We start from the raw sequence: 58,585 nt of genomic DNA, 5'->3' as shown, positions 1-58,585 counted from the left end.
CAGTTGTACTCATCTGAAGGCTAGACTGGGGTCAGAGGATTTGTTTTCAATATTTCTAACTCATGGCTGTCGGCAGGAAGCCCTCGTTCCTCACCATAGTCACCTCATTATGACAATGTGGCTGGCTTCCCCCAGAGTGAGTGACACAGACGAGAGAACCAAGAGGAATCCACTGTGCCTCTTATCACCCAGTCTTGGACGTCACATACTGTCATTTTTGCTCTATTCATTAGAAGTGAGTCACTAATCCCAGCCCACTCTCAAGGGGAGAGGAATTAGGCTCTACCTCTTGAAAAAAGGAATGTCAAAGAATTTGTGGACCTATTTAAAAACCATCATTGAGAGCCTCTGGCCTGTTTCCTGCAGAAGAGAGGATGCTTGGTGCGTGCTTCTTGGAATGTTTCTTTGGAAGCTGTACCAGGCAGCTGGCTACATATGAGCCTTACTTGCTTGCATTGTCCAGAAAACCACCATGACAACAGTAATTGTAGCGTACATTCAGAGAGTACTTGCTATCTGCTCAGCACTGTGCATGCATTTCCTTATGGGGTCCTCACCACATACCTATGTGGTGAGCACAACAATCCCCATTTCACAGGTAAGAAAACAAAGCTCAAAGGGGGAGAGACACTTGCCCAAAGTCACACACTTATGAAATTCTGAGCTTGGATTCAAACGATGTCTTTCTGACTTCTGACCGCTTGTTCACCTTAGAGACTTTCTGGTCCTGCACTATCCACTAGAAATATAATGCAAGCCACATATGTAATTACTAATTTTCCAGTAGCCACCTTTTAAAAAGTAAGGAAAAAATAGATGAAGATAATTTTAATAATATGCTTTATTTAACCTAATAGAAGCAAACTGTTAGAACTTCAGTACATAATGTACAAATTCATTAATGAAACGTTTTGCATTCTTTTTCTCATAGTAAGCCTTTGAAATCTGTGTATTTTATACCTACATCTCTATTCAGAGGTCAAATTTTCATTAGAAACCTTTGATTGGTATTTTCATAAAATTTACAGTTGAAAAAATTAGATTCACATAATCAAGTTATTTCCAAATATACCAAAGTTTTCCAATAACTGAATTGAGTATTGGTGTTTAAAATTAATCAGAATGGAATTAAGTTCCGTTTCTCACTCACACTACCTGCATATCACATGCTCAGTAGCCATATGTGGTTAGTAGCTACTGTATTAGACTAAGTAGTTCTGAGCACCCACATGAGGAAATTGAGGCCCACATGAGGAAATTGAGGCCCACATGAATTCATGTAACAAGCCAGAACCAGAGCTGGTCCTAGAAACATGGGGAAATGCAGGTAAGCAGAGATATTCCAGTTTTGCCCACCTCAATCTGCCCACTGTCAATCCACTGTTTATTCAAGAATTATATAGTGCACACCTAGTCTGTGTTAATCCTTGGGGCCAGGAGCTGCTTTGCTGGGAGCAAGACTGACAGGTCCCCATGTGCAGGGGAAAGAAATTCAGCAGAAGCTCTCACAATCAAATGTGTGACTCTGATTGGGTAGACACATGGAAATATCAGAGAGGCCAGCTGGGACCTGACCTGCTCTGAGGGTGAGGGCAGGTTTCTCTAAGGAGGAGACCTGAAGCTGATGTGCATCTGAAGAGCATGCTAAAAATCAGACAACCCCAATCTCTCTTGCCCTAGAAACAAGCATTTATTTTCATGCTTCTGGGGCTGCATGTTGACTGCAGTTTGACTCTTAGAAGCTGGGCTTGGCTGGGTGGCTTCGGTCCAGGCTGTGGGTTGGGCTGAGGTCTACTCTATGTTTTTCCTTCTGGACCCCAGGATGAATGAGCATCAACTCCCAGGGCAGTATGAGACAGTATGAAATCTGTTATGCATGCATGCCTGCGTGGTCACTTCAGTCGTTTCAAACTCTTTGTGATCCTATGGACTGTAGCCTGCCAGGCTTCTCTGTCCATGGGATTCTCCAGGCTAGAATACTGGAGTGGGTTGCCATACCTTCCTCCCGGGGATCCTCCCAACCCAGGGATCAAACCTGCATCTCTTACGTCTCCTGCATTGGCAGGTAGGTTCTTTCTTACTAAGGCCACCTGGGAAGCCCCTGAAATTTATTATGGAATGCTTCAAACTTCTAAAATCCGGGTTTGTTTTTTCCTCACTGCCCCCAGACACCACATTGGCCCAGGACTCCACAATCACTGGACAGCTGCCACAGCTCCCAGATGATCCACTTATTTGTCTCCTCACTCTCCTTCCCTCAGTGCAGCATATTTTCCACACAACAGCCACTTTATATGCAAAGAAAGTGAAAGTCAGCAGGGATGACTAACTTGGCCATGGCTATCATAAGCATTGGAGCCTTAATGTGAACTCAGCCAGTCTGACTTTGAACTAGTCAGTCAATGATAATAGGGCTTTTGAATCAGACTGGCCTGTGGGTGGATTCCAGTTCTGCCATATATTCGTTGTGTGAGCTTCAGCACATGACTACCTATTTGTATTTTCAGTTTTCTCACCTTAAAAATGGACCAATAATAGCCTCATAGACTTCTAATTAGGTATCAAAGAGATTAGTTGTAACAGGGGTTGTCAGGGCCCCCAGAGTCTTAGTAATTCAAAGTGGCTGGAGCCATTGTCTGCATCTTATAGTCAGAGGGCTTTCTCCCAAACCACAGCCTCCACATTAACATATATAAGAGTATACTTCCACCATGGCTGCTAGTATATAACTACCCCTTCGGGTGAAATAATTCTGAGATCTGTGTTTTACTGTTTCCTAGATCTCTGCAACAGAATTAAGATTCAGATGCCCACTTCAGTAACTGGCTTGGTAACATGTTCTTTATTGGATGTCTTCCCTTCTCTGTCTCCTTTTCTGACTACCTTATCAGTGTTTTCTGAGATCACCTGCATGCACTCAAATCCTTTTTTCAAGGTCTGCTTCCGGGAAACTCAAACTAATACATAAAGCAGTCATTTATTCATTCAACGCATACTTATTAAGCCATAAAATGAGTCAGACTCTGTGCTAGATCCTGGGGATATTGCAATGAACAAGACAGATTGTGTTCCTGCTCTCAGGGAGCTGAACGTCTAGGAGCTAGGCAATGCTAAGTAAGCAAATAATGCTATCATTATGGATAGTGACAAGTATTGTGAAGAAAATGATGTGATTAAGAAAAAAGAAAATGATGTGATAATAATGGGATCATTTTAAGTGGGATGGTCAGAAAAGGTCTCTCTGGAGAGCTGGTATTTAAGCTGAGACATGAAGGACGAGAAGGCACCAGCCTTGAAATAGTCTGAGGGAACATCCCAGAAAAAAGCTAGTTAATACAAAGCCTCTGAGATAAATAGGTGCTTGGGGTATTGAAGAAGCAAAATAAAATTATGTAGTTGAAGTGTATTCAACTAGAGAGATCATGCTAGGAAAAGAAAGAAATAAATGGGTTGGAGAAGTAAAAGAAAGCAGTAGCTAGATCATGCAGGTCCTAGGACACAGTAGGAAATTTAGATTTTATTGCAAAGGCAATGACAAGCCACCGGGAATTTTCAGCAGAAGAGTAATGTGATCTGATTTTCCTTTTTTTTTTCCTGCGGGGCTTTTTTTTCCTTTCCAGCTTTTGGGATCTTAGTTCCTTATCAGGGATCCAGATCCAACTCTAGCCCATCGCAGTGAAAGGGCAGAGCCTTAATCACTGGACCGCCAGCGAACTCCTGTGACCTCAGGATAAAAACGAATATATTCCCTTAGGCTCTGTGTGGGATATAAGTCAGTAGGAGACTAGGTTAAAGACAGGAGCAAGGAGACCAGTTAGGCGATAGCAGCCGTTTCTGATGAGATAATGGTTGCCTGAGATAGAGTTGCAGCAGGGGCAGAAAGGGAGGATAGAAAGTGACAGATTCGAGACATTTTGGACTTAGAGCTGACAGAACTTTCTGACTGCAGAGACTGAGGAGGAAGAAACAAAAATGAGTTTCTCTTAGTGCAACTGGGAGGATGCTTGGGTCTGAGATGGGCAAGACTGGGCAGACACAGGTTTTGGTTGAGGATGTGTGTGTAGAAATGACGAATTCTGTATTAAGTTAGAGGCGGTCGATAGGTACCCAAAGGGAGGTGCCTCATGGATAGTGGAACTCTGGGTCTGTGACTCCAGCAGGGGCGGCAAGAGGGGGTGGTCTCTGCTGGAAACATGAATTGCCAATTATTTATAGCGCAGCGCTGTCCAACAGAAACAAAAAGTGAGCCACGTAAATAATTAAAAATTTCTCAGTAGCCATAGTTAAAAAAGAAAAAAAAAAAAAAGGAAAAAGAAACAGTTGAAACTAACTTAAATAATATACTTAGCCCAATAGGTCCTAAATATTATCTCAGCACGCAATTCATGGGGTTGCAGAGTCGGACACGACTGAGCGACTGAACTGAACTGAATCAATATAAAAATTATCGATGAGACAGTTGGCCTTCTTTCTTCGACATTCAGTATGTGTTTTACACTTAGAACATAGCTAACGCGCACTCGTTATGTTTCAAGCGCTCCGTTGCCATATGCACGTTTAGGGGTTACCACTTGGTTCAGGGCAGCAGAGGAGGATTTTCAAAGCCAGAAGCTTAGGCGCACCCCGGACACTATAGACGACGCACTTCTGCCGGACGGAACACCCCGGACCGAATTTGCGGCGGAACGGAAGTTGCGTGTATCCGCGCGCAGCCGCAGACGGACGAGCCGGGAGCTTGCTGGTTGAGAGGACGGACAATCCACGGCTGGAAGCTGGGTAGTCGGGCTGCGGAAGGTGAGCGGCGCGCGTTTAAGGTGCCCGGCGCCCTCGCCTGTGGCCCATGACTGGAGCTAGAGGGGCCACGGTGCCCCGGGAATGCTCAGTGTCCAAGGGGAGAATGGGGCGGTGGTTATGGCGCGCGCCCTGGAGTCAGACTCTGGGGTATTCTCACCCTGGCTTCGCTGCCTATTCGTTTGTGACCTTGAACAAGTCACCTCTCTTCTCCTTGAACCTTAGCTTTATCACCTGTGAAAAAGTGGGGATGATAGAACCTGCCTCACAGTTTCTGTGAAGATCAAATACGGTAATCCGTGGAAAGCGCCTCGCACCGCCTATCACGTTGTAATCACCCAGTAAAAGGTTTGGGATGCTTTATTGTTAACTTATGTTGACAAGAGGCTACCGAAATCGTTGACATCGCTTTTGTCAACTACAAATTAATGTAGCGCCGCACAGAGGCGCCTACATTGTGCTATGTAAGCATTTTATTTGTATTACCACATTTCATCCTCACAAAAGACATGGAGATAGATGCTGTGATAGGTCACTATTATTCCTATTTACATATGAGGAAATGGAAGGTCCCAAAACTTTGATTGCAGGTGCCGGAAGTTACCTGGTGAAGCAGTTGGGTCAGACTCTTAAGACCTTAATCACAGTGTTCTATATCCACCATCAGGGAAGTGGCCTTGCTGCAGTCCATGGTATCTTAAAGAGTCTGAACACTGAACAGCAACAACAACAACAACAACATCCATCAACAAAGGAGGTGTGGGGTGCAGAAGTGCGGTTATCGAAGACTTAGTGTATGCAAAGTTAGGTTTTGATATCATTAATTCTCAGCTCTTTGAGAGGTAGGTATTACCTTTTCCTTATTTAACAGAGGTGGAATTGGTGACTCAGATAGGTATTTGACTTGCCCAGGGTCACACAAGTAAGGGGCAGAAACAGGTGACTTTAAAGCTCACACTGAAAGTCTGCTATTCCCTGTCACTTGAAAGTAGGTTGGCATTGCTCCTAAGTGCTGGTAGCATGTACGTTAGGTGATCAGATTGGAGAATTAACAAGCCCCATCTGTCTCATTTTATATGTACAGCACCTGCCATGTTACTAGAATGGGAGATACTAAGGATGTAGAAATGAATGAGATTTGTTTCCTTCTTTCAGGGACCCCCGGCTTATAAGGGATAAGCAGCAATTAACAGCAAGGTGTGATGAGTCTTGTGATAGTTAGAAGAAGTCTTTGGGAACCCAGAGGAGGACCTCTAGACTTTGGCGGTAGTGGCCTGAAAAGGCTTCCAAGAGGAAGTAAACTAAAAGTAGTGTAGGAGTTGGTTAAGTCAGTTGAGATAAGATGTACCATTCAGAGAAGCCAGCACATGTAAAAGTCTAGAAGCTAATGAAGATCAGTACAAAGATGTCTGATGTGGGTGGAGTGAGGTAGTCAGGCTGGAGATGTGGGGTCCATTAAGACTGTGTTGTGGAAAGCAAGTCTTCTCCTTTTTAATTAATGCTTTGAGTCACCTAGATTCTTTCCTGGGAGGCAGCCATTGTTTCTCACTCTTTCTCAAGATACAGTGTGCATTTACAAATATGTACCTGAATTTTCATGCTTTCTTTCCTACACAGATCTGTGGATGGCCTACTGTATCTAGTATAGCACTTTGCTTCCCTGCTTTTGTCATGCAACCTCACTTTCTAACAGTTGCATCTTATTCCATTGTATGGGTGTGGTATGACTTATTTACCAGTCCCCTGTTGATGATGTTTAGATCTTTTCCATTTCTTTGCTGTTAGAAACGCTACTGTATCAAGTATCTTTAGGCATAAACCTATGTATACGCAAGGGTCTATCTGTAGGATAAATACCTAGGAATGGAACTGCTTGGTCAAAAGGTTTGTGTGTGTGTTTTCTTAATTTTTATTGGAATATAGTTGATTTACAATGTTGTGTTAGTTTCAGGTATAGAGCAAAGTGAATCAGTTATACATGTACATGTATGCTCTCTTTTAAAAATTCTTTTCCCATATAGATCATTACAGAGTATTGAGTGGAGTTCCCTGTGCTATATGGTGGGTCCTTATTAATTATCTAGGATTTGTGTGTTTGTGATTTTGATGGAAGGTGGCAAAATGGTCACTATAAAGGTTGTGCCATCTTCTGTGCCTCCCAGCCATGTGTGAGAGGGTCTGGGTGAGAAGTTTGAAGGCAGTAATGTGAAACTCTTGGAGGGTAGAAGGAGTCACTGATCAGGCCTATGGTGCCCCCATGTTAGATACTTTCGTTTTGAAGGAAGACAGAGGAAGATGCCCTCAGTAAGTGGTTTTCACAGTGTGGGGAGGCAGTATATCAGGGCGGTTAGGGGCACAGTCTTTGTGGTAATTGTCGTCGTTCAGTGGCATTTGTGTCAGACTCTTTGCGACCACATGGACTACAGTATGCCAGGCCTCCCTGTCCCTCACCATCTCCTGGAGTTTGCCCAAGTTCATGTTCATTGGATTGGTGTTGCCATCCAGCCATCTCTTCCTCTGACACCCTTTTCTCCTTCTTCCCTGGTCCTTTCCAGCATCAGATACTTTTCCAATGAGTTGTCTGTTCACGTCAGATGACCAAAATACTGGAGGTTCAGCTTTATGTTAATTCAGACCTTTGTTTGGATCCCCACCCTGCTGCTTATTGGCTGTGGGAGCTTAGGTAAGTCCTTCACCCTCTCTGTGTCTATTTCCTCCTCTCTGAATGGGGATAATAATAGTGTCTGTTGCCTATGTTACTCAAGATTGCTGTAAAGATTTAAAGAATTAATATGCTCAAAGTCCTTGGAACTGTTTCTGGCTCGCGGTGCTGCTTTGTTATTTTGTCAGGGCTTCTCATTTCATCTCTGTCACTCCTCTGTTTTGAAAATAGACTGCCTGGATTTGCATCTCATCTCTAGCACTTTTTATGATATTTGTCAAGTTGCTTCAGTTTTTCCATCTTTAAAATATTATTAAGGGGACAGTATTATTAAGAGTACATTCTTGGGTTTTTATGAAGATTAAATGTATTAATATATTTCAGATGCTTAGAGCAGTGCCCTGTGTATAGTGCTCAATAAATTTTGGTGATGTCTGTCATTCTCTTGCAGACTGTGGGCTCCTTTAGTGCCATGCATCCTTTACAGTGTGTTCTCCGAGCCCAGAGGTGTCTGAGGCGGGGGCCTTTGGCCTCTGTGTCCTGGCTGCTGCTCAGGACCTGCAGGGCACACAGCAGTGTCCCCAGCTCTGCATGTCCCAGTCCAGAGAGGCAGCAGGAGGATGGAGTTTGGAAGGATTTCAGCTCCAGGCTGGCCACTGGACCGACTTTTCAGGATTTTTTAAGAAGTGCTTCAGTTCCTCCAGAGCAACCGTCTTCTTCAGAAGTGGAGGACCCACCCCCATATCTCACGGTGGATGAACTTCTAGGAAGGCAGAGGAGAGGTTGGTTTAACTTTACTTCTCTTTGGACTTCCTGCTTTACTCCCTTTCAGTGCTCATGGCCTGATTGTTAACAGATCTTTTATAGACCTGGCTTTGGAGTTAACGGGGTTAACTCAGTAGAAGGTTAACCCTCAGTAGAGGGTTAACAGAGTAGCAAGGCTCCTAAGTTATGGAATCATCAACCTCTACCAAGCAACAATAATATAAAGAAACGTAACAGTTCTGATACACGCAACTTGCGGGTGGAAGTCCTGGGGAGTCCTCTCTTTGGTTACCTTTGGAAACCCTGCAATCTCTGTTCTGAGTTTTAGATCAAGCTAAGTTACAAGGCAGGTTTTGCAATTGGTGCTATAGAAAATCATTATGCTTAGGCAGAGGTTTTCTTAGAAACATAATGCACTCAGTTAAAATGTGTTAAAATTTGAAAAGACATTAAAAGACAACCAGACCTCTCCCGTTTTGCACTGTTTCAAAAAAAAGCTTCTGTTTATAACTCTTAATGATTTGGTCGCATTCATATGGTGCAAATTACTTATAATATGCTATTTTCATTTAATATTCTTCCACATACCAGTCTTCATAATTAAAAAATTGTTGCAAAATATCACATGCTGTACCATGATGTTTTCCAATTGTTGGGACATTAGGTTGTTTCACAAATTTTTATATTATAAATAACACTATAAGTGCCTTTGTATGTATACACACACAGATACACATATTCACACGTATAGAGATAGTTTTGCTTCTTCAAAAATTTTTTTCTAGAGTAAATGTCTAGGCATTGAATTGGTAAATCGAGGAGCCTGTATACCTCATGACTTCTCAGATTTTTGTAGTCCTTTAAAATTTGTTATTCCCTTCTGTCTCTCCCTGACATAAGTTTCGTGTTTTCTCTTTTTAGACAAAGAAAGGGAGCCAAGGAACATTTAGAAAATTTCCTGATTGTTTATTTTTTAAAAAAATTACTGCTATTTTCTATTGGTTTTCATGTGATTGTCCTTCAGCTCTTTTTTTTTTTTTTTTAACTTTTTACTTTATTTTACTTTATAATACTGTATTGGTTTTGCCATACATTGACATGAATCCACCACGGGTGTACATGCGATCCCAAACATGAACCCCCCTCCCACCTCCCCCCCCACAACATCCCTCGGGGTCATCCCCGTCCACCAGCCCCAAGCATGCTGTATCCTGCCTCGGACATAGACTGGTGATTCGATTCTTACATGATAGTATATATGTTTCAATGCCATTCTCCCAAATCATCCCACCCTCTCCCTCTCCCTCTGAGTCCAAAAGTCCGCTATACACATCTGTGTCTTTTTTGCTGTCTTGCATACAGGGTCATCATTGCCATCTTTCTAAATTCCATATATATGTGTTAGTATACTGTATTGGTGTTTTTCTTTCTGGCTTACTTCACTCTGTATAATTGGCTCCAGTTTCATCCATCTCATCAGAACTGATTCAAATGTATTCTTTTTAAACGCCGAGTAATACTCCATTGTGTATATTGTCCTTCAGCTCTTAACTCCATTTAGAATTTATTTGGGTTTGTGGATTAAAGTGTGTTGGTGGTATAGGGATTGATAGAGGGATTTAGTTTGAAGGGGTTTGCTTGGGTGTGAAATTGATGTTCTTAAAACTTGGTGCAGATGTATTTTATGTCATGTTAGCCATGCTTACTTTCATTTAAGATGTTTGGAGTTACTGTACGAAGTTGCCTCATTTTCATTTTGTGGCTTTATTGACCCTCTAGCCACTGCTGTTATCTCTAGAGGCTGGAGAACCTCATTCTGTAGATCTGTATTTCCTGAGTCTTAGGAGCACGTTTTCCCCATTTTTAAGTGATCTGACTTATAGTTGGTGTGTGTAATGAAGTATTTCTTTTGCTCTGAAAGGCTTCATTATTAATAATTTGGGGGTCCATCTGGCAATTAATGGTGTCTCTGAATTGAGGCACCAGGGGACGTAAGTGACTAACCAGGTGCCTCAGGTGTTTCTGGGGGATTTGGGGAGGCAACCTTTTGGGACGTGTGGTCCCCTTTTGTCTTCTCACCTGTGGAATTGCCCTCTCATTGCAGTCTACCTTGAGACCTATGGCTGCCAGATGAATGTGAATGACACAGAGATAGCCTGGTCCATCTTACAGAAGAGTGGCTACCTGCGGACCAGTAACCTTCAGGAGGTATACACATTTCCCTCTTTCCCTGTTTCCTGGGGCTGGGTGAGATTTTGCATTTGTGCTAGTTCTTAGGTGGAGTTTCAGGAACAGGCTGTGGCCTTGTGAGAACGAGTTCCCTTGAGGGAAGTGAGGAATATGGGATCAAGGTGTACTTTTGTTGCAGTTATTTTGGAAACTTTTATGGTGGTGCTCACCTTCAGGCAAGGAACTAGGTTGAAAATGGGCTGCGAGGAGAAGGCAAATGGGGAGTTAGTGTTTAATGCCTATTGGTTTTAGTTGGGGAAGGTGAAATAGTTCTGGAGGTTGATGGTGGTGATGGTTGAACAGCAATGTGAGTGCCATAATGCTACTGAACTGTATACTTAAAAATGGTTAAAATGGTAAATTTTATGTTGTGTGTGTTTCACTGCAATCTGGGGGAAAATAATGAACTGTGGGCAATGATTCTACAAGGCTGATTTCAAAGATCATAATTTTCCTCTTTTTCCTTGCTCTCTACCCAGGCTGATGTGATTCTCCTTGTCACATGTTCTATCAGGTGGGAATTTATTCTTTACCTAGAGAGTGAATAAGTCTTATGTAAAATGCCAGAGCCAGCAGTGCCAGGGTGACCCAACCCATGGAGATGGGTCAGCATGTTTGCAGTTTTCCAAGTGAATATAGTACTGATAGAATGGTCAGGATTTGCTGAGCGTATACCTTCTGTCAGGTCCTGTGCTGAGCACTATCTGTGCACTGACTGATTCTCATAACAACCCTACGAGGTAGGTGCTGTTATCAAACTCATTTTATTGATGAGGAAACCTAGAGTGTGCTGAGTTGCCCAACATTTCCTGGGGTTTTTCTTGCACATGTTTATGCTGTACCTCACATCATAAGGGCTAGGTCCAGTCAGTGGCTAGGGACAGAGCTCTTCTGACAGAGATGGGTGGCATCCATCACAAGTGAACAGACCCTGTTTATTGCTTTGTTTCTGTGTACATGGCATGTTAGTGTTGTTTCCTCAGCTGGCTGTATTACCAATCAATCCAGCATTTTTGTTTTGAGGGTCTTGCAGGACATTGAACTAGGTGCTTTGGGAGATTCAGAAATGAACCTTTCCTCCATGGAGCCCGACTTTATGGAGCTTAGTCTGATATGGGAACTAAGACAGATACACAAATAGCTCTAACATCTGGCAGAAAGCACTAGGTAAAAAAATCAAACAGTAAAAAGGAGAAATTGCTGAGTACAGGGAAAAGAATAGTTAAAAGTGATAGGAGAACAAACTCTCCAACCGAGGAGAGTTTGGGAAGTCTTTGTGAAATAGGTTGTTTTTGAGTTTGGCTTAACGGCTCGTCAGGATTTGCAGATGTGTAGGGAGGACTTGTTTTAGGAATGGTTTCGGCTGCACCGTTTGTGAAATGTTAGTTCCTGACCAGGGATCAAACCTGCGCCCTTGGCAGTGAAAGCTTGGAGCCCTAGCCCCTGGACCACCAGGGACTCCCATTCTTCCCAGTGTCATGCTCTCTCAGGTTGCTCTGTAGTTTATTTTCAGGTTCAGGTCTGCCTTTGTTGATCTCTGTAGGGGGAAGGCTGAACAGACCATCTGGAATCGTTTACATCAACTCAAATCCCTGAAGTCCAAACGGCTCCGCTCCCGAGTGCCTCTGAGGATTGGGATTCTAGGTATCTGGTAATTTGCAGGTTCTGTGAGTTTTTTTAGACTTGGGCACCATGTAGCTTCATATGTTATGGTTTCTCTTAGATACTGGATTCTCAGTCTTAAACATCCCATTCAGCCCTTGTATTTAATGTCAGAAGCTGTAGAATTAAATGAGATGAAGCTCCTAAAAGGACTTTTCTTAGTGCCTTGAAAGTAATAGGTACTCAGAAAGTGGTCTGTCCTTCCTAGTCTAATGTGGCTTGTGGTAGCACAGAGTAATGGATAGGAGAGAGTTTGGAGTCTGAAGGGACAGTTTGAATTTATCAGGTAGGTATCTTTCATCTTGACTCCTAAACATGCCCAAGTGAAGATCCAGCTATGCGCTGACCAGTATGATAGCCACTAGTCACATGTGGTCATTTAAATTTAATTACACTTAAATAATATTAAAAATGCACTTCTTCAGTCCCGCTAGCCACATATTGACTGCTTATTAGTCACACTTGACTAGTAGCTGCCAGTTTGAACAGCATAGATAAAGCACATTTCCTTCATCTTAGAAAGTTCTGTTGGGCAGCTCTGATCTAGAGAGCTGGGAGGCATATTTTGAAAATAAATATTCTGTACCTTCATGGTCCCAGAATTTAGTCAGTGTATTTAACCTTAAAAATAGATTCTGTCCATTGTGGAATAGTTAAGTCCTCTTGATGATGGATCGAAACAAAGGTTGGAGCTTATTCTCTTATACAGATTTATGTACTAAATGATGCAGAAAGATGGACGGATTAGCTAGGATATTTTGTTCCATTTCAATTCCTTCAATATAGAAGCCCCTATGTATATGTATATATCTATATATATCTATATATATATATCTGTTTGGAGTGTTAGAAATCTCCAAAATAGTTTTTTGTTTTTTAAATTGTAGAAAAGTATATGTAACATAAAGTTTACCTTTTGAACCTCTTCCAGAGGCACAGTTAGTTCAGTGGTATACAGCATATTCACATGATTGTGCAAACATTACCACCATCCATTTCCAGAACTTTTTCTTCTTCCCAAGCTGAAACTCCATACCAGTTAGGTAATGACTGTCCCATTCCTCCCTCAGTTCAGTCACTGGCAACTGCCATTCTACTCTCTGCCTTGATGAATTTTACTGCTCTGAGTACTTCATAGAAAAGGAATCTACAAAAATATGGTATTTTTGTAACTGGCTTAGCACAATGTCCTCAAGGTTCATCCAGGTGGTAGTGTGTATCAGAATTTCCTTCCTTTTTAAGGCTGAATAATATTCCATTGTATGTACGTATGACATCTGTTTATGGACATGGGTTGCTTTCACTCTTTGGCTATTCTGAATGATGCTGCTATAAACATGATTATATAATCAAGAATTGTTCTTAAATGTTTTTAAAGGGTATTTTTAAGAAAATGGACTTTCAAATTCTAGTTTTTTACTAATAGCAATGGTTTTCTTGGTTATGGAAGATACCAGCATAGATGGATAACTCATTTCTTATAGGTTTTGATAAGTATTATGAGTGATAGCAAGAGTTCCAGGTGGGTGAAGCACTCGCCTACCAATGTAGGAGATGCAAGAGGTGTGGGTTCGATCCCTGGGTTGGAAAGATTCCCTGGAGGAGGGCATCACAACCCACTCTAGTATTCTTGCCTGGAGAATCCCATGGACAGAGGAGCTTGGTGGGCTACAGTCCATGGGGGTCACTGATTTGAACACGAGTGAGCGACTGAGCACACACATACACATGGGCAACAAGAAAGAAAAAGAGTGTAAGGGCAGTTGTATATAGGTAAATTTTATTTAAAAAAATAAGTTTTTGACACAAAATAGTTTTATTTGTAGTACCAAGTAATTTTCAGTTGAAAAAAGAGATGGTTCATGTCTAGAAATGTTTTTGGATGGTGGTTTAATTTTTGTCAGGCATGTAATTGAATTGCTGTAGAGCCCTTTTCCTGATTTTCTTATATAGAAATACGCAAAAAAAAAAAAAAAAAAGAAAAGAAATATGCAGGTTCCAGAGGTATAGAGTGTTGGGCAAATTTAAGGGATGATGCTAAATTCCTAGAGAAGTTTCTGTGCTTTTGTCTTTGATCCACCTGGAGAGAATGTGTACTGGAAAGAAGTCGTGAGACCAGATGAATTTGGGAACGGGTCTCAGCTTCTTTCTTTTCCCTCCCAGGCTGCATGGCTGAGAGACTGAAGGAGGAGATCCTCAACAGGGAGAAAATGGTGGATATTTTGGCTGGCCCAGATGCCTATAGGGACCTTCCTCGATTACTGGCTGTTGCTGAGTCAGGCCAGCAGGCTGCCAATGTGCTGCTGTCTCTGGATGAGACCTATGCTGACGTCATGCCAGTCCAGACGAGCCCCAGTGCTACCTCTGCCTTCGTGTGAGTCACTGACCAGGAGATGGGGAGTCTCTTTCCTTACTTTTAAAGTAACATCTTACCTTTATTACATTAAAAAATAATGCGCATAGTAAAACTAAAGACAAAAAATGGTATAGTAAGAGTCCCTCAGAACTCTCATCCTCAGTCTCCTAGATTAACTCTGAGGCAGCCATGTTGGTAATTCCTTATGTAATCCTTTCAGAAGTATTTTTTTGCACATGCATTCATATATATAATATGGACTCTTCTACCTTCCCTTCTCTTACTTTTTTCACTTAAGAAAATGTCTTGGGCTTATCTGATCTTTTTTCCCCTCCCTTGATCTTTTAACTTAAAAAGATCTGATAACAAAATAGTTCATATTTGTTGAAGAATATGTGGAAATAGAAAAACATAGAGAAGTGAGTAAGAATTACTTAACACATTTTACCACCTATTGATAAACACTATTATCATTTTGGTGTGTATCATTCTATTCTTTCCTCTGTGTTTGCATGTGTATGTTTTTATGTATGTATGCATAAAAATTGGCTCTTGATATACTCGGTTTTATACCTTTTCTTATTTAAAATGATGAACAAAAAAAAAAAAGAAAATGATGAACATTTGTTATATCATGAAATTTTCTATAACAGATTGGTGAATAGGCTTATAGCCTGTTCTTGTAAATAAAGTTTTACTGTAATACAGTCATGCTCATTTGTTTACATATTGTCCGTGACTGCTTTTGCCACTACAGTATTAGTGTGGTTTATAAAACCTAAAATATTTACTATGGGTTTTTTACAGAAAAAGTTTGCAACCTCTCATTTTAATGGCTATCCAATACTCTGTTGTTGGAATGCTTAATAAAAAAATTAATAGCTAATATTTACTTGAGTTCTTCAGTGAACATCTTTAATACATATCTATCCATAATTGTTTCCCTAGGATAAATTGAGGCTTTCATATATAGGATGCAAATGAAAGAGAGTGACGTAGCTTACTTAGCATATGGATCAGAAATGAGTGAGAGATGCAGAACCTTACATTTTAAATCCAGGGTCTCTACTCGTTATGTACCCTTGGATAATATTTATTTTTTTCTGGTCTGGATTTAAAGAATTCAAAAATATGTAAATATGAACAGTAGAAAGTCCAAATGTGCAAGATCTGTATGCCATTCCTTCACTGCTGTGGTTCCTTGGGGTAACCACCAGTTACAGTTTGGTTTACATCCTGTGATTATTAGATAATAATTTTTTTTTGGCCATGTCATGTGGTTTGTGGGATCTCAGTTCCCTGAGCAGGGATTGAACCCAGGGCATGGCAGTGAAAGCCTGTAATCCTAACCAGTAGGCCACCAAGGAACTCCCGATTAATAGTTTTTAAAGATAAAAATGTCTGCTTTGTTGCTTCTTAGATCTCAGATTGGTCCTGTGTGAGCATGTTGCCAAGAGAATTCAGAGCTAAAGGATAAATGCCAAGGGAGCTGTGACCTTCTCCTTGGGTTGGACCAGACCGTCCTGCTCCTTTACTGAGTTCTGGCGCTTTCCTCCCCAGGTCGATCATGCGAGGCTGTGACAACATGTGCAGCTACTGCATTGTTCCTTTCACACGTGGCCGGGAGAGGAGTCGGCCTGTTGCCTCCATTCTGGAGGAAGTGAGGAAGCTTTCTGAGCAGGTGAGAAATTTTCCAGCCCTTCTGACTGTGAGTGTGTTTGTTGGAGGATGAGGACAACTTTTCTATAGTTTTACAGCCTGTGCTGTCTCTCAGCTGTACATGTTTAGAGCCATACCTGACCAGAAAGAAATTCTGGGTGTACATCTTGGGTTGCTGCCCACTAAGTATAGGCAGATCCACAGAGAGGTTTCCTCAGGAGAGAGTTCAGTAGAATGGAGAGAGCATGAATGAAGTGATTATGAATTTGGGTTCCACCATTCTCTGGCTTGATGTGTGTGTAGAGAGAGCAGATGTGTGAATGTGAATGATAAAGAAATGAGGCACAGTGTTAACAGTTACTGAATCTGGGCAAGTAGTTTATGGGAGTTTTTTATGCCATCTCAGTTTTTCTGTAAGTTTGAAATTATGTCAAAATAAAATAATAAAAAATAATCTTCATAGCAACCATTTTTATTTTACCTTCTGAAATTTTACAGTGCAGATTTTCAAACACACAAGTTGAAAGATATAAACATGATTATTGACATTTTTCGTATGTTTTTTATCTGCCTATCTCTGTAGATACATAAATATATTTTTTTCTGAACCATTTGAGAGTAAGTAGTAGTCATCAAGCCATTTCCCCCTGTGTCTGTCAGTATGCATCTTCTCAGAAGGAAGAATTTTTGTCCCTTCATAACCATAACACTATTATCATAAGTAGGAAACAATTAACTGATGTTTTCTAACATGTAGCCTATATTCAAAATAATTATCCAAAAATGTCTTATTACTGTTCTGTTTTTAAGCCAAGATCCCATTAAGATTTGTATAGTTTCATTTGATTGTATGTAATATTTCTTCAATCTCTCTTAACCTAAAACGGTCCTTTCACTTATTTGTTTTTTGTGTAAAATGATGCATTAGTCATGTCTCCATTTGTTTGGTTGCTTCCTCATGTTGTTATTTAAAATATTCCCCTGAATTGTGGTAAACTGAAAGGTGTGAAAGCTTGATTGGATTTAGACTAAATATTTTTGGCAAGAATACTGCATAGATAATGATTATATAACATTCAAAGGACAGAATGGTATCATCATTTGATTTTTGGTGTTATAAATTAGCTGTTATTTTTGAATATTGGGTGTGCATCCAGCTTTTTTGCTATTTTTAAAAATGCTTTGAAGGTTTTTACATATGGTTTTATCCTGAAGTTCAGTTCTTTGGACATGATGCCCAAGATGAAATTATTGAGTTAAAGAGGGAGTATATTTATGGATGACTCTTGGCAGGTTTAGCTAACTTTAGTTGGAGATTTGGCATAACGCCGCCAAACAAGTTTTAAAATTGCTTCCAATATATTTATTTTTCCTTTTTCAGGGGCTGAAAGAAGTGACACTCCTTGGTCAGAATGTTAATAGTTTTCGGGACAATTCAGAGGTCCAGTTCAACAATGCAGTGTCTACCAATCTCAGCCGTGGCTTTTCCACCAACTATAAAGCCAAGCAAGGAGGCCTTCGTTTTGCTCACCTTCTGGATCAGGTGTCCAGAATAGATCCTGAAATGAGGATTCGTTTCACCTCTCCCCACCCTAAGGACTTTCCTGATGAGGTAAGTATTGAGAGTTTACTGTACCAGCTTGACATCAGTATCCCTAAGCATGAAGGCTGGAGCCAGTAGGGTGTGGCAGAGGCATCTGTCCTCAGAGGTCAGGGGATCCTGAGGTATGTTACTGTATTGCCCTCGGAATCTACCCCCTTATGGAAAGATTTGAAGTCCACTAAGGTGGAGGGAGGTGTAGGATTGATACTGAGACCGTCAGTGGACCATGAGGGCTGTGCAGAGAGAGGTTTCATTACAAGATGGTATGGGAAGGACAGGTAGGGAGGCAATGTAATGCAGCAGAAAACAGTTTAGACTTTGGCCTCAGACAGAGGTGAGTTCAGTCCTGGCTCTTTTCCACTGCTTTGCCAGTTCAGTTCAGTTGCTCAGTCTTGTCCGACTCTTTGCAGACGGCAGCACACCAGGCTTCCCTGTCTGTCACTAACTCTTTACCAGTAGAGATGACTTTTTCAGCTTGTCATCTTCATTTGTAAAATGGTTAATAATCACTGCCTGCTTTGAGTTGTTGGGCAAGTTTTTTGTTTTGGTGAAATGTCTGCCTTTTGGCCCCACCCCTACTTTTTCCCCTCTGAAATATTTGTCTTATTGAGTTGTGAATGTTCTTTATGTATTCTTGGTACGAATCATTTGTCAGTAAATTTTTTCAAGTATTTTCTCCTAGTTTTAGTTTCTTGATGGTATCTTTTAAAGGGGCTAATTAGTTTATAAGCTAGGTGAGACAAATGCTCTTTTTCCCTTCTGGTCTGTGTTGGCACCGTCCCTGTATAGCCTCGTGACCTGAATCTGACCTCTGCTTGCTTTCTTCGCTCTTTAAAAGTAGTAAAAGTAGAGAGATACCATCAGGTGAAATGTCTGGGACAGACGGAACATGGCTTGAGCAAAAGTAAAGAATTTGGGTGGTTTATATATTTGGTTTTGTCAGCCTCTTAATTCTTAAAAATTAATCTTGGTGGAGAAACAGTGGGAGTGATATTCCTTTCTGCAAGATTCTTTGGTGAGATTTTGATGACCTTTAATGTGTTCTGTTTGACCAGGTTCTGCAACTGATTCATGAGAGGGACAATATCTGTAAACAGATCCACCTACCAGCCCAGAGTGGAAGCAGCCGTGTATTGGAGGCCATGCGGAGGGGGTCAGATTTGCTTGGGGAGGGGCGTTCTATACCAATCCATGTTTAAGGACCAAGCAGTGTCTAACAACCTAGGATAGTGTGTGGCACATGGTAGCTGCTCAGTAAAGATTTATTACATGAGTAAACTGATGGACTTTATAACTTGCTTTGTTCTGAGGATTGGATCACTCATTTGTTTAGCATGTGTCTTACTAAGCACCTACTGTGTGGCACACTGAGATTTTTAATCTTTATAGCTTCTATTACTTACTTTGGAAATAGTATAGCAATGATAAGACCGAAAGGAGAAAGTGACAGATGACACACTGTGTAAACTAGTGATTTACCTTGTATTCCACATTGGCAAAGAATCTTAGAAACATTAAGTATTCATTTGTCTTCATTTCTTAGTTAAATAAAAATGGCTATTTAAAATTAAGTTCTTGAATTAAAATTTTATAGGCTCTGGATTAGGTTACAGTATAGGATTTGGATCTGCAGGGCTCTTTAGGATATTTTAACTTACTCTTATACTGTCCTGTGTGAATGTAAAGTGATTAAGTGAGGTAATTCATAGTGTTATCTTCTTATAGCATTCATTTAAAGAAGATTGGTTCATTTGAGCTTTTTGTTTTTTTATTGCAGGTATTCAAGAGAAGCTTATGTGGAATTAATTCAGCATATCAGAGAGTCTATCCCAGGTACATTTAAGAGACATAGTTTGCTGGGCATGTTACTTTACCAGTGACCCCCCAGTCTTTTTGTCTGGATATAGGCAACACTTGTGGTAGTACATGGTGTTACCTTCAACACTTCTTTTACTGTTCTTCATTTGTCTCTTTCTCTTACTTCTTTCTGACCAAATATCTTGGTCTTGCTAGAAATACTCAGAGATGTGGATTAGCTTGTGGCCTCAAACTAAAGAGATTCCTTTTCTAGAGTCTTTATGTTTCCGAATATGAGACAGACCTTGTTTCTGCTCGGTAGCAGCAAAGTTATGGTCTAAATTAGTTCTGATTTGGGAGCAATTGATATCTTTTTTTTTTTTAACTTCTGTTTTGTTTTGGGGTATAGCCAGTTAGCAGTGTTGTTTGTGGTAGTTTCTGGTGAATAGCGAAGGATTCAGCCATATGTATATATATATCTATTCTCCCTCAAACCCATCCCATCCAGGCTGCCAAGAACATTGAGCAGTTGTATGTGCTATACAGTAGGTCCTTGTTGGATATCCCTTTTACTCTGTAGTTTTTTAGATTTGTTGACAGTGTCTACATTGTTTTACAAATTTCTAAGTACTGTAATGTGTTTTGCACCAAAACTTCCATTTGGGTGGGACAGGATAGTGTGGAGATTCTCTGGGCTGCAGTTTCCTCTTCTATAATGTGGAATTAATAGTACTCACCTTATTGGATTATTGGGATAATTAGTGTTTGGGAATGTTGTGTTTCATTTCAAAAGTATATGTTTGTATGAGGTACTCAAAAAGTTCTGCATGATAGATCACATGCTGGGCCACAAAGCAAACCTCAGTAAATTTAAGAAAATTGAAATCATATCAGGCATCTTTTTTAGCCATAACTCTATGAAATTAGAAATCAGCTACAAGAAAAAAATTGTAAAAAACCCAAACATGTGGAGGCTAAACAGTGTTACTAAACAACCAGTGGATCACCAAAGAAATCAAAGAGGAAATCAGAAAATTCCTGGAGACAAATGAAGATGAAAACATGATGATCCGAAATCTGTGGGACGCAGCAAAAGCGATCCTGAGGGGGGTTTGCACCAATGCAATCTTACCTCAAGAAGTAAGAAAAATCTCAATAAAATAACCTAACCTTATACCAAAAGCAGCTAGAGAAGGAAGAACAAACAAGACCCAAAGTTAGAAGGAAAGAAATCATAAAGATCAGAGCAGAAATAAATGAAATAGAGACAAAGAAAGCAGTAGAAAGGACCAATGAAACTAAAAGCTGGTTCTTTGAAAAGATAAACAAAATTGATAAACCTTTAACGAGACTTACCAAGGAAACAAGGGAAAGAGCCCATAAAAAAAATAGAAATGAAAAAGGATAAGTTGTAGCTAACACCACAGAGATAGAAAGGATCATAGGAGATTTCTTTAAGCAATTGTATACCAATAAAATGGACAGCCTAGAAGAAATGGACACATTCTTAGAAAGGTAAAATCTTCCAAGACTGAACCAGAGAGAAAGAAAATATAAACAGATCAGTCCTAAGTAGTGAAATTGAACTGAGATTAAAAAACTTCCAACTAAAGTCCAGGACCAGATGGCTCCACAGATGAATTTTATCACACATTTAAGAGAAGAATTAACACCTATCCTTCTGAAACTAGTGCAAAAATTGCAGAGGAAGGAATGTGCCCAAACTCATTCTATGAGGCCACCATCACCCTGATATCAAAACCAGAGAAGAAAAGACACCACCAGAAAAGAAAATTATAGGCCAATATCACTGACAAACATAGATGCAGAAATCATCAGTAAAATAAGAGCAAACTGAATCTAGTAATACATTGAAAGGATCATATACCATGGTAAAACGGGATTTATCCCAGGGATGCGAGGATTTTTCAGTATCTGCAAATCAGTGTGAAACACCACACAAATTGAAGAGTAAAATCATATTATGTCAATAGATGTGAAAAAAAGCTTTTGACAAAATTGAAGCAGCTATTATGATAAAAACTCTCCAGAAAGTGGGCATAGAGAGAACCTACCTCAACATAACAAAGGCATATATGACAAACCCAGAACTAACGTGATACTCAAGAGTGAAAAGCTGGAAGCATTTCCTCTAAGATCAGGAACAAAACACTTTTATTCGACATAGTTTTGAAAGTCCTAGCCATGGCACTCAGAGATGGAAAAAGAAGAAATCCAGATTGGAAAAGAAGTAAAACTGTCACTGTTTGCAGATGACATGATACTATATATAAGAATCCTAAAGATGCTACCAGAAAACTACTAGAGCTTATCAGTGAATTTGGTGAAGTTGCAGGATACAGAATTAATATACAGAAATCTCTTGCATGTCTATACACTAAGAACAAAAAGATAGCAAGAGAAACTAAAGAAACAATTTCATTTACCACTGTATCGAAAGAGGAAAATACTTAGGAATAAACCTACATAAGGAGGCAAAAGACCTGTACTCTGAAAAGCGTAAAACATTGATGAAAGAAGTTGAAGTGATACCAACAGTTGGAAAGATACACCATGTTCTTAGATTGGAAGAATAGTATTGTCAAAACAACTACTACCCAAGGTGATCTGCGGATTCAGTACAATCCCTATCAAAAGTGCAATCTCTATCAAATTACCAATGACATTTTTCACAGAGCTAGAACAAATAGTTTTAAAATTAATTTGGAAACAGAAAGACCTCAAATAGCCAAAGCAATCCTGAGAAAGAAAAACAGAGCTGGAGGAATCAGGCTCCCTGGCTTTAGACCATACTACAAAACTACAGTCATCAAAACAGTATGGTACTGGCACAAAAACAGAAATAATAGATCAATGGAACAGAATAGAAAACTCCAAAATAGACCCACATACCTTTCGTCAGTTAATGTATGACAAAGGAGGCAAGAATATACAGTGGAGAAAAGACAACTTCTTCAATAAATGGTTCTGGGAATACTGGACAACTATATGTTAAGTTAGTATAAACTGAATTTTAAATCCTAACTAGGCTCAGACACATGTATATTAGGAACCATTACAGTCAACACATTCTTGCCAACAAGGTGTTTCTTTGTTCCTATAGCATAAAAATCAGTGCTTTAGGATTTGACGAACTCTTAGAAAGCATTTTCTGCCTCCTGTTGGTTTTGGAAATGTTATCTCTGCAAAGTTGTCAAGATGCTTGAAGAAGTGGTAGTTGTTTGGCGAGAGGTCACATGAATATGGCAGATGAGGCAAAACTTTGTAGCACAACTTCTGAAGTGTTAGTTGTTCATATGTACTTAGGTTTTCTTGCGGAGAAGAATCGGGCCCATTCTGTTGACCAATACCGGCTGTAGGTATTGCGGTTTTTGGTGCATCTCATCGATTTGCTGAGCATACTTAGATGTAATGATTTTGCTGGGGTTTAGAAAGTTGTAGTGAATCAGACTGGCAGCAGACCACCAAACAGTGACCATGACTTTTTTTGGTGCAAGTTTGGCTTTGGGAAGTGCTTTGGAGCTTCCTTTTGATCCAGCCACTGAGCTGGTCATTTCTTGTTGTATACAATCCACTTTTTGTCACACATCACAGTCTGATCAAGAAATGGTTTGTCATTGTTGTGTAGAATAAGAGAAGACAATACTTCAGAACAATGGTTTTTTAATTTCAGGTCAGCTCATGAAGCACCCACCTGTCGAACTTTTTCACCTTTCCGATTTGCTTCAAATGCTGAATAACCATAGACCAGTCAGTGTTGAGTTCCTCAGCAACTTCTCGTGAAGTTGTAAGAGGATCAGCTTCAGTTGTCGTTGTCAACTTCTGGTGGCCTGCCACTATGTTTCTCATCTTCAACGCTCTCATCTCCTCTGCAAAACTTCATAACCCCCGCTCCTTTGTACATTTGTTAGCAGTTCCTGGGCCAAATGTGTTGTTGATGTTGTGAGTTGTCTATCCTGGTTTATGAGCCATTTTGAACTCAAATAAGAAAATTGCTCGAATTTGTTTTTTTTGTCTAACATCATTTCCATAGTCTAAAATAAATATAAACTTTTATATAAATATAAAATTTTTATGTAATATAAAAATTTAAAATAAAAATATAAATACATTTAAAAAACTTATTTAAAATTTATTTAAATTAAAAAAATTTAAAAATTATTTTAAAAATATATTTTTATATGTTTTAAAATATCAAGTTTTATATAAACTTTTATATAAATATACTTTTTTAAGTCTAAAAAATAAAAAAAATAAAAAATAATATAAAGTAATAAGTCATTAGCCCAAAAAACATAAAGCAAGAATGCACATTAGAATTATATGTAACATCCACATTTATACAGAATGTATTCATGTCAGATGGCAAATTCAAAAACTGCAGTTACTTTTGCACCAACTAATGTAAAAGAATGAAATTAGGACATTCTCTAACACCATACACAAAAATAAACTAAAAATGGTTTAAAGATCTAAATGTAAGACCAGATACTATAAAACTTTTAGAGGAAAACATAGGCAGAACACTCTGTGATATAAATCACAGCAATATGTTTTTTTTGTTTTTTTTTTTTGCATACTGCTTGGCCTGCGGGGTCTTAGTTTCCCAGTCAGGGGTTGAACCTGGGCTATGGCAGTGAAAGCACCAAGTTCTAACCACTGGACTGCCAGGGAATTCCCACAGCACTGCTTTTTGCATCTACCTCCTAGAGTAATGAAAATAAAATAAAAAATAAACAAATGAGACCTAGTTAAACTTAGAAGCCTTTGCACAGCAAAGGAAACCATAAACAAAACAAAAAGGCAACCCACAGGATGGAAGAAAATATTTGCAAATGAAGCGGCCAAGAGGGGATTAATCTCCACAATGGCCAAACAGCTTGTGCAGCTCAGTATCAAAAAACAAACAGCCTAGTCAGAAAATGGGTAGAATACATAAATAGATATTTTTCTAAAGAAGACATACAAATGGCCAGAAAGCATTTAAAAGATGCTCAAACATCGCTAATTATTAGAGAAATGCAGAGGGAAACTACAATGAGGTATTGCCTTAACACCAGTCAGAATGGCCATCATCAAAAAGTCTTCAAACAGTGAATCTTGGAGAGAGTGTGGAGAAGAGGAAACCCTCCTAAACTGTTGATGGGAATGGAAATTGGTGTAACTACTATGGAGAACAGTATGGAGGTTCCTTAAAAAACTAGGTATAGAACTATCATATGATCTAACAATCCCACTTGTGGCATATATTTGGAAAAAAAACATAATCCGAAAAGATAAGTGCATCCCAGTGTTCACTGCAGCCCTATTTATAATAGTCAAGATACGGAAGCACCCTAAATGTCTCATTCCTTGATAGAGGAATGGCTGAAGATGTGGTACACACACACTGTGGAATATTACTCTGCCATAAAAAAGATGAAATAATGCCATTTGCAGCATCGTGGATAGTCTGAGAGATTACCATACTAAAGTGAAGTAAGTCAGAGAGACAAAGACAAATACATGGTATCGCTTATATGTGGAATCGAAAATGGTGACACAGATGAGCTCATGAAACAGAAACAGACTCACAGACTCTGAAAACAAACTTACGTTTACCAAAGAAGAAAAGTGTTGGGGAGGGCTATGCTAAAAGTTTGGGATCAACAGATCAGTTTACTACTGTATATAAAACAGATAGCAACAAGGATCCACTCTATTAGAGCACAGTGATCTCAATATTGTGTAATAACCCATGTCAGAAAACAGTCTGAACTAGAGTAGATATATGTAAGTGTGTAACTGAATCACTTTACTGTACACCTAAAACTGACAACGTCGTAAGTCAGCTATGCCCCAAGATAAAATAGAAGATTAAAAAAAAATGTAAAACAGGACAGATTTGAAAATATGGACTCCTACTGTGTCCCTGTCCCTCAATCCCATGTTTGAAGTGAAAAATGCCTTTTCTAATATGAAGCTGAGGGGAATGTAGACTGAGAAGCCAGGCTTTGGCATGGGAATCTTGTCAGTGAGCACACATGTCCCTCCTCTCTCTGTATTGATGGTTCTGTTTCACTTGCACACGGGTTAAATAGCTCCGGGAAGGCTGTACAGTCGCGAGCCCTCCCTCTGAGATCTCCAGTGCCAACGGCCTCTGGAAGGTAAGCAGCAGTGACATGTTGTGTGTCCCAGGTGTGAGCCTCAGCAGTGATTTCATTGCTGGCTTTTGTGGTGAGACGGAGGAGGATCACCTTCAGACAGTGTCTTTGCTTCGGGAAGTTCGGTACAACATAGGCTTCCTCTTTGCCTACAGCATGAGACAGGTGAGTCCCGGATGGGGGGAGGAGCTCTTTCCAATTCTGAGACATCATTCCTGACCAGATTCTGATTGATTGTGAACTGCTGGAAGAAAAGAAAGTGACAGCAAGGCTTTTCTTGAGAAACCACAGGGATCTTACCATTCATTATTTTTTTTTTCTAATAAACCTATTTACTCTTTTACACAGTCCAGCAATTTGAGATGAAAAACAACTGCTTTTGCTAGTATTTCTCATCATTAGAATATTTTAAAAAATTAATTGGTTAATTAATTTTTGGCTGTGCTGGGTCTTTGTTGCTGCACAGGTGTTTCTGTAGTTGTGGCGAGCAGAGTCTGCCCTCTGGTCGCTGTGCACAGGCTTCTCACTGTATAGCATGGACTCTAGAGGGTTTGGGCTTTAGTAGTTGCAGCTCCCGGGTTCCAGAGCACAGGCTCAGTAGCTGTGACACATGGGCTTAGTTGTCTCGTGTCATGGGGGATCTTTTGGATCAGGGATTGAACCTGTGTCTCTTGTATTGGCAGGCAGATTCTTTATCACTGAGTCCACCCTTTATTAGAATATTTAAAATTATTGTTTAGAATTTGAAAGTGCAAGGAGGGACGCCGTTCTCTTTAAAAGAAACTGCAAATCCTTTACTAACATGCAGAACTTCTTTTTTGGCCTAGAGATGTGATTTGTTTTATGGAAGCTCCTTCTTGCCCTTCCAGCCGTACTCAGCCATTAAAATAAATATTTATTAGTATTTATGTACTTGGTTGCGTTAGGTCTTGGTTGTGGCACATGGGGTCTTGGTTGCGGAACATGAACTCTCTAGTTGTGGCACTCAGGCTTAGTTGCTCTGTGGTGTGTGGGATCTTAGTTCTCTGACCAGGGATTGAACCCATGTCCCTTGCATTGCAGGGAGGATTCTTAACCACTGGACCACCAGGGAAGTCTCATCCTCAGCCATTTTTAATTTCCATTTTTCTAGGCCAAGTGAACACACTGATATCTGCTTTAGAGTTTCTCTTATAAAACAATTCCCAGGAAAACAAAGCAGGAGATGAGAAAGAAAAGGGCAAGTGATGCGTATTTCTTGCAGAGAGGAATAGTCTTGGTTGCCTGCTGTTTTCTTGATAGCAGGAATGAATTGCTTGGGTCACTTATCATCTTCCCAGTCACCTCAGGGGTCACGTGGTTTGTGTTTGGGCTGGAGACTCAGGGGCTTCCATGGCCAGGGAAAAGCTGTCTGATGAATGATTGAGCTATGAATGTCACTCAGCTGTCTCTCATCAACCAAGCTAATTCATGTCTTTTAAAGCCCACTGCCAAGTGTTCTCGGAGAAGGCAATGGCACCCCAACTCCAGCACTCTTGCCTGGAAAATCCCATGGATGGAGGAGCTTGGTGGGCTGCAGTCCATGGGGTCACTAAGAGTCGGACACCACTGAGCGACTTCACTTTCACCTTCATGCATTGGAGAAGGAAATGGCAACCCACTCCAGTGTTCTTGCCTGGAGAATCCCAGGGATGGGGGAGCCTGGTGGGCTGCCGTCTATGGGGTTGCACAGAGTCGGACACGACTGAAGTGACTTAGCAGCAGCAACAGCAGCCAAGTGTTCTATAGACAGTGTAAGTGGGCCAGTGTGTGTATTGATGCCTCTTACAGAATTGTTTCAGGGATAAAGCATCGGAGGAGCTGTTGGCTTCCAATTTGCTTCATTTCTGTGGATGTCACAAATATGCAAGAGAAATTTCTCTTTAACTCTAGAGTTGGAAATGAGTTTTCAGTGTGTGGTGGAAGCATGTCCTATGGGCACTGCTTATGAATGTTGATTTTGGAATCTATTGAACAATTCCTAGATTAGAGTGAAAGTCATAGAGACTTCATCAAGTAGCATAGTGGGTAAGAACAAACAGTTGAATTGTGCCTCTCCCATTTAATAGCTATGTGACCTTGGAAAAAGTCTTTGCTTTCTTCATCTGTGAAAGGGAATAACATTAATACCAACCATATCAGATTATTTTGAAGTAATATATTAGCTCAATTAAATATAAAGCACTTAAAATAGTGCTATATACTAGTTGAGTGCACAACAGAGGTAAATTATTATTGTTAGTAATAAGACAGAATTAGAGTAAGCTCTGTAAAATAATTCTGTTTTAGAATTCTCTACCCATTCTTCATTTCCCTCTGGATTTGGTAGTTCTCTTAGAGGATTAGAGTTAGGCAGATTGGTTTAAATGTCCAGACTCTGGTGTATAGACTTTCCTCTTTTGTTTAGTTCTGTGGTTCTCCAGCTCTGTTATGAGCTTGTGTTAATAAAGATATGTATAAACGTGTGTATGTATATATTTATATATAAAGATGTATGTACACTATGATTTTGGATGATTTAAAAGTTTTTCAGGGATAAATTTTATTTTTTGACGAGGTAATACATGTGCATGGTATAGAATTCAAAACATCAAAATAGTGTGCAGTGCAAAGTAGTTGTTTTTTCTGCCTAGATTGCCTGGTTTTTCAGTTCCTTCTCTGAAGGCAACTGCTCTTAGCAACTTATTGTGTAACCTTCCAGAGATATTTCATGTATTTATAAGTATATTTATATGTATCCTTTCTATAGCAAACTTGCTATACATGATCATCTGTACCTTGCTTATTTCTGTTCAGAGTATATTTTGGAGAGCAATCATATCTATATATACAGAGCTATCTCATTCTTTTTCACAGTTGTGTAATATTCCATTGTGTAGATAAACCACAGTTTATTTCACAGGTTCAGGTCAGTTCAGTCCAGTCGCTCAGTCGTGTCCAACTCTTTGTGACCCCATGAATCGCAGCACACCGGGCCTCCCCGTCCATCACCAACTCCTGGAGTTCACTCAAACTCAAGTCCATTGAGTCAGTGATGCCATCCAGCCATCTCATCCTCTATCGTCCACTTTTCCTCCTGCCCCCAACCCCTCCCAGCATCAGAGTCTTTTCCAATGAGTCAACTCTTCACATGAGGTGGCCAGAGTACTAGAGTTTCAGCTTTAGCATCAGTCCTTCCAAAGAACACCCAGGGCTGATCTCCTTTAGGATGGACTGGTTGGGTCTCCTTGCAGTTGAAGGGACTCTCAAGAGTCTTCTCCATCACCACAGTTCAAAAGCATCAATTCTTCAGCACTCAGCTTTCTTCACAGTCCAACTCTCACATCCATACATGACCACTGGAAAACCATAGCCTTGACTAGACGGACCTTTGTTGGCAAAGTAATGTCTCTGCTTTTCAATATGCTATCTAGGTTGGTCATAACTTTTACTTACGATAAACATTTACTTGCTTTGGATCTTGTGTCTTTATAAAACTGCTGCTCAGAAACCTGTACATGAATTATTTACTATATGTGTGCTATAAAAGCATCAAGAACAATTTTGAGTCTGTGATTTTCATGTGCTAAATTTAGAGTTTAACTCTTGTAAAAGTGTGACTCTATTGCAGTTACCTTTTTCTCTTAGAAGGTCTCTGAACTAGAGAACTGTTGCGGTGTGGCTTGAGTTCCTGTACATGTATTTGTAAATTGCAGATTGGATGAGCATGTCTGTCTTAAAAATGGATTCTACAAGTCCTTGGTGACCTCTATCTCTCTTTTTTCAAATAGAAGACACGGGCATATCACAGGCTGAAGGATGATATTCCAGAAGAAGTAAAATTAAGGCGTTTGGAGGAACTTATCACTGTCTTCAGAGAAGAAGCAACAAAAGCCAACAAATCCTTTGTGGGTTGTACCCAGCTAGTGCTGGTGGAGGGGGTGAGGCTATGTGTATATGTGTATTTTTTGTTTGTTTTTTGTTTTTTAGAGCACAGTGTATCTCCCTTTATTTAGATCTTTGATTTATCCTATCAGTTTTTGAAGTTTTCAGCATATAGGTCCTGTACATGTTTTGTTAGATTTATACATTTTTTTTTTTTAGCTATTGTAATTGCTATTGTATTTTTCATTTTGGATGTCCATGTGTTCACTGTTGGTATGTAGAAATAATTGATTTTTTGTTTTGAAATAATTGATTTTTATATTGTAGCCCATGATCTTGCTGAACTCAGTAGTCCTAGGAGTTTTTTGGGTAGGTTCCTTGGGATTTTCTTAGCAAGTTATCATATTACTGGTTTTTTGTTTCTTCCTGTTGTTCCAGGTTCCTTCTTTTATTGTTTCCTTTTTGCTTAGAGAACTTCCTTTAGACTTTCTGGTAGTAGATTCTCTTCGTTTTCCTTCTTCTTGGAATGTTGATTTCTTCTTCATTCCCGAAGGACATTTTTCTATTTAGTGGAAGGATTGGGGAAAAGTTTTTCTGCTCCATCTTTCTAGAAACAGTATCGTGTGTATTTTGAGAACCAATTTTATTGTCTGTTTTCAGTCCTTTAAAAAATCACACTGTCTTAGAAATATACTGTGTTTCAGAAAGTTTGGGCTTCTGTAGTCTTCCATGGTCAAGCTTGGGAATCTAGCCATCATTTCGAGCACTAACAGTTAGGATAAGGGGTGTTAGGGAACCTGACCTTCTGTGAAGCTGCATGTTTCAGCTCTTGAAGAGAAGGGGAAGGAGAGAGGCAGCACCCTTTCTGTGACCCCTCACAAGTTCTGAGTTGAGAGAGTCCTGCTCCATACCTTAGGATATGGCAGCTTCAGAATCACCAGTTGCTTGGTATTTGTGTTTGTTAAGACTCTCCGGTAATGAGTAACTGGAAAATTTGTTCAAGCCAAAAGTAATTCTGCTTTGTTGTAAGACTTCAGGAGTATATTGTGGAGCCCAAGGGTAAGAATACTGCCAGGTGTCTGGATGGGACGGTACTGGGAAGCCCCTGAGGCTCAGACTTTCTTCTCTTCTCCTCAGGTCAGCTTTTCCTGATTCTTCATCTGTGTGGCAGAGTACAGCAGCCCTGTGTTTCATGTTATATAGTTCCAGCTGTTCACAGACCAACATTGTGTTTTTCAGCTCCAATTCAGATTTCCAGGAGAGGGAGTCTGATCCGCTCAGCTTGGGCTAGGAATCTTCCTATGGTCTGGTCCAGCAGTTGCTGTTGGTTGATGATACTGAGCTGGTGAAATATCCCCAAAGTGTTTGCCTTGATAAGTGCTTTGCTATTTAGGATATCAGCTATGATTCTTGAAGATCTCTGTACATGAACGTGTCTATTAGCAATCCTCATTTTGTCCAGTAGGAATTAGGTCTTACTATATCCCCAGCTCTCCTCATACAAGATCTGGTACAGAATAGTGTACTTGCCTTTTGATTGAATGAATAAGTACTCAGAGGTTTCTGATCTTTGTCCATGACTTTATTGGCCCCATGGAGAGCACATGGTAATTGTTTCAGCCAAAACAAGGTTTTTTTTTTGGTCTTTATTTTATTTATAATTAAATGAAATTTAATTTAATTAATCAAGTTGGCTGCACAGGGACTCAGTTGGGATCTTCAATCTTTGTTCTGGCATGCTGGGTCTGTTTTTAGTGGCACGAGAGATTCTTGGTTGCAGCACAAGGAGTCTTTGATCTTTGTTGTGACATGTGAACTCTTAGTTGCAGCGTATGGGATCTAGTTCCCTGACCAGGGATTGAAGCCGGAACCCCTGCATAGGAAGTGTAGAGTCTTAGCTACTGGACCACCAGGGAAGTCCCAACAGTAGTTTCTTATTATTTTCAAACATCTAGTCAATGTTCCAGTTTCCCTCTTTGTCTTATAAACGTTCATAGTTGGTTTATTCAAATCGTGGAACATGAATGCTGTCTCTTTAAAAAAAATTATTGTAAAGCCATCACAAACCTTGCAGAAAAGTAGCATTATAGTACAAAGAACTTTTTTCTTTGAAACATTTGAGAATAAGTTGCTCTGATGCCCCCAGCTCTCCAAACGTTAAAGTGTTTATTTTGTGTTAACAGGAGCATTCTTCTGAATAGCTATAGTACAACCATTAGAGTCAGAAAATTAAGCTTGTTAGATTATTACCATCCAGTCCTTAGACCCCCACTTAAGTTTCTCCACTTATCTAAGAACTGTCATTTATAAGAAGATTCAGTTCAATATCACATGTTGTGTTGTCATTTTATCACTTTTTAGAAATTTAATGGGGGCTTCCCTGGTGGCTCAGAGGTTAAAGCATCTGCCTGCAATGCGGGAGACTTGGGTTCGATCCCTGGGTCGGGAAGATCCTCTGAAGGAAATGGCAACCCACTCCAGTATTCTTGCCTGGAGAATCCCATGGGCGGAGGAGCCTGGTGGGCTACAGTCCGTGAGGTCACAACGATTGTGTTTTGGCATGGCTTTGTTTGTGTTTTGTTTGGAATATATCAAGGCTACATAATTTGTGGGTTTATACTTTTCATTAGATTTGGAAGATTTTCATTTATTACTCTTCAGATATTTTTCTGTACCCCTCCTGCTTTCTCCCACCCCCTCCCCTTTCTTCTCCCCTCCAATCACCCATATATCCAACCACTTGATATTGTGTCCTAGGTCACTGAGGCTGTTCAGATTTTTTTTCTGTCTTTTTTTTTTTTAATATCTGTGCTTCACTTTGAATAATTCAGTTTCTATTATTCTGTCTTCAGTTTTGTTATTCTTTGACAGTGTCTCATTTGCTATTATGTATTGAATTAATACATTGAGATGTTATATATTTCATCTGTATAAGTTACATTTGGTTTTTTAAAAAACATCTAGTATTTTTCTCCTGTGTTCTTGTTTCTTTTGAAACTTAGTATTTGAACTGAATTATAATAGTTGGTTTAATATCTTGTGATAATCCCATCATTGCCATCATTTCTAGGTCTGCTTCGTTGACTTTTTTCTTGATTATGAGTCACATTTTCCTGCTTCTGGGCATATCTAGTGATTTTTGATTAGACGTTGGACATTGTATTGTTGGACATTATTTTTGAATGTCTGGGATTTGTGTTGGGCTTTGTTTTAATACGCAGTTTCATTACTCGTGGTTTTGTTTGATCCTTTTAAGGTTTGTTTTTAATCTTTGCCAGAAAAGTGTTTTTATTCTTGGAAAAGTTTGGCCTTAGTGTTAAGTGTGGCTGTGGATTCTAGAGTCGCCGCTGTGTGTCCCAGGGAATCAATGAGGACTATTTGTTCCCAGATCAAATGATTCCCAGCCCAGTGTGAGATCTGGGAGCTAAACAGTTCTCAGCGAACCAATTCTTTGTCTGACTTCATGGATTTTCAGCCCCTCTTCTCTAGAACGTGCTCTACAATTTCCAGCTATTGCAGGTTCCCTGGACTTTGGTCCATTTTCCCTCAGTTCAGAGCAAACTGCCATGTTCTGCCTGAGGTATCCCAGCTTTGCGTTCTCTGGTCTGGCACGTGTCTTCTGGTAGATAATGCAGGGGTGATTCTCTCCATTTGTTTTCCTTTTCTTGGAGATCATAGTTTTCCACAGTCTGTTGTCCAATATCAGAAAATAGGTTTTTTGTATATTTTGTCCAATTTCCTGGTTATTTAAGGCCTGAGGATGAATTTCGTTCCTGTCACTTCCTCATGACTGGAAGAGAAAGGCTTGTGTATGTTCTGGGAATTAATACCCAGAACTGCATACTGCATACTGATTTTATTATTTTCCTGGCCCAGTCGTTTACATGTTAGAATGGATGCTCTGGCTTCCAGTCTTCCATTCACTGAGACAGGTAACCTAGGCCAGACAACCCGAGAACATTCTTGAGTGATTGCTTTGAGATTCTGTGAAGTGAGAGTCATTTTACTGATTATATCACCCATATGCCATTGGCATCAAGCCTGTTGGAGGTTCATTCCTGTGAAAGGTAATTCTGTAATCAAAGACTCGTTGATCGAGTCATTTATTATATTGACATATTGTCAGCAGAACTTTATTGAGTTTCTGTCATGTGCCACTTACTGACCTTGTTGGTAAAGCAGCGGTGAAGCACTTAGTCTTAGCTGATGCCTTGGTTAAAGAGTGCTCTGTGGCTCAGACCTCTGGGGATCTGAGACAGACCAAGAGCTGGTGACTGACAAATTCGTAACCTCTCCTCTGTTCTTTTGCAGCCCAGTAAACGCTCTGCTACTGACCTATGTGGCCGAAATGATGGAAACCTTAAGGTGATCTTTGCTGACGTAGAGATGGAGGATGCCACTGACTCTGGGCTCAGGGTCCGAGCTCAGCCTGGGGACTATGTGCTGGTGAAGGTAAGGAGTTCTTTTTGTGCTTTTGACTTGTGCTGTGAAATGGGAGTTGGATTGGATAATTTGAGGGAATGAAGTTTTTTTCCTGGAGAAATGCTTTAGTAAGATACAAATCTCTTCTCAACCCCACCAATGCAAGGGCACTTGAATTAAATTTTAGACTACTCCTAACTAGGCCTTCTGTTTTATCCTCTTCACTAATGCCCTGAAAGGATTATTTCTGGGAATTTAGTGAGGTTGGAATAACAGTAGCAAGTAGTTTTCTGCTGGAGAGAGGCCAGGAAGAGTGAGTTCTTATGTGAGTTGATAGTTCTTTCTGGCAGAGATGAGCATTCCCTTTGAGGTCTCTGATGCCCCAGATGTTCCTGACCTACAAGTTTCCTGCATCCCTTCCCTGGACTGTGGGTCTAGCTGAATGGCTGTGGGATTTTTCCCTCTCGTTTCACTGAAGATATTCCCCCTTCCTGAATTCCTTCTCTCTTCTTTTCCTTCTCGTACTACCGCAGGTCTGCCACTGCCATCTTCCCTTTTTTCCCTCGTGTCCACTTTGCCCCAGTGCCAGAGGCTGGCAGGACATGTGCTGATGAGGTGGGCAGGAGCACAAGTGCTTTTCCAACACTGATCTTTGAAGCATCTGCAAAAGACAGGTGGCAAGAGGCTGATTCTTCTACTGATGTCGTTCAGAGTTATATTCTCTGCCCTGTCACCCTCTACTCTTCCGTCCTTGTTACTTCACTTCCCGCTTGAATCATCATAGGAGCCGTGGTTCATGGTATGCAGCAGACGGAGTCTCATTTCCTTGGTGTGTAACTTCTGTAGATTGGCCTGGAAATTTTACAGCACTCAGAACTTGTCTGTTCTGTCCATCTGACAAAATCAGTGATTTTGTAGGTTGGGGACTTCTGTGATCTCATTCCTTTCTGGCCTTGTTCGGACAGGGGATTGTCTTACTTTCCGCATTGCCTAAAGGTTTCCTCAGGGGAGGAATTCCTACTAGGTAGCAACCTGATTAATGTGGAAGCAGTCTCTCATAGGCTTTTCCACTTGTTCTTTCTTTCTTTTTGACACTGTCCTGTTTTCTTCATCTTCTGAATTTTTGCTTCTTTGATTTTCAGTTGATTTTTCATACCTCTTCCTATTCTCTTTCTACTATCAATAAAGGCCACTTGATAAAAGGGATGAGGTTAGTGCATTGGGTTATAATGTTAGTATGATATTCTTCTGTAAAATGGAAAAATTCCATTTGTCAAGAAAGACAGAAAGGTGAGACTTGGGACTGTTTTGTTGTTGTTCCAAAGTGACGTAATAAACCCGACAAGTAAGATTTAGTGGAGGGAGCAAAATAAAGGAGAAACTGTGGAACCAGGGGTCTGTTGGCTGTTTCTGCACTCGTATCTGCTGTTCTCATCTTTTTCCACTGAGAAAGTCTCTGGGCTGTACTAGAACCATTTCCTCATAAATTCCGTTTTCTTGTTGCCCTTTCTTGTGTGGTGCTTATTTGGCTAGACTCCAACCTTGGTGAAAATGGTTATTTGCTTACTTTGTATCTGTGTGAAAACAGCTGAATATTGTTGGGGAAGAGCACCCAGTTAATCTGTATGACATAGGTTAGGTCCGATGATGGTGACTGAAAACTCAGAATACACTGGCTTAAATAAGCAGAGGTTCTCTTTCTCATAAAAATCTAGATATATGGAAGGTCCAGGACTGGTGATTGTGATGGCTCCATGATCGCCAAGGGTCTCACCTGCTTCTGTCTTTTGCTCTTCTCTGTGTGGCCTCCATTCTCAAGGTTATCTTATGATTCAAGATGGCTGTTGCAGCAACCATGTCCATATCCTAGCTTGTAGGAAGCAGGAAGAAGAGAGGTGAAGGGCCTGCCCTTTTCCTTTCAAGACACTTTGCAGAAGTTGCACAAAAAGGCTGCAAAGAAGTTGAGAAGTATGGTCTTCATTCTGAATGACCATGTGCCCAGTTAAAAATGGGAAATTCTGTTACTGAGGAGGAAGAGGAGAACTGTTGGGGGACAAGAAACAGTCTCTTCACAGAAACCAACTGCACTCAGCTCACATTTATGCCATAAAGTTCAAATTGAATGCTCAGCATGGCCCTGAAATCCTAATTTTACAGTATTTTCCCAGTAAATCACTGCAGATGGTGATTGCAGCCGTGAAATTAAAAGATGCTTACTTTTTGGAAGGACAGTTATGACCAACTTAGACAGCATGTTAAAAAGCAGAAACATTACTTTGCCAACAAAGGTCCGTCTAGTCAAGGCTATGGTTTTTCCAGTGGTCATGTATGGATGTGAGAGTTGGACTGTAAAGAAAGCTGAGCGCTGAAGAATTGATACTTTTGAACTGTGGTGTTGGAGAAGACTCTTGAGAGTCCCTTGGACTGCAAAGAGATCCAACCAGTCCATCCTAAAGGAGATCAGTCCTGGGTGTTCATTGGTAGGACTGATTTTGAAGCTGAAACTCTTAATACTTTGGCCACCTGATGCGAAGATCTGACTCATTTGAAAAGACCCTGATGCTGGGAGGGATTGGGGGCAGGAGGAGAAGGGGATGACAGAGGATGAGATGGCTGGATGGCATCACCGACTCAATGGACATGGATTTGGGTGGACTCCGGGAGTTGATGATGGAAGGGGGGCCTGCTGTGCTGCGGTTCATGGGGTCACAAGAGTCGGACACAACTGAGCAACTGAACTGAACTGAACTGTTCATTCTCCCTAAATCTTCACTCATGTCTTTAAATTCTAGTCTCAGCTGATGTCTTTGTCTCATCTTGTATAGAGAAAATAGATGCAGTCGCGTGACATCTCACTGTCTCCTCGTTGTTTGCACCCACTCAGGCGCATCTCCGCCTGTCCCTGCTGTCTGCTCATGTGGGCTGTGTAGGAAGTGTCTGCATCTTCTGTCACACTGCTGCTTGTGCTTTTTGCTTCCATCCCTTCACATCCTCTCCAGATTTGCATTTTTCTTCTTTCTCTCTTGTGTCCTAAACTTAATGTGGCCAAAATAGAATGAATTCTTCCCACTTTCCTGCAATTTTCTTCTTTTGAAGCCTCTTCCATCTCAGCAAATAGCACCACTCAGTTGCTAAAACCAAATATGTAGGAATCATTCTAGATATTTATTTTCTTGTACTCCCCTTCAGTAGTTCATCTGTTTCAGCTCTACCTATGGAATGTATCTTGGATCTCTTTCTTTCTCTAAGCTGTCATCTTGGTTAGCTTAGATTGGAGCAGCCTTTTCATAAGTTTTCTTGTTTCTGTATTTTGAAAGTGAATTATTTTATTAAAGCATATCATAAATGTAGAAAATTGCTCAAAAGTGTACTTAATACTTGATGAATCATCACAAAGTGACCCTACCTGTGTGACTGCCTCCTGAGTCAAAAAACAACATTTTCAGAACCACCAAAACCCCCCTCATGTTCCTACCATATTCTTCTTCCCTCCATCCTAATCTTTAATACCACAGTTCAGTTTTGCTTATTTTTGATATAAAATTGAATCATACAGTGTTGATCTTTGATAACATGGATATTGTGCAGTTCATCTATGATAATATTTATCCATATTATATGAATATACCACAATTTATATATTGTACTTTTGATGGCCATTTTGGTTGTTTTCCAGTTTGGAGCTATTACAAATAGAGCTGCTATGTATGTGTTATAGTGCATTTCTATGGGGTATATGGTTTGGAATTGCTGGGAAACTGGATATATATAATAGAAAGAACCAAAATGATTATAACATTTTGCACTCCCACCAACAGTACCTGAGTATTTCAGAGGCTTAGTATTCCTGCTTTCATTCTTGCCCTCCTCTAGTCTTCCTGCCCCATAGCAATCAGTTTGATCTTTCTAAATCAGATCACTCACTCATTTGCTTAAGCCCTCCAGTGGGTTCTCATTGGAGCCACAGGGTGTCCAAGGCCTTTTATGGTCTTTCCCAGCTACCTTTCCAACCTCATGTCCTCTGTCCTCTTTTTATTCTCTTTCCTCTAGTCTTGGTGGCCTCTTTTTTTGCCTCTCAGACTTAGTTCTAGTGTTAGGGACTTTGAAAATGCTGTGTCACTTAGGAGAGTCTTGATTTTTGCCTGGCTGCCTTCTTTTAAACCTTCCAAATTCTCTTAAATGTCACCTCCTTGAAAAGCTCACTAGTGCTGAAAGCAACTTCCCTCTACCTTGCTCTTGTCACTCTTTGGGCATTAGCCATTTTGTCTTCATCAGCTCAGTTCAGTCACTCAGTCATGTCCAACTCTTTGCGACCCCATGGACTGCAGCACACGAGGCCTCCCTGTCCATCACCAACTCCGGGAGTTTATTCAAACTCATGTCCATGGAGTCAGTGACGGCATCCAACCATCTGGCCCTCTGTCTTCCCCTTCTCCTCCCACCTTCAATCTTTCCCGGCATCAGGGTCTTTTCAAATGAGTCAGCTGTTCGCATCAGGTGGCCAAAGTATTGGAGTTTCAGCTTCAACATCAGCCCTTCCAATGAATATTCAAGACTGATTTCCTTTAGGATGGACTGGTTGGGTCTCCTTGAAGTCCAAGACTCTCAAGAGTCTTCTCCCAACACCACAGTTCAAAAGCATCAATTCTTCGGCTCTCAGCTTCCTTCATAGTCCAACTCTCACATCCATACATGACCACTGGAAAAACCATAGCCTTGACTAGACGGACTTTTGTTGGCAAAGTAACATCTCTGCTTTTTAATATGCTGTCTAGGTTGGTCATAACTTTTCTCCCAAGGAGTAAGAGTCTTAAAATTTCATGGCTGCAATCACCATCTGCAGTGATTTTGGAGCCAAAAAAATGAAGTCTGTCACTGTTTCCATGGTTTCCCCTTCTGTTTGCCATGAAGTTATGGGACTGGAAGCCATGATCTTTGTTTTCTGAATGTTGAGCATTAAGCCAAGTTTTTCACTTTCCTCTTTCGCTTTCATCAAGAGGCTCTTTAGTTCTTCTTCACTTTCTGCCATATAGGTGGTGTCATCTGCATATCTGAGGTTATTCCTGGCAATCTTGATTCCAGCTTGTGCTTCATCCAGCCCAGCGTTTCTCATGGTGTACTCTGCATATAAGTTAAATAAGCAGGGTGACAATATATAGTCTTGACCTACTCCTTTCCCTATTTGGAACCAGTCTGTTGTTCCATGTCCAGTTCTAACTGTTGCTTCCTGACCTGCATACATGTTTCTCAAGAGGCAGGTCAGGTGGTCTGTATTCCCATCTCTTTCAGAATTTTCCAGTTTATTGTGATCCACACAGTCAAAGGCTTTGGCATAGTCAATAAAGCAGAAATAGATGTTTTTCTGGAACTCTCTTGCTTTTTCCATGATCCAGCAGATGTTGGCAATTTGATCTCTGGATCCCTGTTCCTCTGGTTCCTTTTCTAAATCCAGCTTGAACATCTGGAAGTTCATGGTTCATATACTGCTGAAGCCTAGCTTGAAGAATTTTGAGCATTACCTTGCTAGCATGTGAAATGAGTGCTATTGTACAGTAGTTTGAACATTCTTTGGCATTGCACGTCTTCGGGATTGGAATGAAAACTGAACTTTTAGTTTTCCAAATTTGCTGGCATATTGAATGCAGCACTTTTTAACAGCATCGTCGTTTAGGATTTGAAATAGCTCAGCTGGAATTCATCACGTACACTAGCTTTGTTCGTAGTAACGCATCTTGACACAATAAATGTCTTAGGAAGGTGTTTGACTGGTACAGCCTGGATCACAGTTGCCTTGGGTTGGGAGGGCAGCGTCTGTTGTGGGCTTCCCAGGTGGCACTAGTGATAAAGAACCCATCTGCCAATGCAGGAGGTACAAGAGACTTGGGTTTGATCCCTGGGTCTGGAAGATCCCCTGGAGGAGGACATGACAACCCACTCCGGTGTTCTTGCCTGGAGAATCCCATGGACAGAGGACCTTGGCAGTTCATAGGGTTGCAGAGTCAGACATGACTGAAGTGACTTACCACGCACGCATGTCTGTGTTAGGCAGCTCGTACATGAACCTTATGGTTGCCTCTGGGGAAGACCATCTCCCAAGAGAAAAGGGAGTAGTGGCTGTTTGGAACTGACCTATTTTGGACTTCTTAAATTATATGCATTAGTATTGTATCGGACGTCCCTGGAGGCATAGAGGAGCCGTACAGTCTCGAGATGCTGGGCTGTCATCTCCCATTAGATTCCATTTGGTGGCCTCTCCTTTGGACCATTCATATTAAGTCCCTGTAGTTCAGTCCCAGTTACCTTGCTTTCTTCTGATTGGTTTTCTTTCAGATCACCTCAGCCAGTTCTCAGACACTTAAAGGACATGTTCTCTGCAAGACCACTCTAAAGGACTCCACAGCATATTGCTGACCTGAGTGGTTGGCGTCAGTCCTTTCTGGCAGGAAGAGAAATATGACTGGTCACTAATGAAAGACGAAGCTTTGGAGCCAAGCCTCAAGTGGTGAAGCAACTTTCTATGAAATGGAAGATGCATTTCTTTGCTGCTTTGTGAACAGCTTTTACAGTCATTAAATTTACCTAAAGTAGTTCATTTTTATCTACTTTTGCTTCATTTTTGCCTTGGTGAGTGTCTCTGAGATTTTCCCTAGTTTCCCAACTCACTTTCTATTGTGGACTGTAACACTTCTCTGGTTTTCTCTCATGTACCCTAGGAATTGGAGACTAAAGGGCCAGGGAAGGTGGAGAGAACCATTTGCTTAGGAAAACCTACTCTAGATCTTTCTAGCATTTTGATTTGATAACATTGACTCAGCTACCTATCTCCTCACTTTATTTTACCTGAGAAATTCCCTCATGGACCCTTTTTTTTTTTTTTAAAGCTTGCCAGGTTATTCTTTGCCTTCAGGGGTTTCCCTTGTGGCTCAGAGGGTAAAGCGTCTGCCTTCAATGTGGGAGACCTGGGTTCGATCCCTGGGTTGGGAACATCCCCTGGAGAAGGAAATGGCAACCCACTCCAGTATTCTTGCCAGGAGAATCCCATGGACGGAGGAGCCTGATAGGCTGCAGTCCATGGGGTCGCAAAGAGTTGGACACGACTGAGTGACTTCACTTTCACTGACAGCATTTGGAGTTTAGAAAACATCATTACCTTCTAGTAGGCTCTGAGGAGTCATTATTGGCTCCTTAATCTGCCAAGATTATGTTATTCTGTGGGGATCATGTGGAAAAATCCAAAATATGGTGGTATAGAATATTTGGAGTCAGAAGGACTTTGGTCTAAGTTCCTGCTCCATTGCTTCAGAGTTGTGTGAACTTGAGTAGTTATTTTATTATTTATCTGTGCCTTGATTTTCTTATGTGACATGGGATAATAATGCAATGCTTATCTCATCTGGAGTTCAGTGAGATTGTACTTGTGAGGAACTTAGCACTGTCTGTGGAACACAGTAAAATCTTAACAGATGAAGAGTGATCATTGAAAGATTTTGCTTCTAAAACACACTGTGTATATTAGGATATACAGAGGCTTTTGTGTGTGTGGCTATGATCTCCTTTTTACCCCTTCCCACTGACCTGGATGGTAACCTTTAGGAATCCCAGGCTGGGAACCTCTTCCATACCAGTTGGCATTGCTTGAAGGAGTTGATTTCTGTCCTCAAGATACATCTTCTGGGACTTCCCTGGTGGTCCAGTGGCTAAGACTCCGAGCTCCCAATGCAGGGGGCCCAGGTTTGATCCCTGGTCAGGGAACTAGATCCCACATGCCACAATGAGGTTGAAGATCCTGCATGCTGCAACTAAGACTTGTCGCAGCCAAATAAAAATAAGTAAATATTTTTAAAAAATCCATCTTCTATGCAAGAAATATTTGTTATGGCTCTTTACCTCAGTTCTTTATTCAGAAGACATGAAAAACTTTTGGAAATTTTATTTTACTTTTTATGAAAAAGTAAATCATACATGTAAATAATTCAAACAATATAACAGGTATCTGTAATTGGTCAGATTACTTTTTTCCTGGATCAGAAAAGGCCAGCATTTGGGACTTCTCTGGTCCAGTGGGTAAGACTGCAGTCACAATGCAGAGGGCCTGGATTTGATCCCTGGTTGGGGAACTAGATCCTGCATGCATGCTGTAACTAAGAAGTCTCACATGCCACAGCTAAGACCCAGTACAGCCAAAATAAATAATAAACAGACAAATAATCATTAAAAAAAGAATGGTGCCTCATGTATAGTAGGTGAAAGTGAGACGTGAAGGTGTTAATTACTCAGTCGTGTCCAACTCTTTGCAACCCCATGGACTGTAGCCTGCCAGGCTTCTCTGTCCATGCAGTTTTGCAGGCAAGAGTAGTGGAGTGGGTTGCCATTTCCTGCTCCAGGGTATCTTCCTTACCCAAGGATTGAACTTGCGTCTCTTGCATTTCCTGAGGCGAATTCTTTACCACTATGTCGCCTGGGAAGCCCTTAATGGTTGCTTTGAGGATTATAATATCTTAATTTATTAACAGCCCAATTAATTTAGTTTCAATAGGATTCAAAAACATTGAAGGGTACCATTCCATCCCTTTTTGTTGTTATTGTTCTAAAAATACATCTTAATGCACTGTGTACCCCTTAACATAGATTAATAATTTTTGTTTTACTTAATTCACTTCTGAATCATACAGGGTGAAGAAAGAGGAGTTACTATTGATTTTCAGAAACTCACATTTGCACTCAGATTTAAATAAAGGAAAATTAGGTTCCTCCTCTTAATGGGAAGTGGCTGGGTTCCTGAAGAGTATGTGGGATGGCAGGTCTTGGTGCCATCTTTGGAATATAGTCTGCTACAGATCTCATGGCAAGAGAAAGAGTTTGGTGATGAGTTCGGAGAGTTGAAAAAAACTGGAAACTTAGTGTAGATGAAATATTGTCAGGGAGGGACAGACTGGTCTAATATGAGATGAGATGGGAATGGTTGGCTTTAGGTGCGTTGTCCAGAACCTTTGAGGCCTGGTGGATTTTATTTAAATACAGTGGGGAGGCATTGGATGGTTTTTAATTTTTTAAATTTTTAAATATTTTTTGACTTCAGAGAAGTTGCAAAGTGAGTTCATAGAGCATTCTCCTGAGTCATCACACAGCATAGTGTTTATTTGTCAGAGCTAGGAAATCAATATTGGCACGTTGCTGTTTTCTAAGAGCAAAAACTTCATTCAGATTTCACCAGCTTTTCTTCTAATGAATGTGCCTTTCTATTCCAGGATCCAATCCAAGATACCACATTGCATTTAGTTGTCATGTCTCCTTAGTCTCCTGTGATTTGTGAGAGTTACTCAGTCTTCCCTTGTTTTTTGTGACTGATGCTTCTGAAGAGTACTAGTCACAAATTCTCAGTTTGGATTTTTCTGGTATTTTCTTATGATTAGTACCTTTATTATCAATACCAGAGTGTACATGATATAAACATCATTGTTGAAGTTAATCTTTTATCACCTACTAGATGGTGGGGATTAAGCCCAAACTCCAAAGTGGGGGGTTATTTACATGTATTATTTGAAATTCTATAGGAAAAATGCCTCTTTTCCTCTATTTATGAATTTATTCCATCATTTATGTCAGAATGGACTCATGGGTGTTTATATTTTGGTTTATACTCTGATGTTTATTTGATTTTGCTCAAATTGATCTCAGTTTGGGCATTGGGAGCTCTTTCAGGTTGACTCTTGTGCCCTTTTATTTTTCTTAGTTTTTGTTTATGTTTTGAAATCAACTTTAAATTTTAAAATAATTTTACAGAATTATTGCAAAAATGGTGCAGAAAGTTTCTCTATACACTGTACCCAGTTTTCCCTATTCTCATATTTTATTATGGTTCATTTGTTACAATTAATAAATCAAATTTTCCCTAATCTCTTTTTATTTTTCCAGAATCCCATCTGGGAGGCCACATTACAATCATATCTTTTTAGGCTCCTCTTGACTCAAACTTGTAATTTTGATGACATTGATAGTTTTGAAGAGAACTGGTCAGATATTTTGCAGTGTCCCTCTGTTGGGATTTGTTACGTTTTTCTTGTGTTTAGATTGGAATTACGTGTTTTGGGAAGGAAGACCACGAAGATAAAATACCATTCTCATTCCATCATAAGGGTACATACTATTAATGTGATTTATCACTGTTTATTCTAACCTTGATTGCTTGGCTTCAGGTAGTGTTTGTCAGAGTTTTTCATTGTACAGTTGCTCTTTTTTCCCTTTCCATACTGTGCTCTTTGGAGAAAAGTTGCCATGTGCAGCTGAAGCTTAGTGAATAGAAGTCCTGCCCTACCTCCTCAAGGGTGCAGTAGCTGTGTCAGTCATTTTGGCTGCTTCTGCACAGGAGATTTGCCTGTTCTCACTTGTATATTTACTGAATCATTTATTTATATTAATATAGGCTGCTAGATATTTAACACTCTGTGGGTTATAATCCAGTTGTTCAGTCACTAAGTCGTGTCTAACTCTCTGTGATCCCATGGGCTGCAGCATGTCAGGCTCCTCTGTCCTTCACTATCTCCCAGAGTTTGCTCAGATTCATGTCCAATGAGTTGGTGATGCTCTCTAACCATCTAATCCTCTGCTTCCCCCTTCTCCTTTTGCCTTCAGTCTTTCCTAGCATCAGGGTCGTTTCCGATGAGTTGGCTCTTCACATCAGGTGGCCAAAGGATCAGAGCTTCAGCATCAGCACTCCTTCTAATGAATAGTCAGGATTGATAATCCAGTACTCCTTTTTATATTTCATTGGCCAAATTGTTGTAGCTCTGGAAGCTCTTTCTCGAGCCCTCTATCCCTTTGACACACTTCCGCCTTTGTACGAGTTGCCTTCTTCCTTGCATCTGCGCTGTTCTGGGTCATTTTTCATATTTCGTTTCTAGTCCTAGAATTAACCATTTCTCCAAGGGGACTGATTAGGTTCCTTTGATAAAGAATGGTATAGACATCAACATCTGGGTACTAGATATACTCATTGCTAATGTGATTTGGAAGGTTTCTTGTTTTTTATGTATTAAAAATTTTTCTTATGTGTACCTTTTTTTTTTTAAGTCTCCATTGAATTTGTTACAATATTGCTTCTGTTTAATGTTTTTGGTTTTTGGCTGTGTGGCATGTGGGAGCTTAGCTCTTCGACCAGGGATCAAACCCTCACCTTCTGCATTGGGAGGCAAAGTCTTAACCACTGGATCACAAGGAAAGTCCCATTTTTTGTTTTTTAAATGGAAGTGGAATTCACATAACATAAAATTAACTAAGTTAAAGGAGACAGTTTAGTGGCACAGTGTTGAACTACAGCCTCTATCTAGTTCCAAACCATCACTCCAGAACAGAACCTCATACCCATTAAGAGTGTGACTGGGTCTTTGTCATGTGCGGTGCTGTTGCCCAGTCGCTGGCCTTGCTTCCCTTTCTGATCTTTTGTGTCTAACAACCTGAGATGTTTTGGTTCTGGAGCACATAGTTGTGCAAGACACTGGCATAGGGCAGAGAGTCTCTGCCTGGTATAGAGTTCAGAGTTGTGATTCTCATTATCCCTGTTGTATATTTTTCTGGGTTTCTCTGCATTTACTGACCAAACATTGATTGGCTTTCCGCTCACAGCCACTTGGCTTGGCCTGTAGTCCCTGAGCTGGGATCCAGATCTTTTGCTGCCCTATTTATGGTATTATCGGACTCTTACCTGCTCTGTTCCATCCAGCTTTTAGCATTTGGACTGTGCCCTTGGTGGCTCAGAGGCTTCCCTGGTGGCTCAGAGGTTAAAGCGTCTGCCTCCAGTGCCGGTAACCTGGGTTTGATCCCTGGGTCGGGAAGATCCCCTGGAGAAGGAAGTGGCAACCCACTCCAGTACTCTTGCCTGGAGAATCCCATGGACAGAGGAGCTTGGTGGGCTACAGTCCACGGGGTCGCAAAGACTGAGTGACTTCACTTTCACTGTGCCCTTCAGTTTTTAGCATGTGACGATGGGCAAGTTGGATCCTAGCCCCTGTGTGATCTTCATCTTGGGCCAATGGACAGAAGAGAACGTTTGGGGAGGGGAGGCCTGAGCTATGGGAAGAAAAATCTTAATCATTGTCAGGATTGTTCCCTAGAGCACTCTGTAAAGTAATCCTGAGTTTTGTGGCCTCATCACTCATATTACTAAATTTTTGTCCCCAGTAAGAAGTGCTTTTACTAGTCATAAGCACACAATGGAACTCCTGTTTGTAAGAATTAAAGACATGTCACTTTTTTTTTTTTTCTGCATGAAAACAGGTTATTTATTGGTGAGATAATTAGAAAAGTCCCCCCTATCCCTGGATTCCTGCCTTTCTTAGACTTGTTAATTCAGGGTATTGTTGGTGAAATTCCAAAGCATAGCTGGACATGTTGAGAACACTAACTCTACTTAATTCCTTAGTCAAAAAGATGTCTTTTCCACAGTGTTTCATAGCGAGGGATTACAGAATATCTTTGCTTTCATTCTGAAACATTCCCTGGCTTCCGGTGCTGGGTTTAGTTTGTGGCTTGAAAATCATTCTGTGGGGAGACAAAAGACAGCTAGTTATACTCTTAAATACATAAGCTGGTGCAGGCACAGGCTGAGCCAGCCAGTGTACTCCATCCCCCTGACCGCAGCACTGGCTTTAAGGAAGGGGATGTGGAACAGTTCAGGCCAATGGGAGCCCCAGATGTTACTTCTGGATGACTTTCATTTGTTATTCCAGGAACAGGGTGAAGTTCCTGGTAGTAAGGAACCCCCAATGCAGAGCCAAAATAGAGCCCACCCCAAAGCATTTAGAGTCAAGGGATGGATTCTGGTGTCACATTTGGGCCACTGCTGAAGTTAGCACCATCCTTGGGTGTTAGGACCAATAATTCTGTGTTGTTGCTTGAACCAGTTTTGGTTGAGCTTCCTGTCACTTGCAGCTGAAACACAATTGGCGTTCATCTGATCCAGTCCCTTAACTGGGGTGGAATGGGGGAGGCTAAGTGATATGTCCAGGCCCCTCATAGTTACGGAGCGTAAGAGTAGGAGGTAGAAAGTTAACATTGAGGCAAGTGCTGATTTTATCAACCTCTACACTGTAGTAATTGATTTGGTCACAGATTCATGGACTTTGGGGGATTAAGTAAAAATTGGAATGTAAGACTTCTGAAATGTGAGCCAGCGTGAAAGAAATTAATGTTCTCTCAGTCAGATGGCATACTCATTAGACATGTTTATCAAGAGTGGGACATTGTAAGGGTGATGGAGACTCTAAACTTTACTCTCTTGTATATCTTCTCTACTTCCACCGCTCTTTCACTGTTTTCCTGGTGGCAAATTTACATAACGTTTCCATCCTTTTAACTGTTTTTCAGAAAGCAAGTTCTCTTTTCAGTTTTCCCTAAGTGTGAGGTTAGATAGATGGGAAGAAGGGGAAATCTGAGGCAGGGTGGTAAAGAACAAGAGGCTTTACAGTCACAAGGCGACAGTGTGGATGAATTAGGAATATGTAGTGGGGATGCAGGGCTTCCCGATGGCCCAGTGGTAGAGTCTGCCTGCCAGTGCAGAAGACATGGGTTCAATACCTGGCTTGGAAAGATCCGTTGGAGGAGGAAATGACAACACATTCCAGTATTCTTGCCTGGAAAATCCCATGGACGGAGGAGCTTGGTGGGCTACAGTTCATGGGGTTGCAAAGAGCTGGACATGACTGGGCATGTGTGCACGTGTTTCCAGTCTCAGGGTTAGAACGTACATGGTAACAAAAGGGACAGTAGGCAATGAATCTGCTTAGGAAAGACTAGGGAGACTGGATGGAGCTGGTGAGGCAGCTCAGACAGACTGATGCCAGGGCCCACTGGCCTTCTTCATTACTCTGAAGTGCAGAGTGGACTTTAATGTGAGAGGAAAATGTTTATATTTCTTTCTCTTACCGATTTAAGCACTTGAAGCTTGGCACTGTTTAGAGAATTTGGGATTGCTCCTAGTGGAATATTCCATTGATTTAGATTGCCTGAAAAAAAGAAGGCATATCTTATGGTGTGAGTTGAAAGAAACAATGGCTAGGCTGGGTTGTTTTAGCCACAGTCAACTGGAGAATGTCTCTGGGCAGAGTGTGGCTCTAGGGGAAATCTCTCCCCCACCCCTTCAACAGAGGGATCTGAGTTAAGACACAATTTCTCCCAGTCTTTTGTGTGTGTGAGGGTGAGTTCTTAAGGACCCTAGACCTAACTGAAAACCTGATGGGTATAATCGATACCAAGAGATATGCTGGCATGTCTGCCCTCTTTCTCTTAAGAAACCAGAAGAATTAAGCCTTGCTCTTTTGATTTCATTTGCAATACATCAGCCCTCTAGAGTTCATCATTAATATGCATAGGTGGCATTTTGTGCCCTATCTCTTGATCATCAGGGTTATGAAGTCATACTCCTAAGTTTCTCAAACTCTGTTATCTATGTGACTAGGTGACGTGGTCCATGCTTCTTTCCTCTAAGTGGCATAATGCTGTTCTGAAGACACCTAGTGGGCTGGATTTCATTTGGACCGGGAGAAGAGACGTTTGGATTTGGTTTTCATGTTTTGCCATCTCAAGATGCTGCGGTCCCTATCTGAGAATAGAAACGTGCTCCAGTCCCTCAGTGACCAGATGACACTGCTCACTGCTGCGGCACAGGCTGCAGTGTGCTGTCCCGTCCCTTCCTTTCAGTGACACTCACTTTTCTGGTGTTCACGTTACTAGTTCCACATACCGGTAACAGCAAATACAACTTTCTTCAGAACTTCATGTAGCACATCTCTTTCTTCCTCCACCTGAAAGAGTTGGGTGGAGTGTTTTTGTTAGTACATCTGCTAGCCTCCCGGCTAGTCCTCACATAGTGGAAAGTGGTCTTGGGTTCCTCTGGACATGTGGGCTTTTTTTTTTTCTTTCTGGTACTAGACAAGGCTTTGTGGGGAGGTGGATCTCAATCTATCTCTCAGGCCTCTAATTCTTTGGGGATTTCCAAAGGCCTTTCAAGTAGGTTTTTGATGCCTTGGGTGGCTCCTTGGCCAGTGTTTCTTGGGCTCCTGTTGTGTTCCAGACATTGCTGTAGGCACTGAGATGCAGCTGTGTGCCCTCAGGCCAAATGCAGTTTCAGTAGTTGGGGAGGATGGACTGTGCTCTTTGGGATCCATCCCTAGTCCCTCTTGGATCTGGTGCTCTGTTTACCTCCCTTCTTTTGCGTTCCCCTCAACAGGACTAGGATTCCACTCTGCCTACCCTTTGTACATCCTGTTTCCTCTACCTGGTTTACACCTTTGCTCCCTGGTAAACTCCTGCTCCTTCTTCAGGGCTGAGTTCAGGCATCATTTTCTCAGTGAACCCACGGTCTGCCTACCAGTTCATGCTTTCTGCCCTCTGTCTTTTCCATGGTCCGTTGATAGCTATCGCATCAGTGTGTGTTCCCTGTCAGGTGGGTAGTTACATGAGGTCAGGGTTCATGCCTTCTGTGATCCTTCCCCCTGCACAGAGCTTGGCCCAGTACAGATAAGGTGAAGCAACCCGGGCTTACACTGACTCCCAGAGTCTACCTCTCAGCTGACATCCCCCTGTCTCAGGGCTGACACCTGGGACATAGACATAAGGCTGCTTGCCTCTGAGTGCATGTTGTGTACCTCCAGCCAGTGTGTGGTTACCAGACTCTTAATGATGGGGCTTAATTTATATATGGCTTTAATCTGTCCCTGTCCTCCTACTTAAACTGGAGTGTCACTCCCGGAATCTGGGACCTCACCATTGTTTCATGTTATAGATTTAGGGTCAGACATGTAGTGATGCTCACTAAATGTTTGTTGAATGAAATTATGTTTGTGTAGAAGATCAAATATCATAAAGATGGGGGTAGTGAGATGCTCTGGTGAGCCAAGGCCTAATTAGAACCCACATCATCTTCCTTTCTGTGGACCTTCAAGACTTCCTGGTATATCCGAATTACCCAACACAAAGAGCATAGATTCTAGGCCTGCCTTTAGGTCATTGACTGAGCTTGGGGAACCGGGTTTTAAGAGCTTCCAGAGAGAATCTAGGTTCGGAACCTGCAGTCCTGTTCCACATTGCGTCTGTGATCCAATCTGTGTGATTTTTTTTTTTTTTTTTTGGTAGAGTCCTGTTTTACTGAGTGCCTGGCTTGAAAATAATTTCTTACCTATCATAGATAAATATTTTGAAAATGCAAATTGACTTACAACCTCAGGGGGTGGCACGCTGTGGTTAGCACTGTCAGGAAAGAAAATACAAGGAAAAATTATTTCCAAATAACAATTATTAACCAGTGCTAAAGTAGAGTTTAGGTATTAGCTCAGTTCCTTCTTGAAGTCACTTATAAAATGTTGTAATAAATATATAGGAGAAAGAGCAGATTTAAGGTGCATAACAGCATATGAGTAAAACGTCTTTCTGATTTCCCTGTAATGATCCAAGTATTTCTCAAAGGCCTTGTCCATTATTCTTTGCATGTGATTTGAATTTGGTTCTTTTTTTTTTTTTCTTAATTAGAGGATAATTGCTTTACAATATTGTGTTGGCTTCTGCCATACAACAACATGAATCAGTCATAAGTACACATATGTCCCCTCCCTCTTGAGCCACCCCCACCCTCGCCCCATCCCACCCCTCTGGGTTGTCACAGAGCACCGGCTTGAGCTTCCTGTGCCTATACAGTAGTTTCTGAATTGGTTTCTTTTATTGCATCCTAGGCTGGTAAATGGCAAGAGGAGTTTGTAGTTATAGACCGTACCTGACAATCTTGATGGTGGTTTTGATTTTGTTGTTTGAAATCTCACTTGCATGGGAGATGGTGACATTCTGCATGAATATAAAACAAACATGAGTTGAAAATACCTTCACCAGGCTACTCAGCAGACGCGTCATGTTGTGATATGACCAGCAAGGTGACAGGTGAGGCCTGGAGTGGAGGCGACCAGGTCTTAGGAGGCAGCCTACCAGCCTGGTTGGTCTCCTCCTCCTAGCGATACCCAGGCACTCTGACCCCCAGAGGTTTGGTACTAGTTCCCCCTACAGAGCACTCTTCTTTCCATGGGACCTCTGCTCCTATTTGTTCCTCCTCACAGCTCATTCTCGATTTGTTACTCAGCACTCACCGTCTGCTCAGTGGCTATGTTCTCACCATCCCTTTCCAGGTTGACCCAGTAGGTGGCGCTGATTTTGTTGTTTGGCAGGTGGTAGTAAACGATTTTGGTGATCGCTGCTTCCAGGTTGTTTATCTGCGGTAAAGGAGTCATCGTTTACAGAGTATGGAGAGGGAGGAGGGCTGCAGGATGTTGCAGGGTGAGATAACCATGGATTGCTCAGTTCCGTTATTCAGATATTTACGGATCTTGTGGTATGCATTGGTCACCTTGCTGGGTGCTCCCACAGCTGATATGAGCACACAGACACCGTCTCTTTCCAGACATCTCCCTTTATCTCATTTCCTCTCTCGAAAAGACAATGGGGCCCATGACGCAGAAACATGTTTCTATTACTCCTCATCCAGTTTAGAGCCCATTTTTTTCTCTGCTCTTGTAGCAGATAGCTCTGCACTTGATGATTTTGGGAGAGACTGTTAAGGAAGCATTGAAATAGAGCCTGGCACATAGAGAGTACTGAAGATTATGATTTTGTTGTAACTACCTGCCTTCTACCACTTTCTGGGCAGGAAGCAAGTGAATACCTCCTATGTAGATAAACCCACTCCCTGTACATGCTGTGAGTGTTGGTTAAGTTGCTTCCTTCACTTTAGTTGCCTGTAAAATGGAGAGAAGCAGCTCTGCCTCCCCGAGCTCCTGCTCCCCCTGTGCCCCTGCCCTCTTCTTTCCCCTAGTGCATTATATACAAGACCCAATTAGGCGACCATTAAGGGAAAATTTGTATCCCACAGCATTCCTCGTCTTTATCTCTGGAAGAGCATTCCAGAACCCACTGGGCATTTCTACCTTCTCACACTTAGAGGTTGATAGGCTAGACTTAAGCAAAGGAGGGTGGAAGGGCCATGTGGATGAGGCTCACCTTGACAGAGCTCTCCTTGGCACTTTTAGTGACAATCTCCCTGAGCATCATTCGGGACAAAATCATGGCAGTGTTGACATTTTTAGGATCTGGAGGAAGGTAGCTTCCAGGCACAGGGGATTTATTTTGGTTAAAGTAGGCCTAGAGAGAGAACAAGAGAAACATCCCTGTTACTGTGTGAGACTGCCGTTGATTTCAGGGTCTTCGAAGGCCTGTCTGTGACGCTGAGGAGTGAGGTGGCCCCATGTGAACCCCACAGTGGACGAGCATGAAGACAAAGCACGGTTGACCTCCCTGCCCCCTTGTTGCGGGACGGTAGGGGAGTCGTGGGAGAGAGGAGCCCCTTACAGAGGAGGAAGCGCTGCCGTCTCCAGCCGATTAGCCCTGAAACTGCTCCTTGGTCCCCCAGACCTCCGATTTCCCGAGAGAGGCTACATGTCTTCATTTTCCAGTGAATTCCTCCATTTAAATGTTGCCTCAGTAATAAGTGTGTGTGTATGCATGTTTGTACCTAACTCACAGTTCTCCCAACCTTACAATGACTGTCTTGTCAAGCACACTCAAGGCTGATCTTATCTATGGAATTCTGGCCTCCTTTGAATGATTCCTCTTCCTTTCGTATACATTGTGCCCTCTAATAAAATGCAAACTGCACATGGCAGGAAGTTTGACAAGTCTAGAGAAGTATGAAGAAGGGAAAAGAGATTTTGAGTGGATATCACTAATATTTCACTTTATTTTCTTTCTCTGCCTGTACATAATATCACTTGTATTTTGCTTAAAAAATTAACCGTACCTTCATACTTTGTAAACATTTCTAGTAATCTCATAGTTAGCTTAGTTATTTCCTTCTAGTTCATTTCCAGTTTTTTTCCCTCCTTGTCATTAATACTTGTATTTCTTTGTGCTTAAATATATCTGTACTTGGGACGTTTGTACAGATGGATTCCCACGAGTAGAGTAAGTGGGCCCAAAACCTTGCCTCTCTTCAGTACTCCTCATGGCCTAGTTTTCCATTCCCTGGGTGGCTGAAAGGGTGGGTGGGAGAGTCTGCACTTTTTCTTTCCTTAAATATAGTCTGTTGAATGTCTAACCACTGCTGGGAACATCCTACTGGTCAAGAAAAAGTTGTCATCATTGGGTATGCATCTCAGGCCCTGTGCATTAGAAGTAAATGGAAGGGAAAGCATGGCTGGCCCCTGTAGTAGGCACTCAACTGTTATGGTAGAAGCCTGGAGATTGCCCCAGGGTGAAGGTCTGGGGATTCGAGAAGGGAGGAAGACTGTTTTGTCATGATTTGGAGTTTATTTGGTGAGTTCAGGGATGTCTCCAGCCCTCTCACAGATCCCATTCATAAGCACAAAGAACACTTACACAGTAGAGGATTGAAAGACCCTCTGCAGAAATCCTGGAACTTCTAACTTGGTAGTTGAACAAGCCAGTAGCTGCAGTGAGAGGAAAAGAGAGCATTTGGAGACACGCGCAGTCCCCTGGAGGCTGTGCCCTGGACGCCTCCCTCTCCCTTGGTCCCCGGCAGAAACCTGCTGCCTCCCTAGCTTTTCCACGTGTGTCTAGGAGGAGACTACGGAGAGGAAGGTGATGTGAGGACACAACTGAAGGAGTCTCGCTGCCCAGGCCCCATGTCTCGCCTGTTCTGGGTCCTGGGAAATGTCGACAGCTTCCTGCCTGGACTGTCTTGGCAACTGCGTCCTGTTATCTTGGTCTCCTGGATGTTAGGAGACATGGGAGGGAATTGCTGCTTCCCAGCTTCCTTAGTGTGAGGGTGCTCCTTGCTCAAACTCCACACTGTGTGGAGCTGGGGAGCCACCAGAGACTCCAGAGGGGCTCTGTGTCCTGTTGTGTCCTGGAGAGTGAGTCACTGGTTCAGCGAAGCTGCTAAGTTGCCCCATTTTCAGCCTGGGTGCTTGGGAATGCAGCTTACAGCTCCATCCTTTCCTATCACCTATAGGATCCCAAAGGAGCCTGGGCCACCTCCCTCCACTGACCTGGGCAGCCCTGCCGGGAGGGTGGGGGTCTGGTGTTTGTACTCACAGTTCTTGCATTCGTTGACATCACTGAGCTCAATGCCACATGATTTGGATCGTTCAATCTGTTAAAGGGCTCATCTGTTAGCTTTGCCAAGGGAGTGCAGCAGTCCTGTCCTCCTGTCCCCTTCAGTCTGTCCTCCTCTTCTCCCTGTCCTATTTCCTGGTTTCCTTTTTGCCAGAACTCATCCTCCCCTACTCCTGCCCCAACCTGGAACATTATCCTATCCTGCTACTGGGGTATTTTGGGCTGGGGGTAGGGGAGGAGATGCTAATGTAGAAACGGGACTCTTGAGGCCTGATGTCCCTTTAGTACCAGACTGTATCTGAGGTAAGGGCCTCTTCCTGTGTCCCCCAGCAACATAGACCTCCGAGGCAGTGCCCTCCCCTGTCCCATGACTTACATTCTCGTTCATAGTTACTGTCAGCAATTGAGAAATGGTATCATCCAAGGGCAGAGGCAGAGGCAAAACACCTGTGACCCTGGGGAAGGTACATGCGGAGAACATGTATCACACATGCATACCTGTGTGACCCTTAACATTTGCCCAAACATCCATTGATGAACCAATGGCAGTGATGTCCTGCTATTTAATTTGTGCCCTAAACTCTTTCACCTTCAGTTTTAGTCACTAAGGAAGATGGAAGAATACCTAAGAAAACTACCAAAGCCAGAGAGATGACCCAGCAGTCTCACATGGAGGAAGTTATCCTTCAGATACCACGACAGTGGTAAACAGACTTGTCTGGGACCTTATTCACCGGTTGAATACAAAAGTTAGTAGCTGGAAAAAAACCCGACGATTCCTTGATAAGGCTCTCTTAAGTAAGTGATAGTGTATCTTCATAATGGAGTACTAGACAGCCATAAAATATGAAGAAGCTATTTATATTCTGATGTGACCAATTCCAAGCAATTTTTAAAAATATCAACAGAGGCCAGAAAAGTGTAGATAATAAACCAGCCCATTTCTGTGTGTGTATACACATGCACGTTTGTTGCATATGCAAATAATGTCTCTGAAAGCCAGTGGAAAAATTGGGTCCATCGATTGCTTCCAGGAAGGATAATTAGCCGGTGTGTATGGGTGGGAGGGAGACTTGTACTGTATGGCTTTTTGAATCATTTGAATTCTGATCTAGGTGAATGGATTGCTTATGCAGGAAAATAGAACTGAGTACAAAAGTATGCTTAGCAAAGAGAACACAGGCAGAGTGAGAGAAGGCTATGCTCAGACCCAGTGGGCCATTTGCAAGCAGAGGTCCTTCTCTGGGCCTCCCTTATTGATGGTTCAAACCACTGGTTTGGCTGAGCTGGTCTCTAAGTGTGGTACCAGCAAGGATATCCTGACATACAGGCCACTTGATCCAGAAAATGAGAAAAAATGGTCTCACGTACACCTCTGCTATCTGCAGGTTGACGTTCTCGACTTCGATGTTCTTCCCCTGGACTAGGAGGCTAACACATTGCGTGTTGTTGGTGGAAATTCCAATTTGCAGAGTTACATCTGCATGCACTTGAAATCCCAGTATGCTGACTACAGGTCCTGCTAGGCTGTGGAGAACAAGATGCAGGTGAACCCAGGTCCCATTGCAAGATGTCACTCAGCAAAGCAGTAGGCACTGTGGGAATCACCAGATTATTTGAGTGAGGGTAAGTTTGGTGCTTTCCAATAAGTATGCCCTATGGTTGGCCAATCTCCTGTGCATAGAATTCAGAGCTTGGCTCAAAGGAGGTATTTAATAAACATTGTCAAAATCACCCTCCTAACCAGTCTTCAAGGGTCTTTTTTTGTTGGGTGGCACCAGGCTGACTTGTAACAAGATGCGCATTACAAGTTCACTTTTGTGCCAGCACTCCCAGCTGTCTGTTGTGTGGGTGACAACGGACAGGAAAAACTCACCATTTGCCAGAGCCTGGTCAGATGTTTTGGAGAAGATAGGTGGTTCTCCCTGACACTATTAACTGTAGTGGTCACAGATAAGGACTCTGGAAGCTGAACACCTGGGCTCAAATCCTGTCACTGCCATCATTTGGTTGAGGGACTTTGAGCAAGGTTTATAACTGGTTTTGCTAGTTTAAACTGGTTTTCTAGTCTAGAAACAGGACTGCTTTCCTGATAAGGTTGTCAAGAGGCTTCATGAGTTCAGAGTGCCTCAGTTAAGGGCCTGGCTGGAGCTCAATCAGTGATAGTTATCAGGGATATGAATGTATTAGTCCAAGAAATCTTCCCAGTGTGGATTCCCTTGCCCCTCTCACATCTTCCTGGGTGCCCTGGGCCTCCTCTGTTAACCTGTCCTTCCCCCAAATGTTGACATCCACTGAAGACAGGGATGCCTGCCTTTAGTCTTCCCTCTGCCCAACACGGCGTCTGGTACAGAGCAACAGTTATTAACTACCCTTTAGGTGGATGAGTGAATGTGTGTATGCATGCGTGTTTAAATCTCTAGTTTCCTGAGGGCATTTTAATCATCTCTGTTTCCCCTCAACTTCCTAGCACAGTGTTTGTAGAGTGAGCTGACTCTCCTTGGAGAGTCAAGATTATTTGGAAGGCATATTTCCCCTAAGACCAGGGTACATGTTGATATGAAATTCTCCATGGTTTCTGTCTTCATTGCTTATCTATCAGATTATGCAGATTTCACATGGAGATCCGGATTTCTGGCTTTTTTTTAGTACTGTTGGAGCGTGGGGCTCCGTGGTGGTATGTTGCCACCTTGCTCCTCGGGGCAGGAGGACAGAGGCAGCTGGGCCTGGGGCCCCTTTTGCTCCATCCTCAACCATCCTGCCTTACTCTTTGTTGTCTCTGCTTGGCTCTTGGACACTAGATCTTAAGTCACTAGTCCAGGCTGTCCCAGTTGACTGATTTGGAAATAGGCTCACCCATTTCCACCTATGAAGGCAGTAGTCACGGCGTGGACAAGGATCCCGTTGCCTGTCATGGTTGACGTCATGTTCTCCACAGTCACTTTTTCAACCTCTAATCTGTAAAGTTACAGCATCAAGTATAAGTGTCGGTCCTGGCTCAAGGAATCAGTCTGGGTAACAAGAGAAACACTTTTGAAGCAGGCAGTTAACAACCTACCCACCCATCTATCTCTGGGACTCCCCAGCCCCCTTACCCACTTAGTTCTTTCTTTCCTCCTTCCTTTTTTTTTTTTTAAATTTTAAAAACAATACAATAGCTCTGGCTCTTGGGGGCAGTTCCACAGACATCACTGCCGCTCTCAAGAAAAAGGTGGCCCAGTTCTTTAAGGTCAACAAATCTTGATCATATTTCCCCCTGAAAGGATAGCCTTTCAGCACTGAGTTAAAATATTGCTTCATGAAAACGTGGTTGCTCTTTTCCATGGGATCATTGGGAGCTGAACATGAGTTTCTCCAAACAGTAGCTTTCATCTTGTGCTAGACATTAGGGTCAAGGAAGCACTTACCCTAACAAGAGATCTGCCAAGTCGATATTTCCCAGCAGGCCTGTGAGCGCACTGTCGATGTCTTTTGGCACCACACTGTTCAGTATGCCGTCAGTGGTTTCTTTGAGTTTGTCTCCAGTCAAGAGACCAGTGCTGTCGACAAGTGGCAGACTGCCCAGAGCCTCCTGGCCGAGGTCACTGACAGCACTAGTGGCTTCTGAGAGCAGTGACTGGGGGTGCTTTGGGGGCTTGTTGCTGCTCCCCTTTCCCAGAATACCACCAAGGCCACCACCTCCAAGGATATTGAGGGGTGCCGTTCCTTTGCCCAGGATACCACCAAGGCCACCACTGAGGCCACCACCTCCAAGGATATCGAGGGATGAACTAAGATCTAACACAGACAGCAGGTCAGAGTTGGACACTGTGGATATCACTTCTCCCAACACACCGGCCAGATTTATCTCCTCGCACTTCAGCATGTTCTCTATCTTCGGGGTCAGGGTGGCATTCAGATCTGAAAAGGGTTGAGAGACATTATCCTGCTGCTAGCTGCCCAGCCGGCTCAGCCAGAGGAAGCTTTCCAGCTGGAGAGCCAGCACCATTGAGTTGTGGGACCCATAGGCACTGAATATCATGCCTCCCTGAAATATCAATCCCTGCCACTGCCCACCACAAGGACAGCCTGGTGTTCCAGAAACATACCTGTCCCCTCTTAGGAGTTAGCCTCTACTAGCACCTACCTGCAGAGAAGGCAATGGCAGCCCACTCCAGTACTCTTGCCTGGAAAATCCCATGGGCGGAGGAGCCTGGTAGGCTGCAGTCCATGGGGTTGCTAAGAGTCGGACACGACTGAGCGGCTTCACTTTCAGTTTTCACTTTCATGCATTGGAGAAGGAAATGGAAACCCGCTCCATTGTTCTTGCCTGGAGAATCCCAGGGACAGGGAGCCTGGTGGGCTGCTGTCTATGGGGTTGCACAGAGTCGGACACGACTGAAGTGACTTAGCAGCAGCAACAGCAGTACCACCTACCTGAGACCAACGTGGTATTGAGTATGTTACTCTAAAGCAATTTGAGCATGGCATGAAAGGACCTAGTTTAG

The 58,585-nt window shown here is 41.8% G+C and overlaps 2 protein-coding genes across 7 annotated transcripts; one reads left to right on the top strand and one right to left on the bottom strand.

Moving 5' to 3' along the window:
• Positions 1-4,724: 4,724 nt before the first annotated feature.
• On the top strand, positions 4,725-40,584 carry CDK5RAP1 (CDK5 regulatory subunit associated protein 1). 6 transcript variants are annotated; one of them, XM_027977085.2, is made up of 16 exons: positions 4,725-4,794; positions 5,459-5,633; positions 7,347-7,474; positions 7,905-8,235; positions 10,323-10,426; positions 10,927-10,961; positions 11,991-12,091; positions 14,273-14,483; positions 16,026-16,146; positions 17,506-17,736; positions 18,783-18,880; positions 19,505-19,560; positions 25,723-25,853; positions 29,477-29,626; positions 33,882-34,022; positions 40,323-40,584. In XM_027977085.2, exons 4-16 carry the CDS (start codon positions 7,926-7,928, stop codon positions 40,401-40,403), a joined length of 1,770 nt encoding a protein of 589 aa, XP_027832886.2. In that variant the 5' UTR covers positions 4,725-4,794; positions 5,459-5,633; positions 7,347-7,474; positions 7,905-7,925; the 3' UTR covers positions 40,404-40,584. The 6 variants fall into 6 exon arrangements, with proteins under 6 accessions (XP_027832886.2, XP_042086252.1, XP_060253692.1 ...); XM_042230318.1 differs by having other exon boundaries at positions 5,382-5,633; XM_060397709.1 differs by lacking the exon at positions 40,323-40,584 and adding an exon at positions 34,526-37,350.
• Positions 40,585-46,244: 5,660 nt separating this feature from the next.
• LOC101116754 (vomeromodulin-like) lies at positions 46,245-58,000 on the bottom strand. Its single transcript, XM_012189071.5, has 13 exons — positions 57,506-58,000; positions 56,955-57,056; positions 55,470-55,625; positions 54,475-54,553; positions 54,078-54,135; positions 53,400-53,470; positions 52,026-52,166; positions 51,119-51,241; positions 50,755-50,822; positions 50,204-50,234; positions 48,730-48,790; positions 47,913-47,992; positions 46,245-46,529 (listed from the first exon to the last, which is right to left on the bottom strand). The coding sequence occupies exons 1-13, from the start codon at positions 57,961-57,963 to the stop codon at positions 46,506-46,508; spliced, it is 1,452 nt and encodes a 483-aa protein (XP_012044461.2). The 5' UTR covers positions 57,964-58,000; the 3' UTR covers positions 46,245-46,505.
• Between the last annotated feature and the right edge of the window lie 585 nt (positions 58,001-58,585).

Source organism: Ovis aries, chromosome 13 (genome assembly GCF_016772045.2).
Source record: "Ovis aries strain OAR_USU_Benz2616 breed Rambouillet chromosome 13, ARS-UI_Ramb_v3.0, whole genome shotgun sequence".
Lineage (NCBI taxonomy): Eukaryota > Metazoa > Chordata > Mammalia > Artiodactyla > Bovidae > Ovis > Ovis aries.
The sequence above is the reverse complement of the archived record's forward strand: the minus strand, read 5'-3'. Positions and strand labels throughout refer to the sequence as shown.

Coding starts and splice junctions, on each gene's coding strand:
- CDK5RAP1 (XM_015099834.3), top strand. CDS start 7,926: ATGCATCCTTTACAGTGTGTTCTCCGAGCCCAGAGGTGTCTGAGGCGG. Junction 8,236..10,322: donor TCTAGGAAGGCAGAGGAGAG/GTTGGTTTAACT, acceptor CTCTCATTGCAG/TCTACCTTGAGACCTATGGC. Junction 19,561..25,722: donor TATCAGAGAGTCTATCCCAG/GTACATTTAAGA, acceptor TGTGTGTCCCAG/GTGTGAGCCTCAGCAGTGAT.
- LOC101116754 (XM_012189071.5), bottom strand. CDS start 57,963: ATGCTGAAGTGCGAGGAGATAAATCTGGCCGGTGTGTTGGGAGAAGTG. Junction 54,554..55,469: donor AACCTGCAGATAGCAGAGGT/GTACGTGAGACC, acceptor TACCTTCCCCAG/GGTCACAGGTGTTTTGCCTC. Junction 50,235..50,754: donor ACCACCATCAAGATTGTCAG/GTACGGTCTATA, acceptor CTTTCCTGACAG/TGCTAACCACAGCGTGCCAC.